Below are 72,089 nucleotides of genomic sequence, written 5' to 3' on the forward strand. Positions count from 1 at the left end.
CAAATGGAAGGTTATTTTCAGGGACTTGATGTACTCAGTGAGCCTTTGAAAGGGCTGGCCACTTCCTGAAGGTAGAGAGATTGAAAATTTAAGAACTAAGGGAGGCACACATACCAGGCACCTAGGAGGCACTTTTCAGAAATGAGCAGCCAATCTCAAGCCAGCATTCTGAAAAACAGGGTTTTCAGTAATACAACTGTACAAAATGAAATTCTGCCTATAACCACCAAATCTGGAAGAAGGCCTTGAGTTTCAGCTAGGAATCGGAGCCCCAGAGGACACCTTTATTTTACCCTAGGGAGACCCTAAGAAAAGGAGTACCTAGACAAATAACATTCAGAACTATGAAATGACGTCTAGGTGCTCTTTTAATTCTCTTATAGTGATTAGTTAACTTGCAATCATTTCTTAGGCAGCAGTAAAAGAATAATACGTGCTTAGATTCCTGTTGTCAGTAAGATGAAACCCAGAAAAGTTTGATTCTGACAGCCTCACTTTCTAGCATCCTCACATCAATTTTCACATAAATTAGGGGGTTTATTTGTAATCTGTAGATGCTGAATTCTGTTAAACTGAAATACAAGTGAAAACAGAAGGATTTAATTCCATAAAAAATCTTGGATATCTCACAGAATGAAAAAAGAAAAGCTAAACAACTTGTGTCAGAAAGGAAAGACAAGTATTTCCAGGATCCCAGTTGAAAAAAAAAAAAAAGATCATTATAGGTAGTTGCTATTGGAAAATGACTGTTTCCATTATATTGGTCTTGAAACTCAAGCATTAGATTCTCTGGAAAGAAAGCAGGACTGTCTCAACTAGGTGACAGACCCACACTTGTGGTCGAAGATTCTGGTAGTGTGATGGATAAAACTTTCAGAACCAAAAGAGGTAGAGAGAAAAGAAGTAGTGCAGGATTGTTTTTCATTTCTATTTTGTAAGAATTGAAAGTTGTCATAGGGTTTCACAGAGAAACACAACTTACAGAATATAGAGAGATGGAAATTTATATAAAAGAATTAATTGGCTCATGCAATGGCAGGCCAGCACTGGTAGGCTCCAAGTTCATAAGGTAGACTGGGAAACTCCAGTTAAGAGTTAATGTTGCAGTCTTGAGCCCAAAGGCACAATGGAAGGTACTTTCTTCCTCTTCCAGGATACACATCTTTTCTTCCTAAAGGCTTTCAATTGTATGATGAGGTTTACCTACATATGGAGGATAATCTTTTTTATTCAAAATCTACTGGTTTAAATGGTTAATCACATCCAAAAAAAATTATCACAACAGCATCTTAATTAGTGTTCTGATAAGCACCTGGGAACTTTATCCTTGCCAAATACCACCACAGGAAGGCCAAAAACTGGGGGGGGGGGGGGGGGGGGGGGGTTCAGTGCTTTCATTTGGGCTTTTCTAAATAATAATCCTTTACTCTGACCATGAAACCAATAAAAGGATTCTGAAAATTGGAGAGTGTCTCCTTCTATAATTAATGTTACCACATTATCAAAGTTTTACATTGAAAATTACAGAAATACAATAAACATTTATGAACTACAGAAATTTTTCAATGATAGGAAAAATTAGCTACTTCATTGAATTTTCAAAATGGATGAAGAGAAATCTCATAATAATGATGAAACATCTATCTGAAAATTCCTTCTATTATAGTTTACTATCAATATTGAGTGAACACCATGTACAAAAAATATTATGGTAGATTCAGTAAATTCGTTCAACAAAACTTTTGGACCTGCCTTCAATGTAATTTCAAAATTAGAGTGAACAAATAAAACATGCCATCTTCAAGAAAAAAAATATTTTGAATTCTTATGAATTTAAATTATTTAATTCATTAAAAAAACATATTGAGTGATTTCTCCAAATAAATGATTAAGTCATGTTTCAGATCCCCTTAATCTCTCTATATTATAATTTTCCTCTCTAGTAGGAAGCAGATCAAGTATAAACCATGATTGTTATTTTTTTTATTCATGAATAATGAGTTTCAGGTCCTTGAAATACCTGATCAGATTTAGACAATATATTTTTGTTGGGAAGAACCAAGTAGCTAATGATCCTCTGCCCAGTTTTCAGTTTTGAGATTTATGCTTGCATGGTTATTTATATTTATATTCCTATAAAGAAACCTGAGGGAATTGTCCATTAACTTTCTAAGTAAGTGTAGTGAAGGTTGCGTTCAGATGTCTGTGTGGGCCATAGATTCCTCCCTAATCAGGCAGCAAATTCTTGAGGAATTGCCCTTCTGAGGCAGTTATGAATTGGTATAACTACAGGAGGACTGCAAATACAAGGCCACCTTATTGTACTGATGCTCTCCGTTTTAGACTGGGGACACTTCTTTCACGTGCAGGCACCCAAGACAACCTGGATGGCTAGAGACTACCTGCATATTCAGTGTGGATAAATAACATCAAGCAGTGTGCTGAAAACAAACAGGAAGCAATACATCTAGTATCTCTATCCTTTGCTGTCGTTGCTTGAAGCAGTGAAATGTAATAAAAGATGTAAAGTTCTGATGTGCCTGGCTTGGAATGAACCGTGGCTCTGGTTATCAATAGCCATGTGATGCTGTATGGTTTTCTGAAATTCTCTCTGCCTCACGTTTATTTTTTTCTCAAAATGTGGACCATAGCAATATATTTATAGTAAGGAGTACATGAAAATAATGCCTACAGAATGCAGTGTTCTTAAAACAAATACATAAATAAATTAGTAATATTTATTGACAATTTACAACTAAGTATGGTCTTATCCAAAAGGCAGCCAAATCAAGCAGGCTCTGATACACTCTCTAAGGTGGGTACCTACTTTATGACATCTCCTGGTCAATAAAAGAAATATGATCTGTTCTGTACACCTGCTCTTCTTATGCTTATTATTTTTCTATTTTTTAATTTTTTTTACCAAGGTCAAGGCAATTAACAGCAAAAACCACCCGTCCCTCATCCGCTGCAGTGTATCCATGGTTCTGACAAATCTCCAGCAGATCTACTTTCATGTAAGCCACTATGCAGAGACAGAGGATTTGTTTGTTTGTTTTTTTAAATCACATCTTAGGATTTGAAAAAAAAAAAATCTTCAATAGCTACCCTATGTGACTCTAAAACCAAGAGTTCCCTGATTTGTTTGACAGATTTAAATTTCTATTGAGCCCCACATGTTTCCCAGTAATTTCATATGGGGACGGAGTCTGTTATGGTTTGATAGGGTTTGCGAGTGATCCCAAGATTTCCTATGAAGAAAACTTAGTCCCTAGTGTGGTGGATTTGAAATGATAGACCCTAAAGAGATGGAACCTAGTGGAATGTGGGGCACTGCCCTTGGAAGATTAATGAAGATTAGTACTTATTTCAAGGGACTGCATCTATTTGAGGCATTATAAGCAAACTTGGCTTTTCATGTCTTTCTTGCTTCATGTCTCATCATGTAATATCTCTCTCTCTCTCTCTCTCTCTCTCTCTCTCTCTCTCTCTCACACACACACACACACACACACACACACACCATTATGAAGCCATTTTCCATGAAGTCCTCACCAGAAACAAGCAGATGATAGCACCCTGCTCTTGAATCTTTAGAATTGTGAGTTGCATAAACCTTTCTTTTTTTATACAATACCAGGCCTCAGATATTCTATTATGATCACAAAAAAAGACTGAGAGCTTTCAACTTTTTCACAATAAAGGAATTTTGAAACATAATATATAGGCAGTGAATGGCATTCTTGTAGCTGGAGAAAGTCTCTTATTTTAATCAATATTGCAAATAAATATTACTTTCATTTGTAGTTGTATTGCTTTATTTGGTGTGAGAAAACTATTTTGTATCTGAAAAGGACAGTAGAATGTAATTTTGCTTTTAAGTTATTCCCCCCAAAAAGCAAAGTGAAACCACACAATTTAGAGAATGTGGTATAGTCATATTGGAGGCAATTTTCTCCCAATCCCCAGCTCCCTTACTCTGGAACTAACCTACATGATTCTTGTGTCATTGCACCATTGAGCAAAAATATTAAGTTTTTGTGATTATTTTGTTTTGAAGCTAAAACTGTGCTTTAAGTCAGACATCTCTCTCACTTCCAACATTCCTGTATCAAACAATATAATATTAGATAATATAATATAGATAAAACAATGTAATATTATAATGATAATATCATTTAATATAATACCAATTATAATATAAGATTATAAGATTATAAGATGAGTCCTGGATTTTCTTTTTCTTTATCTGTAAAATAAAGAATTCAGGGTAACAAGAAATCTGAGGACATTTTTAGTGAAATTAATAATGATTACCAAGTAATAATAAAATTCCAAAAATATTAATGTATTGTGGGTACATTATATATAATACCCCACTCTTATTTCTTGAGCTCTTGAATTTTATAGTTGAAAAAATAGGCTTTCAAGTCAGAGAGTAGATTTGCTAAAATCCTAACCCAGAAAATTTACTTTGGGCAAGTTACTTAACCTGTAATCCTTAATGACTTAATTCTCTGTAAAATTTGTTTCATCTCAATAATGCATCAAATTATTAATTCCCCAATAGATTAACCCACTGATGAGGTTGGAGCCCTCATGATCCTGTTACTCCCTTGGAGTTTCATGTCTGGACATTGTTGCATTGGAGATCAAGCTTTCAACACATGAGCCTTTGGGGGACATTCCATATCCAAGTCAAAGCAGGGACCCTTTTGCAAACCACTGTGAGACATCAAGATGAAGCAAGTCATCCATGATGAGTTTCTTGAGAGTCATCTTCATACTTTGCCTATAACACCAAGGTAAGAGCCTTACATGCTGTATTAGAATGATGTGAAGTCATCAAAATATTTTGAGCAGGTTAACATTAATTCAATTTTTCAAAGGATTAGTCTTAATCTCTGTGAAGAATTTACTTCAGGGTTACAAAAACAGTAAAAAAAAAAATAGGAGGCTTGTGCAGTAACATAGGAAAGAGATGATGGCTTGGACTAGTGAAGTGATGAGATGCAGCCAGATGATTTCATATTGTGAAGGTAAAGATGGGAGGATTGGATGATGAATAAGATACACAATAATAATGATGATATTATGGGTTGTTATAAAAGTTAACTGAGATAATGTGTATTTATATAACAAATAGCAAATGATAACCAAGTGTTAGTCATCATCCATTCATATTTTATGGCATTTTAATTCTTATTTAGAGGAGATGGTTTTCCTTTTAAAGAGTCTTTAAAGAGTCAGAGTATCCAAACAGGCTGATTCTCTGATAGAATATAGGTTCTTACAGAGATTTTATTGTTGTTGTCTTGTTACCTCATATATACCTAATTAAAATAAATAAATAAATAATTTTTTTAAAAAATCAAGTGATTGAAGGCTAAGTGAGGAGCCGTTAAAATCTGAAATTAAAGAGAATTTATTTCTTCACTCTGTATAATCAACCAAGAAACGTGGGGTGGGGGGGAATTTTTAGATAAAAGACTTCACTACATTTAATTGTACCCTTTAATTAAAAATGGCTTGTGTCTGGAAACAACAAGTTATACTAAAGAAAAATAGCTCCTTTCACCTGTAAAAGATCCTGTGAGAGAGAGAAAAAAAAATTATGGCTTCAAATCTCAGTCTCAGGAGCACCACTAAGGTAAAAGTGTTTGTAAAAAAGCCATATCATTGGCTCTCTGTACTTCAGAACAATATTTCAGAATCTCTATTATGTTTGTGCACAAGAAGCTGAGAGAAATTAACCAGCTCTCTCCCAGAAGAGGACTGAGGTTTAATGAGTTTGGGATTGTCGAAGCTTTTAACTCCTGTGTATACAAATATTTAGAAGACAGTACTATATTATAAGTATATTATATTTAGGGTTTACCTTTATCCATATAGATGCAAAGATGATTATAGTTTTAAGAGATAAGAATTGTAAAGATAATTTCTCTCACTGGCTTTTTTCCAAAGAGATTCTCACATTCAGTAATCAGAATATTGTCTGAGAATTTAGAATGTTGTCTGTGTGGAGAATCTGCTACAGAACTGGCTTTTACAACTAGAGAGAGGGGAAAAATAGAAAACACTGGAATGGTTAGATGCATTATTAATGCCAAGGGTAGCTTTTAGAATGGAGGTTCTTAATCCTGTATGTAAAATTAGAATTACCAAGATTTAAGCAATACTCCAAGAGGTGATAATTTAATTAATCAGGGGTAGACTCTGGACATACATTGATTTAAAAAAAATGTGATAGGTAAAATATTGGGCCCCAAATGTGTTCCTTTTCTAATTTCCAGTATCAGTCAATGTGCTATGTGACTTTGCAAATAGTGTTAAGATTATAGATATTGAGATAGGCAAACTCTCCAGGATCATCTACCTGAAATCAGTCTAATCATTGAAGGCCTTAAAATTAAAAAAAAAAAAAAAAATCTTCCTGGCTGGAGTCAGAGATGGGACAAAAAAATAGGAAAGATCTAAAGTGTGACAGTGACTGAACTCACAATCACTAGCTTTGAAGAAGGGAGAAGGGGGCATGTGCCAAGGAAGTGGGAAGCCTCAGAGGCTGGGAATAAGCCTGAGCAGACTCTCTTCTAAGAAGTGGGAATCTCAGTGGATGTTAAGTTACATTGAGATAAGAACAAGAACTTCCTGTGTGTTATTGCACAATAACATAACCACAGATAACAATAATATGCTGTTTATTTTAGAAAGCCAGAAGACTGAAAGTTTTCATTAAAAAAAAAAAGATAAATGTTTGAAGAAATAGAAATATTTACCTGATTTAAACATCCAGTTTCCCCTATTGTTAACAACTTATGTTAGTATAGAAGGTTGGTCACAAAAAGTAAACTAATATTGAGACACTATTATTAAGTCAAGACCATACTTTGTTCACTTTTGCTTAATTTTTACATATGGTTCTTTTTCTGTTCCTGGACTCAATCCATACTACATTATATTTATTACACATTTCTTTGTAGACTCCTCTATGTCCTGACTTCTCTTTCTCAGACTTCCCTTGTATTTGACAAGCTTAGCAGCTTTGGGGAGGACTGATTAGACATTTTGTAGAATTTTTGAGAATTTAGAATGTTGTCTGTGTGGATTCATCCAGTATTTTCTGGTTATGGTGTTTAGGGTGGAATATGCCAGTTGCATCACATCATCACAGGGTACCTGCTATCTGCATGACCTATCAGCATGGATCACCTGGAATTTTGATAGACAACTTCCATGGAAATTCATTCTTTCCCCCTTTTCATACTCTTTGGAAGGAAGTCTCTGCATACTGCCCACACTGAAAGAGTATTGAGCTATGTTCCATTTTCTTGAGGGAGGAATAGCCACGGAAATTATTCACAATTCTCCTACACAGGAAATTTGTCTGTTGTTCTTTATTATTTATATATTTAATACTTGTGGCTGATAATGTTTAGGCAACACTGTGCTAAAAGCATTGGCATGCTAGCCTGGAATGTCTTTTTATATTTCTCTCCTTCAATCTAAAAGTTTCTCTTGAGTGACATGCATGTCTTATTTCTTCCCAAAAATAAATATACTACTATTAATGGCATTAAAATACAAAATCAAAATCATCTGGGGATTAAAAAAAAAAACAAATAAAATCTCTGACATCACCCCAGAGTTACTGAATTAGAATTTCTAGTAAGGAGCCTGTACTTATTACACAATTATAAAACATTCTGATCATCAGTCAGGTTTAGAAATTACTATATTAATCATGCACTGCCTTTCATTTAAGTCCATGAACATTTTCTTCATCTCTCTAAAGAGCTTATTCTGGTGAGGAATCCTCTGCATCTGCTTCACTCCAAAGAGTGAAGTCTCAGATGTCATGAAAATTCTACTCCCTTTGCCAGGATTTGGTTTTTAATAGATTTGTGATAGACCTAATGAGCAATAGCAGAGATGACTTCAGAAAGGCTTGCTTGAGGCTAAGAAAGAAATGCAGTAATGCATCACTTAATGATGGGAACACATTCTGACCAATACATCATTAGGTGACTCTTTTATTGTGCAAAAACCATAGAGTTTCCTTACACAAACCTAGATGGTCAAACCTACTACATGCCCATGCTAACTTGTATAGCATACTGTTCCTAGGCTGCAAACCTCTACATCATGCTACTGTGCTGGATACTGTAGGCAGCTATAACACAACAATATGTGTTTGTGTATGTACACATGTCTAAACATAGGGAAGATAGTAAAGATACAGTATAAAATATACAAATGTTACATCTTTATAGGACACTGACTCTGGAGTTTGCAAAACTGGACACACTCAGTGAGCAATGAGTGAATATGAAAACCTAGGGCATTACTGTACATTGTGCCTTAGGCTACTCTAAACTTATTTTAAATGCTTTTCTTCAAGAATATATTAATCTTAACTTACTATGACAATTTCACTTTATAAACATCTAAATTTTTAGTTTTTTCTCTTTTGTAATTATAGCATAAAACACTGAGCCACACCCTCATGTCTGTTTTGAAGTTTAATTTGAAATAGGATCTCATTAAGCTGCCCAGGCTGACCTTAAACTTATGATCCTCCTGCCTCAGCCTCCCGAGTGGCTGGAATTACAGTTGTGCACCACCAGGTTTGACTACACCTGGGTTTTCCGAGTATTCAATTAGATGCCCTTTATAGCTCATTTACTCATCGCAGGTTTCTCTGCTTATTTTCTCGAATTAGACTCTGACCCACAGCCAGCTGATCAGATTCTTTCTGAATGTGGAATCAGTGGTCAGAATTCCAATTCTGAATCTACCAGGAGATTCCTGTGTGACTGTCACCAGAGTCCTAGTCCAGAAGCCTGACTCTTGGGGGTATGAACTGAACAGGTTCAGCCACTTGCCCCCAAAAATCAAATGGAAAAAGTAATAGTAAAAAGGAGGAAAGGAACCCTAATTGATATGGCCTTATTGGAAAGACCCAATGAGATCGAGGGTCTCAGCCCTGTCTTTGGGGGTACTAACATAAGCTTTGTGTTTAAATAGAGGAAGAATCTGGGTAGGAGGTGAGAGGTGTGCATAACTAAGTAGTCTTGGTCAAACTGTAGTCTGGTTGATCATCATCTCAATTCTTGTTCTATGATATGGCTCTGGAGAAGTCCTTACTGCTTGAGGAGAAAATCTCCATTTTCTGCTCAGGATGCTTATCTGTCAGACGTGTGATCCTTGAAGGGGGCAATCCAGTTCTCCACAAAAGACAGCTCCTGCTTAGGGGGTGCAGTCTCATCATGGAGTGATGTGCCTGCCAGGTTCCATTATTCTTGGAAGGTGTGGCGATAACTGTAGACTTCTAGGTGCCACTTCAGGGGACTGAAACAGGATGCTATAAATGCCCCTGCAAATCTTGTCCCAGTCTTGCAAGGAAATGAGTCAAATGCAATAAATTTAGAGCTAATAAACCTTGTATTACCAGTTAAAAATTTTTAAAATACAATTATACAAAAAAATTTTTTCTGTCTTTGTGGCTGATATTCCTTATTCTATGAGCTTTTTCTTTTCTTCTTCTTCTTGTTTTTTATTTATTTTTTGTTTGTTTGTTTACTTTCAAACCCTCTTTTGTTAAAAACTAGACTCAAACACACACATTATCCTAAGCCTGTGCAAGGTCAGGATCATCAATGTCACTGTTTTCCATTTTGTCCCACTGGAAAGTCTTCAAGGGCAGCCACATGCGTGGGACTGGCATTGCCTATGTTAAGAACACCTTCTTCTGGAACACCTCCTAAGACCTGCCTGAGGCTGTTTTTACAGTTACCCTTTGTTTTAGTCAGTTTTTTGTTGGTTGGTTGGTTGTTTTTTTGTCACTGTGACCAAAACACCAGATAATAACATTAGAGGTGGAAAAGTTTATTTGAAGCTCATGTTTTCAGAGGCCTCAGTCCATAGACGGCAGACTCCATTACTCTAGGCCCAAGATGAGGCAGGACATCATGGGGGAAGAGCCCGGTAGAGAAAAGCTGCTCAGGTCATGGTGGGGTCCAGAAGAAGAGAGAGGAAGGAGCCATAGGGAAGATGCACCCTTCCTGGGAATAGCCCCAGGGACTCATCTCCTACTATCTAAACCTGCCTAAAGTTACCACCCTGTCAGTCCATGCAAACTAGAATGGACTGATCTCATAATCTAATCAGTCATATCTGAATATTCCTGCATTAACAGGAGCTTTTGGGGGACTCCGTATATCTAAACCATAACACTCTTATTAAGTACACTCTAATGATTAAAAGTACAGTATCATAAATACAAAAACTGGTAATATAGTCGTTTGTTACCATTATCAAGTATCATACACAATTTTATGTGCTCTACCTTCCTACAGCTGGCAGTGTAGTAGGTTTACTTATACCAGCATCACCACAAATATTTGAGCAATGCTACCATGTCACTAGGTGATAGGAATTTCTTAGCTCCCTAACAAATTTATGAGCCATCATTGTATATGTGGTCCATCACTGGCAAAAATGTTATGTGGTACAAGATTAGACTCTTCCTTCCTCTGAATGTGCTTATGTCAGTGTTTGACCTTTCAGTTTGCTGCAGCCACCTTGCTGCTAAAATGAGGATGAAGCCAACACACAAAAAGGCTGGGTGAAAAGAACCACAGCGAAGCTGAGCCAGAGCTCTGTCTGCAATGCTCTGGCCATCTTGACTTGCTGTTATGTAAGTAATTAATTTTCTTTTTTCAAAGCCATTTTGAATTATGACTTTATTACTACAAACAAAATATCCCATCTGATATCATAGTAAGCATACTGAGTACAAGGAATGAGTATTAGTGCCTACCATGCTTTCCCTCACATGTGGTAGATAAAATAATAATGATAATAATTACTTAACTTTGTTGGTGCTTATTTAAGCCAGGTGACTTTGTAAATGAGTTTACAGACGATAATCTTTTGTGTACTATAGAGATTTCCAGAATTATTTTGATCACTATAAGAACCCTATGTTCTCTGCTTTCCTATTTGAAGTTCCCTGCCCTTTATCTCACAGGTAAAGAGAAATTAACTGTCAGTGGAGAGGCAGAGTGGGAGGGCCTGCTGGCATTAGCCACAGGTGGTACCCAGGCTAACTGTCTCAGTCATTTCTAAAGCCTTGTTTAGAATCCAATCTTTCCCTTCCCCATTTGAGTTCTGCTTTTAGGAAAGACTCTCAAATTGATGAATTCCCTACACAGTATATTATCCATAGCTTGCCATTTTAGATCCCAGAAGGACTGGAGTTATGAATGCCAACTGTAAATTTGGAGGAATACTAATACCAAATGATTATATTTCTACAAAAGCAAAAACAAAAACACATAATATGAGCTCAATAAACATGAAATGAATGATCTTTTTTGAGTAGAAGAGACACAAATGTCACAATAGCCTTTAATAAAACTGAAAGACATAAATGTTGTTTTCCATTAGGATCACCTGTAAACCTTCACAGCAAGCCTTTTCAGAATTAATTCTTAATAGCCTACAAAGAGAATGAAGGCTGCTTTTGCTGAAATAGCAAACACTGTCACTGGTCAGATTCCTCATTATCAGAACCATGTAACTGTCCTCCTGCCTGCCTGGGCTCCCTTTGTTCCTATGAGATGCGGCTTATTAATCACTGTCTAACCTTTTGGCCATGTTTTATTTTCTCCCTGAAACCCTGTGGGATTTTCTGGTTGCTAACTAATCATAAGGTACTTTATGCTCATTTTCTAGCTCCTAAACCCTTCTGATTTCTGTTTGACTACCTTGCCTGTGACCCCCTGGCTAATGTGCACTTCCTGGGCTTTTTTATTTTTCCAATTCCTGTCTCCTCATCCAATCCTCTTAACCTGTTTTCTATCCCCACTCTAAACTCTAGGGTCTAGAATTATATGTCTGGCTTGTTATACAATGCACTTATATGCTTTCAATAACTCCCTAAATAGATGGAGATCATATATTTAAATTAAAAAGGAAATTATGTTAAATTGGGGGGATTGAAGTCATAGACAAGAAATAGAAAACAGGTAATCATGGAAATCATGAAGCTCTTACAATTTTTGTTCCATCGCTATTTTTTGATGCCTAATGTAGGCTCATGTACTATACAAGGCATCAAAGAAGATGAAAAGATTATCCAGAGGTTTCTTTTTTGTCCTGCGAGTGCTGCTTCTCAAATCATCATAAGACATCTTAATCTAGATTAGGGAGAAAGTCTTCATTAAAGATGTGAAATAAAGCTACATTGTAAATTAACAATCCAACCAGATAACTGAAGTAGACTGAGAATAGAAAGGAGATCAAAATATCAAATTTGATATCTTGCGATTCAAGTTGGGTATCAAGATTAAAATATAATTTGTCAGAAATGCCACATAAATTATTCCTAAACCATCTTCAATAGTTTAGCAGATTTTTAATTTGAATTATTTTCCTTGATATACTCTACTCATTGACTTAGTTGTTCTTTTAAAGGACAGCAGTATAACATAACATCAATATACAATTGAAATGTGATGTGATTGAAATATTAAAAATGATAGTGTAATTAAGGGAGATGCTTAAATGACTATGCATGTTTGTTTGCTCATCTTCAATATGAAATCAATCTATGTAAACAAATTTAAATTAACCATTGGAGGTTATAGAGTAACATGCCAGATTAAAAAAGGCTTTGATTTAAGTATTTTTCTCAACTTCATATTTATGTGTATGATTATATGTATAATGAAATCATGCAGTGACCTGAAATAATACAAATAGAAAAGTTTGTATACAAAAAAATACAAACAGAAAAGTTTGCAAAAATAAGTTAAAATACAAATTATACAGAACATTCATCTTAATAAAGAAATTAGAATCTATTTCACCCACCAAACTGATAAATATTTTTAATTCCTAGGTTGGAAAGACTGAGGAGGAGAGAGGTACTTTTGTACAGATCTCATGAAAGTATATGTTTGACCAATCTTTTCAAGACATTTAAAGGAAATATCAGAGAAACAATATATCTTGTATGCATTGACCCAGCAAATCCATTTTTGTGATTTAACATGTTATGGTAGAAGGGTGATTCCAATCCTCTTACATCGACCAAATATTCTTATTTTCTGGATTTGGCATAGAACATGGAAGTTGGGAGTAGCTTACTTTACCCCAAAGTATCTCTAATGAAGTCATTCTTTGTTACTTATAGGAGGGTTTTGAGACCTTCAGGTGTCTTGGACCAAATATTAAATATTGATTATCATAATGCTCAGAAGAATAATTAACAACCTAGAAAGATATTCATAAAGTATAAGAAAGCAATTTCTGAGGTAATATTTAGAATACTTTTAAATGGCAGTTTTATCTTTAAAAAATACATATAAATAGTGGAAGGATTAGAAAAAAATTGAGTACATGCTAATTATGTTTGTATCAAGAAGAATGATTAAAGTGATTGTATTCCTTTGCCTTATCTATATTTCTAAAGAGAATAGCACTTTTATAGTAAAAATAAACAAAGAGCATTTAATGCATATATTTCTTTTTTCATTCAATTAAAGCTATTATATTTTCTAGATCTGAAAGCTAATTGGGCCTGAAAGTTTAGATAGAATTTATAATAGAATTGCTTCATTTTTAAAAAGGTAATATGAATAAACAGAAAAAATAAAGATTATAAGCTCAAGGAAATCTGAAGATTATGTATGCCAGATCCAAATTCTGGTGGACAGGTCTGTACGCAGTATTTGGTAAACACATAAATACTCAGCTTATTGATCAATAATTGATTCTGGGGTCAGCTCTCTACCATGGCAAATTGTTTTTTCTGCCATCACTTCAAACTTCATTGTTTTTCCACAATTCTATTTCTTGAAATAAAAGAAGTTCTAAAGAGCTAGCTCCCTTGGTACCTGGAAGGGACAGGATGGAGAGTAACTCCTGTTTGTTTGATGAATTACCTGGAAGTGAGGAGGAAGAGATGAAGATAGGAAGTGTTTTTGTGGTCTGATATTTACCAACCTCAGAAATTCTCAGAACCTCTAACTAGATGATCCCTCTCTTTTTTTCTTCATCTTTTGCTCTTTAATGATTCTTTCAGTTATGCCATGACTATCTTAAATCAATAATTGATTCTGGGATCAGCTCTTTTCCATGGCAATGATCAAGATCACCTTCTCCACCCTTGGGTATGATCCCAGGGCTTTCATCCTCAAAATGAAGAGTGGGTCAACAAAGGTAGGGAGAAGTTCTGTATGCTCAATCAGAGCAGTTTTCCAATCAGCCCTGGTAATTTGGTTACAGATATGTAGGGATAATGATTCCCTTTTTGTTCCCCCTAGATCACCTGCCTCTCAAAACAGCCTCATCTCTGTATCTCAGGGTACCCTATAAATATTATCATTTGCATTGTCATGGTGTAAAAAAAGTTTGAAAGGAAGTCTTAGAGAACGCTTTCCAAAAGGACACCTATACTCTTCAAGGGCACATATAATGTCTCAGGAGTTTAAAGTCATGGGAAATGATGGAAGTTTTTTCATTTCTTTCATCGGCTCATTTTAATCTTGAGTAAGTGACTTTATCTTTGTGGATTTCTGAAACTTAGAGATCAAGAATAAATAAACTCTGAATTTCTAATATCCTTTAAGTATAGGGATAGCTAAAAGTAAATGCAAGCCAGATACAAAGTTGACACCTAACTGGATGCTGGCAGAGCTAGGCTTAAGGTACACTTTTGTACAAAGTGACTTCCTTTGTATTCATGAGTCTCATCCAAATGATGCTTTTTATGCCTGAGCTTTTGGCATTAATATGATAATTAAAGTAAAATGTCAGGAGAATTATTCAGAACCTATAGCCCCATACATACTATCTCTCAGAAATTCAATTGGGAAAAGAAGGTAAATTGAATATTTTAAATAAGAGTTGCTAAATTGTGCTGTTAAAGACAATGAATGACTGAGTTAAATAAATTATATTTTAAAAAAGAGTAAATTGGAATGTTCTGTCAATGCCTTTATCATTTTTTATTGAATTACTATCCATTTAATAAAGAAGAAAAGAAAATATTTAATTTCATGAAGATGATTAGGATGTTTTATTATCAATCCTTAGATTATAGCCAGTGCAATCATCTTTAGACATGAATTTAACCAAATGACCCTTAAGAAAAAGCTGATCATTTATCATACACACTTCAAAAATTCTAAGAGAAAATGGACAAAGTTATAGCAAAAAAGTTTGGGAAAAAGTCATAAAACTTCTCTTGCAATGTCCTTGCCAAGGGTTCCTAAACACTGTGAGTGCGTGTCTATCTTCATAATAATCGTATTCTCAATGGGATAGCTCTTTACAATGGGATTTTTTTTTTTGCAATGAGCTAATTATAGAGAAGTACTGATTATTTGAGCAAAATAATGGTCATTTCTAATGTTTTTACACAGTGTATTTTTGAAACGTGGGATGCATATCACTTACTATGAAATAATTTTAGGCAGTGTATAGACATAGCATTAATTGGATTGAATCACACAGTGAGAAAGTTATGAAGTGTTGAGTACTTTTTTCACTCCTCACTTATTAAGTCAATAGAAATCTTAGTTTGATACTAATTTCTTTTCCCTATCTTTAACTTAATGTAACTCTGAGCAAGGCAAATATGTCAACCATTAATTGAAACTTCTGTAACAAGTCTTGGTATCCAGTCCATTTAACTTTCCTGGAGAAAAATATTATTGCTAGTTTTTAAAATAATTCTTCCAATATCTATTCATTCAAATATATACCACATCATTTTTCTTACCTAAATAATATTATATGTACTTCTGTGGCTTGCTTTTTTTCCCATTATTATTGTGTCTAAATACTTGTAAATATCCCTTTTTTTAACAGAGAGACTTTGACCTTCACCAGTTAATTAAATCAAGTAAAAATTTAATAATGAATTTAAGAATCATGTTTCTTTTAAAATATATTTAAGGAAAATCATAAAACTTGAATCCATTTAAATAAAGAATAAAAATCCAAAAGGAAGTTCATATTAAGATAGTCATAGCATCACTGAACCAATTATTAAAGAGTGAAGAATTTGTATAGCTCTTTTGGTATTATGGCCATTTTGACTATTAATTCTGCCTATTCAAGAACATGGATATTCTTTCCATATTCTAAGGTCTTCTTGAATTTCTTTTTTTAGTGTTCTATAGTTTTCAAAATAGAGCTCCTTTACTTCTTTTGTTAGATTGATTCCTGGGTATTTTTTTTTTTTGAGGTTATTGTTGAAGGAATAGTTTTTTCAATTTCTTTTCTAGCAGGTTCATCATTGGAGTATAAGAATGCACTTGATTCCCAAGTATTTTATTTTTTNGAGGGGAGGGGAGGGGGGATAATAGAGGATAGGAAAGGCAGCAGAACACAACAGACACTACTAGTATGGCAATATGTAAATCAGTGGATGTGTAACTGATGTGATTCTGCAATCTGTATATGGGGTAAAAATGGGAGCTCATAACCCACTTGAATCAAAGTGTGAAATATGATATATCAAGAACTATGTAATGTTTTTGAACAACCAACAATAAAAAATTTTAAAAATAATAATTTATCAAGCAAAAAAACAACAACAACAAAAAAGAATGCACTTGATTTGAGTGTTGATCTTGTATCCTGCTACTTTGCTGATTTTATTTATGAGCTCTAAAAGTCTTCTGGTGAACTTTTTGATCTTCTAAATATAGGATCATGTCATCAGAAAACACAGATCATTTGAGCTTCTTTTCCTATTTGTATCCTTGTAATTTCATTTTTTTTGCCTGATTGCTCTGGCTAGAGTTTCAAGGACTATGTCTCTGAGGAGGATTGGTATTAGTTCTTCTTTAAAGGTCTGGCATAACTCCTCTTAGAATCTATCTCTTCCTAGGCTTTTCTTGGTTGGAAGGCTTTTGATAGTTGCTTCATTTTATTACTTGATATTGATCTGTTGAAGATTTCTATATACTCGTGGTTCAATTTGGGTAGGACTTACGTTTTTAGGAATCTCTTAATATCTTCAAGATTTTCTGATTTATTGCAGTATAAATTTTCAAAATAGTTTCTGATGATCTTTTGGATTTCACTGGTGTTTGTGGTAATGTTTCCTTTTCCACCTTTAATTTTGTTAATTTGAGTGTTTTTATTTGTTTGCTAGGGGTTTATCAATACTGTTTATCATTTTAAAATTAAAAAAAAATTTTTAAATTAAAAAATCAACTATTGTACAGTTTTGTTATTTACCATTTCATTGATCTTGTCTCTGATTTTAATTATTTCCTGTCATATTGATTTTGATGTTAGTTTGTTCTTTTTCAGGCCTTGAGAGGTAGTATTAGATTACTTATTTGGTATTTTTAAATTCTTTTGACGTATGAACTCAATACTAAAAACTTTCCTCTTAGAACTGCCTTCATACTGTCGCAGAGACTTTCATATGTTGTATTACTGTTCTCATTTGTATCACTATTCTCATTTACTTCTGAGGGCTTTTTTTTTATTTCTCTCCTGATTTCTTTCACTATCCATTCATCAAAAGTGTGTTATTTAATTGCCAAATGTTAGAGTGGTGTTCATCCATTATGATCTGGTAACACCAATTTTGATGTGGCTATGGAAGAAAAAAAAGTCTCATGCATTATAAGTGGGACAAAACGGGGTACAACTACATTGGAACAATTTGTCAATATTTACCATATTTTAAAATGGCTAGTCACCTGTGACAGGAGACACTTATGGAATCATTCATTTCAGCAGGTCTAGAAAACAAACTGTGTCTACAAACAGAGATTGAGCTTTTATATATATGATATACATATATCCTATGTATATATGTATCAGTAGAAATGGCTTAATCTGGGTTCTAAATTCATGATATTCCTTTTGAATAACCAACAGACTCTGGAATGGAGAGGACAAAAGTGACATCTACCCCATCTACATAGTGCTTTGTTTTCGTTCATAGAAATTATGTAGCAAAATAATAAAATGTAAATATTAATTCTTGATAGTGGCATATAGAAAGTCATACATTTCAAAAAGAACAGAATGCGTATGTTTTACCCAAATTACTGAACTTTCAGAAGTAAATTCTAGTCTTTGTAGGTTCCTGATAGTCTAAAAGTCCAAATATATCTGTAAAATGCTCAATCTTTTTTCCAGAATAAGTTTGTTTCTGATTATACCATCATACATGTGATCTCAGTCTTTTGTATAACATGTACTCTGTTAATTGAACACTTTGTTGTCTTTGTAAAATGACTCAATATTTTGTGTCCATCAATTCATAATTGAGCTGCAAATTACCTTGAAAGAGTAAAAAACCATATGCAAATCTCTATCATTATTACTGCTCAACAGCTGTTCACTCGAAGTTGCAAATGATGCATATGGTATCTTTCCCATCACACATGGACTGGTGTGGATTTTGATTATTTTGTTAGTTGTTTTGTAAAGAAAGTTGCCAACTGTCCACATTCATTTGGTACAACATCTGAATCTAGAACTATGCTATTCCTGAACTATTTTTTTCACATTGGAAAATCAGACCAGTGCTCATATCTGTGCATATTGAATTTTCTCTTTTAAGTGGGATCTTATATCGCCATCTTTTCTGACTCTTCTTTTGGTGACTACTTGATAAGAGGGCTCAATTAATTAAAAGGCATTTAATGAGCCCTGAAGTTGACATGTCCTATACTAGCTTCTAGAAATATAATGATGAATGATATTCAGAACCTGTCCCGAAGGAGAAAAGAGGTTGTGATTACCATAATGTCTGCCCAACTACCTTTTCAGAGATAAACAATCCAATTACTCAAAATAGCTATGTTATAGACATTTCATTAAAAGTTAAAGAGAGTATAAGTACATATTAAGTGACAAGAAAGATCACATGATAAAGTAAAACATGAATGTTTCTGAGATTGTACATTAAATTGGGCTAAATAGAAAATAATAAAAATGTAAAAGGATTTATTATAAACATAAAATCAGCAGACAATGTTTCCTTCTGGAAACATTAACTTCTGAAAAAATTCACCTGAGGACTGCTGCTTCCTGGGTGAGTTTCAGGATGGTTGTCATCACCAAGAGCTGGTAGAATGCTCTACCTTGTCAAGCTAAAGCGAATGATTCTGAAGGGGGAAAAAGTTAACCTTGATTATACATGAAGACATCATCTCTACAGACAGTTATGGCCAGTCTCCACCCAAAAAATAGACAATGGGCTTCTCAAGACATTTAGTGCATCCCTAAACATAGACCCAGAATTGAAAGAGAGTGGGGTGAGAGGAGGGAAGGAAAAGCAAAGGAGAGACAGAGAAAGAACTGTGTTACAACCCCATCTACTAATGTCATTAAACCTCATAGGACAGTACATAGTTAAAAGGGCGGACTTGTTTATCATGCTTAACTTCCAACATACTTTATCTGAATTATAATTTATACTCTACTGAGATATTTTTAAAATTTAGTCTGAAACAGGCATGGTTTTTATTCTTTCCTCCAAGGTATTTTGTTTGTGAACTATTTTAGTGTGTTCCCATGTATTTTATCATTTGTGTTAAAAAGAAAATACACATTTTAATATTTCATTGACAAACCCAAGCTCATTTTGAAAGCATACACAAAGCAATCAAAAATATCTAGTTAAAACCATAAGTGACTGTGGAGTTTAACTTTTTAAAAATGTATTCCTTATTTCAAGGCTGCCTTACCACAATCAGGAAAAGGCACTTGTTAGGCCCTTGGTGAATTGACTGTAGTGATAAAGGCAAATATATCATCTAGGAGGAAAGTATCCTAAAAGCAGATGTCACCTCTTTGACATATCTGTGGACAAAGAGAGTAGACAGCTGGGGGAAAGAATTGAAAATTTGCTCCTTTAGGTTATGTGGAATTGACAGTGTCCGCTTAATGCCTCTTTATGTCATAGCCCAGATGTAACATTAAGCAATTAAGCAAGGAAGAAAAGATGTGAGTTATGAGTTTAGGTGCACCAAGGAGTCTGAGCTACACAAAGGGCAACTGAAAGAACCAGCAAGCAACAAAACATGTCATGGTGCCCTAATATATGATTGGATTTCTGTGAAAAATCCATTTTGATAATCATTAAACTGATGCCCCTTTTCACAAATGAACTGCTTCATGATAACACCGCTTTGGGGACATCAATAACATTTGAATGGACTGAGTACCAAGAAATAGACAGTTTAATTTTTTTAGTCAGCTACTCTGACACAAATAGGTTGGTCTCATGCAGCCTGAAAATAGGTATTTTATAATTTGCTTTATTAATTCTAAGCCATGTAAGGAGATTTTGTCCAATTTTTGTACCATTATTTTTATTAGCTTTATCTATACCTTACTTTGGAATTTTCATTTAAAGAATTTCACTGCTTAACAAGTTATTTGTTGGAGGTTACTAATAAAATTGGAGTGGCTGAATTTTACTTATCCAAGAGACTTGTCAATAATACTTGTGTAATGTGGAATGTATGTGAGGAGTTTCAGTTTATTGCTGTAAATGTTTCAAATGTTTGTTCTATGATTGAAAATGTTTAATACAATGTGATTTAATTTTCTTGTAAACAATATTAACATTAACCTGACCTATTAATATAGAAAGCTGAGGTATTTTGGAGGTATTGATAAATGATTTTAAGTGCTTTGTATGATACATTAAGTTATATTATGCTAATATTTTATTAAAATCTACACTCATGAAACATATTGGTCTGTAGTTTTCTCTTCTTGTAATGTCTTTATCTGGTTTTAAGTTGTTGTCTTCATTGAATGAGTTCAAAAGCACTCATTTTCTAGGAGAGATTCTAGAGAATTCCTGTTATTTTTCTTTAAATTATTGGGAGAATTCACCAGTGAAGCCATCTGGAATTCTGCTTTGCTTTCTGTAAGATTTTTAATTATTGACCTCTTTCTTTAATATATATAAGCCCATTCACAGTATCTAGTTCACCCAAGTTTGGGTGGTTTGTTTTCAAAGAATTTTTTTCATTTCAAGTAAATTACCAAATTTGTTGTAATGAAGTTATTCACTATATTCCTTTATTATCCTTTTAATTGCTAAGGAATTATTGATTCTTCCTCTTTTATTTTGATGTCAATAATTTGTAAATCCTTTCTTCTTTTTCAGTAAGCTTGGCTAGTGCTTTATTAGTTTTATTCATGTTTTCAAAGAACCGCCTTTTTATTTTGTTGATTTGTATTAATTTTCTGTTTAAAAATTCACTGATTTCTGCCCCAATTTTTATTATCTTTTCCCTCTTGCATTTGAATTGATTTGTTATCCTTTCTCGAGTTTCCTAGCTGGAAATTTACATTATGGATTTTAGATATTCTTTCTAAAACATGTATTTAAGGATAAAATTTCCCACTTAACCCTGATTTCACTGTATCTCATAAGGTTTGATTCAAACGTTTAATTTTTTAAATTTCTCCTGAGACTTCTACATTAATGATTGTATTATTTAGAATTGTATTGTTGAATCTTCCATATTTAGAGAATTTTCTAGACATCTTTTTGTTACTGTTTTCTAGTTTAATTTTATTGTGTTCTAAGAATGTACCTTTAGGCTTTTATTTTTGTTAAATTGTTTTTTATGGTCAACAATGTGGTCTATCTTGATGAATAATATTCAAAGTCAAATTGAAATAAAATTTTCTACTATTATTGGGTGAAATATTCTATAAATGTTAGAACTGGTTAATTGATGGCATTGTTCATTTCAATTACATTTTTAAGTAATTGTCAGACTGTTGAATATACTTAAAGAGGCCTACTAAAGTTTTCAGTTGTAATAGGTTAATCTATTTCTTACAATTCTATCCATTTTGACTTGTGTATTTTGATGCTTTGTTATTAGAAGCACACATTTAATAGATTTTTGTATCTTCATCAAGTATTGATGTTTTCATCATTGTGTAATGCCCTTCTTATATCACTGATAATTTGCCTTGATCTGAAGTCTGCTTTGTCTGAATTAATATAATTTCCCAGGTTTCTTTTTATTAGTGTTCATATGGTATAGTTTTCAATCCCTTTACTTTTATTACAGCTGTGTCTTTATATTTTTTCTTAACCTTTTTTCTTTTCTCCTGAGGTCAGACAGGAAGGCTAGAAGATACTAGAGTTAGACAGTTGCCCCTCTCTCAGGTTGGATAAGGATCTGGTCAAGACTTTTCCTTTGAAGAATAGGCCTTTGTTATAGAAAATGCTTAGTGTGCATTTGAAACAGTTACTTTTCCTTCTGCCAGAAACATTAGGGGTACTAATGCTTGGATCCTTATCATGAGGATCAGGGTAGCTTCTTTGAGAAAGAGCCAGGATAATTTCAACAAGAATAATCACTCTCAATGTGTTCCATACTCAATGTCCAGATATTTATCAAAATTGTCATTTAAGTGTCCTCATCACTTTATAGTTATAATAATGTCAACTACAGTCAAGCCTGAGGAGCCTGCCTGTTCTAATCTGTCTGGCTCCTGGCTGGCTCCTACATGGCTGGATTCAATTGCCTGCCCACATAAGAAACAGGCAAGTGACGGAAAAAGAAAAAGTGAATTTTATGCAGTTTGATCACACTGGAGAGAAGCAGCTGGATTATTTTTCCTACAGAAGGGGTCCTACAGAAGGAGTTACAATTTATGGAAACAAAAGCCAAGTGATAGGCATATATAGATTTAGCTAGGCTGTGCTTAGCCAGAGAATATGTCTTTATTTCTTGGTTCCTTGTCATCTGGCTGGCAGCTAATTGTTGGATCATTCTGTAAATCCCATCTAGGAACTCTGAAATATAAGGAAGCCAGATCTTGTTTCTGCAGGAAGCAAAGTTTGAAATATTTAATAGTTCCACCCCAGGGAAGAATTTCATTGTTGGTTTGGATAAGAACTTTCCATAACTTCCCAGCTGTTTATCTTGTTGGGATTTGACAGGTAGACTCTTTTGTGATCTTCCCCATCTCTGAATGATCGCCTCTGAAGGCATTATTATTTGCCAAGTATTTTGATTCCTTGATCTGACTGTCCCACCTTGGAGGGAAAGTGACAGAGTTTATGAGATGGCATCAGAAGATCCCACTTTAACCAATTTTAAGCAACAGAAGGCTTCAAAAAGATTTGCTCTTGGTGGAGTTTACCTATAAGTCCACTGCTAAGAAATTTGACACACAAGAAAATACAAAACATTTAATAAGAGCAAAACAAATCCAGTCTGTATAGTAGAATTAAACTAATAAACATAATCTCTTTAGTTCTATAATTTTTATCTAATCCAAGAAAATCAACTTGTCTATCCAAGTAGTCTTGTCAGATTTGCATTAAAGAGTGCCTGTTGTTAGCATCCTTTCTGTGTAATCAAGATTAACTACCTTCTGGGTAGAAAAATTAGCATTACATCTTTAGAGTTTTGGTATATTTCACACTACTGTAAAATTTGAATAAAGGTTATAAGAATTAAAATTACCTTACCAATTAAGAATATATATATATATATATATATATATATATATATATATATATATATATATTATATACATATATATAAAACATTTATATATTCCTAGTTATATACATATAAAATATATATATAATATGTGTGTGTAATTGTTTTGTAAAAGCTAAATTATAATGGAAAGGATACAACTGAGAATTTTTTATATATAAAATCTCCTATACCAATATCCCTATTCTTACATTTTTGTTGAGATGGAGGATGAATAAAGCAGGCTTGCCTTCTACTAACTATGGAGTTATGACTTGCACCATCTCAAATTAGTATAAATAGCATATAAGATAATATTATTACATAGAGAAGTTAGCAACTTAATAAAATAATTGTTGTTTCTGTAACATTCTAAGACAACAATCATGATTTATAGCATTATATATGTATTGTAAGATTTCTACAATTTTAGAGTATTTCTATAAATAAGACATCACATCATCATAAAAAAAGTAATTCACTGAACTAGAGTTATGAACCAAGAAAATCTTTAGAACAAATAAAGATTTGAATAAAACCTAACTCTTGTCAGAGTTATTTATTTAAGCAATCAAAAGCCAAGAAAAATTAGCAGAAAACAGAAAATAATCTTAATAAAATATAAAATCAACTGCTGGGTCTTACCTATAAATACAGTTTTAAATTACTTTTAAGTTCCTCTAGAATTTGATCACCAATCAAAACACCAAAACTCATTATTATCCTATGTTTTTAGGTCATTAAAACTGAAGAAAATAAAAGACATTTAAAATAATATAAATCCTGAAGAATAAAACATATCTGATGACATACTGAAAACATATTGATATGATAAGCAACTCAGTGAAACCTTGTCTCTAAAAAATACAAAATAGGGCTTGGGATGTGGTTAGTGGTCCAGTGTCCCTGAGTTCAATCCCTAGTACAAAAAAAAAAAAAATCTACATTTACTGCCAAAATAAATAATCCTTTGTTATTATTGTTGTTTTAGTTAAAAACATTGCTACAACATTTAATCCAAGCAAACTAGACTTTTGACATCAGATGTAACACAAGATCCATTTAGCAGTTTTGTCGGACATTATAAGAAAGCAGCAAAGGACCTTGCATTTGATAACACCATATAAACTCATTTTTCACTCTAGGTTAGCAAAGGACTGAAGTTAGTTTACATAAAATTGTTAACAGGGGTTTAATCTGTTTCTTCTGAAGGTTAATTAACATCAATTTTACTTTCAACAATCACAAATTTCGCACCTGTATATCAGTATGAACCCTTTTAGCAAGTTTATGAAGATAAACTTAAAAAAAGAGGCAAAGTAATTTTAAAAGCTAATGTCGAAAAGTTTGTCAAATACCAAATTTCTCTTGTATCAGACATGAAGAATATAACAACAAAATTCTGGAAATGTATGCAACATTTAATTTATTGAATAAAGATATAGATAGACTAGTAGTTAATTTCTGAAAGTATTTCTGGTCAATTTACAACAATAACAAAAACCCCACTATTTTTAGCTCATCATAATATGATGCCATTCCAGAAATCATTAACCAGAAACCATAGGTTATTAGCATTTCGTAATCATCTGTTATTTCCTTTGGTTTATCATAGACATGGAACAAAGAAAGAAATGTCAAATAAAATTAATTCCTTGAGTTGAGGAATTCGGTCAAAGTGTTGTAAATGGTGATTATAAACCTTTTAGAACTTAGTCCCAAATCAGTCTAGACATTAGCTAGACTGGTGCATAGACTCATTTATGAATTTCCAAATCTATTGAACAATTAATATTTTGGCCATCCATGAATGTCACATATATGTATAAGAATTACATATTTATTTACAAGACATATATGAGATGTGAAAAATCTATGATTTCTATCTCTGAACAAAAGTTCTTCTATAAAAATGAAATATTTTAAAATATTCAAGAATCCAGTTTAAGCAAAGAATTGATAGGAAAATAACAGTAGTGTATCTATTACAAAGAAGCAGGTAAGCAGTTCCAATTTTTTATCATAGACTGTTGATGCTGTGATAAAATAAACATTTGGTAACGATCGATCTATTTCGAAAAGCCTTTATTAAAGGACTTTTGTAGCAAAATACAGAAGGTTTTCCTAAAAACTGATTGAACACTCATAAATTTCTGCCCTGTATATTTAATACTTACATATTTACCTCTGGAAATCAAAGTAATCTAAAGACTGTTAATTAAAAATAGAAATTTTAAGTAATTTTTTGCAAAATCCTAAAAAGTTGCTATACATAGTAAACATTGAATATTACTTCTAAAAAACATTTTTATGTGTTTTAATTAGCTACACATGACAGAATGCACTTTGATACATCACATATAATGGAGTATAATTTCTCATTCTTCTGGTTGTGCATGATGTAGAATCACACTGGTCATAGAGTTATATATGTACATAGAGTAATAATGTCTGATTCATTCTACTATCCTTCCTATCCTCATACTCCCTCCCCTCCCTTCACTCCCCTCTACCTAAAGTAACTCTACTCTTCCCTAGCCCCCACCCCCATTGTGAATTAGCCTCCACATATTAGGGAAAACATTTGGCTTTTGGTTTTTTAGGGTTGGCTTATTTCTCAATATCTCAGTTGGTTATCAGGCCAGGAAAAAAAGTGTTATCAAATTTTAAAGATGTCCTTATTATCAACATGTTTAAATTAACTTATTTGTCATAGATTTACTGAAGTCACATGAATCAAAAAATATATGGGCTAATTTAGGAGCTTTTACATTATGTGTTTATCTATAAGCCAATTTGTTACCATGTTAAAAAAATATATAAATATAAGCATATAGGCACACAAAAAATTTTCAAGATTTAATTTACTATTTGCTAATTTTAAATGTCAGCTTGTTGATCTAATCTAGCCTTCAGTAGTCTTTAAATCTTAAATGTGGATTTTTAAAGGCAAAACTCACAGTTAAGACTGGCCAGAGGGCTGGGGATGTGGCTCAAGCGGTAGCGCGCTCGCCTGGTGTGCGTGTGGCCCTGGTTCGATCCTCAGCACCACATACAAAGATGTTGTGTCCGCCGAAAAACTTAAAAATAAATATTAAAAAAAAAGACCAGCCAGAAAATTTACATCCCAAAGATTTAGACCAGCAAAAAAGCTCAGGTTGATAAAGAAAACCAAAAGCTTTTAATTGGACAAAAGAAAAATATACAACTTTAATGTGAAGAATCAGAAAGAAGATTTGCCATAAAAATTCATGAGCTCAAAACAAAGTGATTATGGATAAGTTTTATTTTTTTTAATAGAGGATCCTCTGATGACTGAAGCAAGAGTCATGTTTGAAAATGTTTTGGATTAAAAAATAAAATGTGGGCTGTGTTGTGGCTCAGTGGTATAGTACTTGCCTAGGATGTGTGAGGTACTGGGTTCTATCCCCACCCAGCACCACATAAAAATAAACAAATAAAATAAAGGTATCCTGTCCATCTACAACTAAAAAAATATTTTTTTTAAAAAATGTTCTGCTTTTAAGAATCTTTTTCCACTGTATGAACAGTGGGTCAGAGATTCAGAAATCCCCAAATACCAATGGTTAAGGGAACAGCTCAGGCTGTGGAGATGGACATGTTCTTATGGGCACCTTCCCAGACAAGCTGCCCAGAGTTCTTTTCAACTACAAAACAGGGTATGTTCTGAACATATTTCTGAAAAGAAATTTTATATCTTGTGTATATAAATCTGGTTCTACAGACATCAGAGTTTACCTGGTTAAGCCAACTGTCAAGTTAACAAACATATAAAGCAATTTTATTAAATCAGAGTGCACTTTTGAAACCAGGGTTGGAGGTAAAACTCAATTTGCAGCTTCTGCAGGCAGGTGGGGTCTGAGTAAGCTGCAGGCCTCTGTAACCCAGAAAGCCAGTTTTAGTGTTAGCAGCTAATCACTGCACGCATCAGCTCCTGAGGTCATAGCTGACAAAACGGAATTCTCCTCCCACTACTGTCAAGTAGCATGTTGCAGCTCTTAATGAAGGATCCTAGCAGCTCACTGCCAGTTTCTTTTCCATTCTCGTCTCACAAATCCAAAGAATGAAATCCATGGACAACAGCAAAAGGCAAGAGCAGAAGGAGTAGGATTTATTTAACTGAGAACAGATAGAACTCCCATAAGGTGAGAGGGGACCTTATAGCAATTTACCATTTAGGTGTGATAGTCCAGGTTAAGGCTGTTAATAAAAATCTGTGTTAAACAGGGATATGTGTGTTATAAGAATTGTAATGCAAAAAAAAAAAAAAACACAGAGTACATGTATAAAGACATGAATTGGCGTGAACACACTTTATATACAAAGATATGAAAAATTGTGTTCTATATGTGTAATAAGAATTGTAATGCCTTCCACTGTCCTGTATTTTAAAAATAAAATTAAAAAAAATAAAAACAGGTATTAGAAAAGTTCCAAGGCTATTGGCTTGAGCTGTGACCTTCTAATTCATTATGCCCTTTTAGCCCTTGATTTTGAACTTTCTTCTAACCTTTACTGGGGTCTGACCCCATTGCCATTTTCTGGCCACTGCAGGATAACAGCTTGGCTGGAATATTTGGAATATTTCTACAGATCATTTTTGTGAAATGGTCTTTACATTTGGAAAAAACAAAAACAAACACTTTAATTGGAGCCCATTATCCTGACTCCCTGACCATTTTGCAATCTATTGTATCTTATTCACTTTCATTCATATATGAAATTAAAAGTGTGTGTGTGTGTGTGTATGCCATTCTGTAATCAAAACTTCTTTAAGGAGCTGTGAGATAGAACTAGCACTTTGCATTTTCACAGCAAAGATGTCTCAAACAAACCCCTAGTTCTCTATATCTCTTAGTGTCTCTAACAACCAAATTGGCACCATCAAACAAATAACCTCTGTCAAAGACAAGGCCATATTTTCTATCAAATGACAGTTTAAGAAAAAAACTCCAAATTGGCTTCAGAGAAACCCCGAATTGGCTACATAACCCAAAATGACAGGAAAGGAAAAACAAGGGTCAGCATGCACTGATGGCAAGACTGAGGGCAACAGATTTCTAAAAATTCATTTTTCCAATCAAAAGCAACAAAGGTTAGTCAGCTCTGGTTAAAAGGAAATGAAGGAGAATTCTGAAACAAAATGAATCTTTGCAGCTGTGGGACATTCCTTACCAGTTCTTCTGCTGCAGGATGGGCTGTCCATGGGCAGCATTATAGTCCAGCAAGAATCTCCATCCTGCTGGGCATAATGGCTCACACCTGTAATCCCAGCAGTTTGGGGGGACTGAGATAAGAGCATTAAAAGTTCAAAGCCAGCCTCAGCAATTTAGCAAGGACCTAAGCAACCTAGTGAGACCCTGTCTCAAAATAAAAAATAAAAAGGGCTGGAAATGTGGCTCAAGGGTTAAGTACTCTTGGAGTCAATCCCCACTACCAAAAAAAGAAAAGGGGTCTCCGCTTGCTGAGAGCCATAGCCAAGTAGGAAAGATGCATGGCATTTTTGGTTGAAAGGTGACGCCAGCAAGCCATTGAGATGATATGATTATGTTAAGATCTGCATTCAATTGGATATTAGACCCCTGCTGTCTGCCTTGGCCTGCTACTTTGGAGCTCTAGCGGGACTCCCAGAGAGTTCCCATTGGTTGGGGAAATGTGGTAGGAGGGATTTCCGGAGGAGGGATTTTCCTGTTGGTGTAGTGTGGCCCTGGAGAGCGCTGCGTGTGTGGTTCCGCATATTTCCCGGGAGCATGCGTGGCATTGGCGGGAGTTTCAGAAATAAAGTTTGTTCCTGCTTGAGTGGCTCGTGATTTTGTGCCCAGCCAGACTGCGGCATCCGCTTTTTACCAGCAACCAGGCCAGGGAAACTGCCTGGCTCCTGGCTGGCTGGTCTCAGTCACCCATCCCCATAAGAAATAGGCAAATGGTGGGGAAAGGAAAAATTAATTACATGCAGTTTAATTGAACTAGAAAGAAACAGCTATTTTGCTTCTCCACATCCCACAAAAGTAATTATGATTTATAGAAACAAAAGTCAGGTAATATGTGTAATTTGTTATGTAATATGTGCTTAGCCAAAGAATGTGCCCATCTTAGCATTCTTGTCACCATGCAGGCCTAGGGATAGTTTTTATGTTCAGCATTAGGAAGTTCAGGAACTCATTGTTTCATGTTGACCTCATGGTGTGCTAACAGAAAAGATATATTTAGATTAATATGAGTATTCAAAAACAGGAAAAAAAAGATTTTTTAGAGAGGATATTTGGGCCATGGAAAATAAGCAGGAATTAAAAGATTAAAGGGTGTGGGGATATGAATTCCTAGAAAATTACAAGAGTAAGGAAACACATTACTGGCAAAGTGAACAGTATCAAATAAGCCTAAAGTTCATAGTAGAATTTGGCCAGATTTTGAAGATCTCCAAAAAATTGTAAGAACTGATTGATAATATGTAGTCTAACATTCCACAGATTTTCAAAAGCTATTGATAAGCCACTTTGAGACTATAATGAAAGCCATCAAACTTCTCCCTAGAAATCATGCACAAGTATGCAAAACTGTACATTAAAATTTTACAATATATATTAATACCTTGAAGTTTATCTCAATCATATTAGGTGACAGTGACCTGGATAAAGCTGAAAAAGGCAGTTTTAAGGAGAAGGAAATTAAACAAGAGTCACAAAAAGAGAATGACAAAGAATAATCAGAGCCTAAGCAGGAAAACCATAGAATATTGTTGTCATTCAAAAGAAGAGAGTGTTTTAATATATCCAGTCAAACATATCAGAGAGATCCAGAAAGACAGTGATTAAAAACTGTTCTTTGAGATCTGAGATTATTGAAGTTATGTGCTATCTTTACCAGTGTAGTTCCACTGGAAAACTATCTATTTAAAGTTGATTGTTACAGATTCGATAGTCAGTGGGAAATGAGTGAATAGGAACTGTCAGCAGAAGAATTTAGGCTTAGCTGAGAAATAAAGGAGAGAATGGAAGAGGGTTTATAAGCAGTTATAATGTCTGGGAAGGGATTGCTGTTTCACAATGGAAATTTTTGATCTTGCTCAGAGGATGGGTATCAGAGACAAATTATAAGGAAATGCAAAGTAAACCAGGTGGTGGGGAGTATATAATTGGAGTGAAGCCCCAAAGAAGTCAGAAAAGACCAGGCCACAGATGCATTAAATAAGCACAAGTAGGGAAAAAATAACAATTCAAAGGCCAACTTGACAGCTCTGGGGAGAAAAGGGGTATGTGCCATTTATTCACCACCATATTTCTAGCACAGTGCTTGGAACAATGTTTCCATCTTTCATGAAGGTATCTCTTAGCTTTCATGAAAAAATTATACTAGGTCCTGTTACACATGAAATCTCTCTTTTTATGAAAGAATTTTTGTCCCTTTCAATAAAAAATATCAATCAAGGCATTAAGTAATCATCAGAAAGATATTTATGTATAGAATTGTATTTATGATAAAGGATAAATGAGAATTAAATGTTGAAAAATAGAAAAATGTTTAGGTAAATAATACTATATTCACATAGCATAGCCATTGAAATTATGGTTTCTATTTCCATTTTCCTTTATGTCTGGGGATGGTAAATGCACACTATAAATTAGTTGAAGAAATAAATATTCACCTAGATAGGCCATCTTAATATGGTCCCATTTGTGCATGCTTACATCTTAATGAGAGAAGAATTCTTAATGCTTGTGAAATTGAATATTAGACAATAAAACTTCTGGCTTGCTACTAAATGCTTTGTGTTAAAAAGGCATTTCAGGGAAACTCTTTCCTATTTTGTCTTCTATCTGTGTTGCTTTAAAATAGACATGACTGTCAGCTAACATGCCCTGGTTCAACAAACAATTCTGAAACACTATTATATATGATACCCTGCAGTCAAAGATCATCATTCCTCACTAGCCTGATTTGGGAGGGTAGCTATACATAGATCATGCTTTTAAACTAGCATTAACCTCATGCCCCTTTATATTCCCTCCAATATTGCAGGGACTGAAGCCTGGAAACATATTTGCAGAACCTTTAGCAAGAAGTTGCATAAAATGAAAGCAGAAGGGACCCAAAACCCATCAGTCTCTTTCAGAAGTAGCAGACAGTCGCAGGTGCAGCCCCATCAGATCTTAAGTTTTGTTAAAAAAAAAAAAAAAGAAAAAAACTCCCAGATACTCCTGTACTAACCATGTAACTCAGTGGTAGAGGCAGCTGTGACCACTCAGTGTTTCTTTCAAATTCTGACCTAGCAGCACAGTAATTTCCTGACTCCTTGAAAATTAGCTGTAAAACTGAGACCTGCTGTTGGTCCTCCTAAGTGTTATAACTCTAGGTCTTTGAGAGGCTTTGAAACCACCTGCAATGAATCTCTTATTACTTGGAACAACCAAAGCAGTTTTTTTCCAAACCAAACACTGACTGATTAATCTGTCCTCTAGCCAGAAGTAAGAGACTAAAATATAAACAAACGGTGTAGCTGTCCTCGTGCTTTCTCTTCCCATTATGAGCCCATTCACCTTCACTGATGGATAGCTTCTGCCATTTGTATTCTAGATACTCTCCCATTCTGAATGTGGTGTCATTGCAACTATCTTGAATAGATTATGATAGAGTTTAGTACAGAGGTCCTAAGAACTTAGACAAATAATCTCCAGAAGTCTTTTTTTTTTTTGAAAGCCCATATTTAGGGAGTCACTGGATTGTCTGAATATTTTCCTATCACTAATTTCATGTTCCAATCACAGTCATTCGTTTTGATTTTGTAACATGCTGCATCTGCTTGTAAAATTATAAGCCTTCTGTTAAAGTTATCTCTTCAAAATGATGCCTCCTGTGGTGTTTTAGTAAGAAAATAGTGGTGAACTTCAAAGTAATAACAGAGCTTTGAATATTAAATCACCAGTAAGTATATAGGGGCACTCTATCTCCCTCCTCCCTCCAATTCACCCTCCATACCTTCATCAGAAAAATCTCTTTATAAAAAAAATCAAAACGAAACAAAAACTTTCTGATTAAGGCATCACTGTGCTCAAATTTTTCCAAGTCTTACCAGGAAGGCAGAAAAAATAATGGACTCCTAATCATGACATATAGGTTCTTCCATGATTTATTCATTTCATATGCTTGTCTGGGTATTGACTCCCCTTTAATACACACTTAGCCATCTAAAAAGACTGGACCACTGGCCATGAACCAGACTATAACAAATCTCAGTTGCTAGCTTGTGTTTTTCTTTCTCATATTGCCGTCTTAAAATCTTACCCACTCTTTAGACTTCAGACATCATTTCTCCATAAATAGTCCTTTATCACATCAACTCTTTTCTTTAAATTCTCATAGGAATTTTTCTTTATTGCTTTCATAGGTTTGAAACATTTCACAATAGTGAGAAAAACCAGCTGAAACCATAGACTAGAATCTAGCAGGATGACCAAGATTGACAATAGAGATTTTGAAAATTACCACATAGAAGCGATAAATGCAAGTTCTATTAGAGCTGATTACAGTTTAAGCATTCTAGTGGACATATTCAAATGCAGTTTGCCTTTTCTATTTTGGGGAACTGCAAAACAAAAGACACGCGGCTTGAAATTAAAAAAAAAAAAAAACTGAACCCAATCAGTGAAAGTTGTTCAACTATGATCATGTTACCTTTTGTGGCAATTACCCACTACAAAGACTGCTTGTTCTATGCTTGGTGAACTTATATTTAAAAGTTGGGTTAATTTCTTTCAGTGCTTTTGGAGATAATGTAAGCATATTGAGAAAGACTCTTCACAGCATTTTTGCTAATGCAAGGTTCTAGTTATTTATTCATCAATGCATTTATTCCCTTGACTTTGAAGCATATATAATATGCAGAGTTTAGCAGTTAGAATTGAAAAAAGACTGGCAAGTTTGAAGAACAATGGGTGTGGGTGATTGGACCCTGGATGTCCTAAAGAGAAATAGTGAGAGAAATGATTTCCAAGGTCAAATGAAGTCAAATCACCAGGATTGTAGATAATTAGGCAAACCATATTGATTTTTTCACTGAATAAAGGAATTGGTACAAGTTATGGTATAGGAAAGAAGATAATAAGGGGTATAATATAGAAAAAGTGTAACTAATATAGGTATTATGTTGGGAACTACTTCCTTATTCCATTATTACAGTCGTCTATGTGAAGAAGTGATTACAAATACAGTAGAAAGAAAGAGAAAGGAAGGGGAAGAGATGGATAGAGACTTTAGAAGTAGATGTTCTAGGACTGGAACTTGAGATGCCTGGAACCAAAGAAAGTTTGGCTACAAAAATTGAAAAGCCCAGTGCAAATGCATGATGTAAAAAAAATGAAAGTGTAGAAACCCCTTTTCAAGCTTGTTCCCAAGCTTGTTCTTTTAAAGTCTTATTACTTGAGCTATACATGTAGCTCAGCAGTGAAGAACTTGCCCAGCATGTATCAGACAGTGTTCAATCCCCAACATGACAAAACAAATAAATAAAAGTGAAATCTTAATTCTTATAAAATTTAAGAGGTATAATATAGATAATGATTAAGAACATAGTTTTCAGAATTATGAGAAAATATTTGGTGTTATAATTTTATTTATGTAATTTAATTTATATAACAATAAATAATATGCTATATTAATCAGGCTTAAGATTTTTCTGACTTATATTTTCACAATCATTTTTATGGTATTCTAATTTATTCTTGAAAATACTTTCTTTTCAATCAAATAATTAAAAGTGACAACAGATGTTCTTGGGAAAGACAACATCTCAAATAATTTTTTGATAATTTTTACTTTGGAAAAAAATTTCTTTTGCTGGTGCAAGTGTTACTGGAACTCCACAGAGCATTTTCTAGGCTTTGAAAACATTGGAATAAATTTTTAATAAAACATTACAAAATGTACACTTGAGATGGGTAGTATTAGGAAGTCATAAAATAATTTTTCTTAAAAAATTTAATTCTTCTTACAAATCAGTTTGGTATAAATGTTTTTAAATGTAAATTTGCAATTCATAAATTTACTTTTAAATTTCTTTTATAATGTAAAATTTTCAAATGGCATTTCAATGTTTCTGGTATTTCTTTTAACTTGTGGAGATCACCTGTGTAAATCATAAAAACAGACTCATAATTTAAAACACCTGTTTATGCACTTTATTACTTAAATTATTTTCACTTACAGTATTTTTAAGTATAAGGAGAAATTAATCCTAAAACTGTCTTCCTTGAATATATGCTCTTTTCCATCAAATGTGATGAGCTTTAAATTTTATTTTTCTTTCTAAGTCTATGCATATTTGTTTTGAAATAGTGCAATGCTTTTCAAAACCAGAGATTCTTTTTTCTATTTATTTATTTATTCTTTTTAGATATACATGATAGTAGAGTGTATTTTGAAATATTATACATACATGGAGTATCACTTACCTAATTAGGATCCCATTTGTGGGTTGTACGTGATGTGGAGTTTCACTGGTTGTGTATTCACATATAAGAATAGAAAAGTTATGTCTGATTGATTCTACTATTTTTCCTATTCCCACCCACCTCCCTTACCTTCATTCTAAACTCAAGTAGTCTAAGAACTCCCTGATAGGCTTTATTGCAATGTCAAGGTGTACACATTTAGTTTGTAACTGCTGAAAGTCTGCTTGCTGTTTTCTGGCAGCTCCCATCCAGTCCAGCACTCTGGAGGAAGTATTAACATTTGTGCTGATACTACAGTAGAAAGGCATTGGGGACTGAGGGTAAGCTGGCCTCTCACCACAGGCCAAGGTGCATCCAACCAGGGTCACAATCACTTCTGGTTGTACTATCACCAATGACTACCATTCTGAAAACAGGAATTACCTCACCAATTCCTTAGGGTCTCATGGCCCATAGATCTCCCTTAGTCATAAAGCTGCCTACCCACCAGTGCAACTTCTGTGCACTGCCCCCTGTGCCCACACCTACTGCTGGACCCAACCCTGCTGCCTGACATGTCACCACTGTTCATGAGCCTGCTGTCTGTCCCATCAGACTTCACTTACAAAACACAAGTTCGAACATCAAATAAAGAGCATCCAGATGGTAAGGGCAGAGCATTAGGCCAAAGTTCTGAAGGGATAGGAGTGGATGGAGGCAGGAGATAAGAAGCTCAGCTCTCATAATCAACTGAATGGTGAGGTAAAATATAAAACTAGCCAAAGTTTCAGCAGTGAGCATTTTTGGTGGGGACTCTTTTGCCAGAAATAGGCAGTTGTGAAAGCTCTCCACATTCCCACTTTCTTTGCCTTTTTTCTTGTATTCTCTTTTCAACTTCAGTCTCTCTTCCACCTCTCTTCCATGTCCAGTGCTATAGTTTGAATGTTGAATGTACCCAGAGGCCTGTGTGTTAAAGGCTTGGTTCCTAGTAATGTGCTATGGGGAGGTGATGGAACCCTTGGGAGGTGATGGAACCCTTGGGAGGTGAGGTCTTATTGGAGGTCCTTAGATCATTAGGGTGTGTTCTCAAAAGTGCTGATGGGACCTCAGCCCACTCCTCCTACTCTTTTTTGCTACATGGACATGAGGTGGGCGGTTTTGTTTTGTTTTGTTTTTGCTACATGGTCCCACCATGACGCACTGTATCATCAGAGGCCAAAGCCACGGGGTCAATCGATTATGGACTGGAATCTCCAAAACATGAGTCAAAATAAACCTTTTCTCTTCATAATTATCTTACGTGCTGTTTGTGATGAAAAGCTAATTGACACACCTGGGATAAGGTAATTTAATTCCAGTGTAGTTAGCGCAGCTCTAATGCATATATCCAAATTATTTGACACTCCTATGAAAGGAATGTAACTGCAACCAAAAAAGTGGAAGTGACACATGGAAGCCATGCACTTTCAGCCTGATTCTGTCAGTACTCTTGCAGCAGAAAATGAGGGTCATTATGCCGAGATCTGGAAGCAACTCTTTATTAGTGGTACCATGGCCTAGAGGGATAATTCCCCAAATCTGAGCCTGAGGTGCACCAGGGCTTTCACTTTTATACATAAGCATGTTTGGGGTACACCAAGGTAAAGGAGTTAGGGCAATTCTATTGGGGGGTCATTCTACATTCTTTATATGGGTACAAGCTTGTCAACAGCCTAGGTCCTCTTAGTTCATACAGCTTGGTGATTTTTACTGTAGTAAGCCTAAAGAGGATTGTTCTGTCCACATTGCTTTGTTTCCTGCTTCTACTATTACAGTTACCTTTTACAGGTACCTGTTAGCCACTGCAAGCCTCCATGGTTGAACTTCACCAGGCAGAGCTGCTTTGTGTAAATGTGTAAAACCATAGTCTGTCAGCTCTTAAACTGCTAAATTTCCCATTCTGTTCTACCATATTTCCCCCTTTGATGCTTGAATATTGTTCAGGTTAGACAGCATCAGTCTCATAGTCTTGGTTGGCTACGAGCTGATACTTGTACATAGCTAACACATGAGAAGCAGTAGGACAACACTGATAGAGATTTTGAATCTACCTAGAAATGAAAACCATCCTACAAAGAGGCTATCTATTCTTCCAGGTCTGCTCCAGGACATGGGCTACCTTCCTGACATCGGCAATGTCCACTACTGCCTGTCTTTTATCGTCTATGTTGAGACAACAATCTCACTGATTGAACTTTTCACATATTTCTCCCTCTTCTGTGAAAAAGCATAATGGTTCATTTGAATTGTTGACTTGATTATACAAAGAAATGCTGAAGATTAAGAGGTTTCTGGGTGTGTCAGTGAGAGTGTGTCTAGGAGTGATTGGCATGTGGGATAGAGAATTGGAGAGTCTCCCTAAGCTTGAGCAGCACCATCCAACAGGCAGGTGGCTTGGATGGAATAAAAGTTGGAAGAACAAGAAAGCAGCAGCAGATGCAAGCTCCATTCTTCTTTAAGGGATTCTTGATGGCTGCTATAATCGCCTGAAGTTATCAAACTCTCCTTCCTTCACTCTTCAAAAGCAGATTCTGTCAGTGATTCTCCAGGGAGTTTCCAGAGGCCTTTGGTCTTAGACTGTGGAAGTGTCACTTATCTCTCTTGTTCTGAGGTGTCAAAATCTTGGACTGTGCAGCTACTGGTTCCTCTAGCTCTCCAGCCTGCAGAAGGCCATTGTGGACTATCCAGTTTCTGGTTGTGTAAGCCAATCTAATAAATCCCCTTTTTATAATCATATTTCCTGTTGATTATGTTCCTCTAGAGAACCCTGACTAACACAGAAATTGACACAGAAGTGGGGTTGTTGCTTTAACTAACCTGGTTCAGAATATTTGGGAGATTTTTGGAATTAGTTGGAGGAATTTTGGGATATATAGCTATGTAAGCTGAAAATGCTTGGTGAAGTACTCCAGTGCTTTAGATTGTTGTAAGTGGAGCTTAATGGCCAATTTTGGTGGGAGCCCAGAAGATGAGAATGCCAATAGGACCATGTATAGTGAAGACAGGGCTCAAGAGGGTTTAGTAGAAAAGGAGGAGACAATTAGTAATTGTAGTAGAGGCCATTCATGTTATGTTCTGTCTGAGAAGTTGTCTGCATTTTGCCCATGTCCTGAGACTTTCTGTGAGGTTGAATTTTAAAAGCAATGGACTTCTTCATCTGGCAGAAGAAATTTCTAGACAGCATAGCATTCAGGAAGTGGCATGGCTATTGCTGGTGGCTTTTAGCCAAGTTTATAGTGATATTCAGAAAGAAGAGCAGAAAGATTTTTAAAACTTGGACATGAAAGGCAGAAGTGAAATGGAAGTTGTAGTTGTTAAAACACATTAATGCCATTAAAGAAATGCTTAAGGCTTTTCCCAGAGACAATAAGAAAATGGCTTGAGGGCATCTCAGGAGCTGGCAAGATCACACATGTCTCAGGTTCAAGGGAGTAAAAGTGAAAATTCTCTTGAGAAGAGACCAATGCGGAATCCTTCTTGCACAAGGGGGCCTAGGAATTTTTTTCTATATGCTCAGCCACTTAGACACTCACAGGCTACTTTATACAGGGTCATTGGAGGACTTACTACTGTTTGAGATGGTGACAGACCTTGGCTTCAACCATGTGGTGCTGGTTCTGCAGGAATACAGGATGCTGGATTTAGGAGGTCATGGCAGTTTCCAAAGATTTCAAAGAAAGGCCTGGTTGGCCAGGAAGGGTACAGCAGGGTGAGAGTCCCTGAGGGCATTCCCTGAGAGGAAAAGTATGGAGATGTAAAGAGGAAGCCAAGCTTTGGTGAAGACCCCAGAGATTAAGAAATGCCAATCATGTGGGACATAATCCTATGCAAGCTGCAGGAATGAAGCAGAGACAGCCAACAGAGGGGTCAGTTGGGATGTAACCAACAAGGCCAAAAGGTGGAGCTACACAAGCCCTGTGGACAGAATATCTCCAGGCCATGTACCCCAGATGCCAGACGTGGGGCTACAGGACTTGTTTGCCCAGCTGAATTTTGGTCTTACTCTATCTAGTCCTATCCCATCTTTCTATGCCCCTAGTTTTGTAAATGGAAATGTTTACTCTGTACCATTATATATTGGATACTTGTAAGTTGCTTTTAATTTTACAGGAACTCATGATGCAAGTTTGCTGAGTCTCACAGGAGACTTTGGACTTGAACTTTTAGGCAATCCTTAAACTGTTGAGACTATGGAGACTCTTAGAGTTAGTACTAACTGTATTTTGCATTTTTGTGAGATGGTCTTGAGCTTTTCAGGCTAGTGATGGAATGTTATGGCTTGGATATGAGGTGTTCCCCCAAAGCTCATGTGCGAGACAATGCAAGAAAGTGTGGAGGAGAAATGATTAGGTCATGAGAACCTTAACCCAATCAGTGAATTGATCACCTTGATGGGATTAGTTGGATAGTAAGTGAAGACAGAATGGATGTGGTTGGAGAAGGTAGGGCATCAGGTGCATGGCTTTGGTGTGTGTGTGTGTGTGTGTGTGTGTGTGTGTGTGTCTGGCAAGTGGTGATCTCTGCTTTCTGATCACAATATGAGCTGTTTCCCTCCACCACACTGTACCACTATGGTGTCCTGCCTCACCTTGAGCCCTAAGGAATGGAGCCTGCTGTCTATGGACTGAATCCTCTGCCAAATAAAATGTTCCTCCTCTACAATTGTGCTGGTCAGATCTTTCAGATACATCATCAAAAAAGCTGACTAATATAACACATAATCCAACTCTAAGTGGTTAGGTTGGTTGTAATCTTTGTTATTGCTTACAATCTAATAATTCTATATTATATATTAGTCTTTTGAAGTCTCTGTCCTTGGTCCCGTGCCTATTGGTCTGCCTTTTGATTTCCTTGGACAGTGATCAAGTTTCCCTTTTGGTGGCCTTGGCAGTGTATTACAGCTTCAACCATATGTTGACCAATCACCCCACAGAGTGACTAGAGTATGGCTTGCAAGTCATTGATGAGTTGTGATGGGCTTCTGTTGGAGGATGAGTTTTTCAGGCTATTGTGGTCTGTTTTTTCAGCTCCAGTAGATGCTACCAGTTTCAGTTGGCTGTGATGAATCTAAGGGGTTACCTTAGCCACCTTGATAGCATTGGGCGTACATAAAAGAACAGTATAGGAACCCCTCCACAGGGGCTTTAATGGTTGGGTGTTCCATTTTTTTACCCATACTAGATCCCCTAGCTGATAAGGGTGAAATGTAATAGAAAGACTGATTAGGAGATGATCTTGGACCCATTCATATAGCTTAATTAGAATTGTCCTCAAGTCTTGTATCTATTGTTTCAGGGGGAGATTGCCAATTTCTGTCAAGACTCCTTTAAGAATTTTGATTAAAGGTAGAAGCCTTCCATACAGAATTTCATAAAGAAAGAATCTGGTTTGTCTATAAGGACTGCATCTAATTCTAAGTAGGGCAATGGGCAGAACTTGTGCCTATTGTAGGTGGGTGTCCTGGCATAATTTACCTAGCTGGTGGTGATCTTCTGTGTTCCAGGTCATGTACTCTACTTTGCCTGAGCTCTAAGGGCTATAGGCAGTGTGTAGTTTCCAGTGCATTCCTAGACAAGATGCAGTTCTTTTAATATTGTTGGTAAGAGCAGCCTCCAGATCTGGTGTCAAGGAGGCCAATTTACTGCTGCCTTTGGCTGCAGCCATGCCTATTGGTCTGCCTTTTTATTTTCTTGGACAGTAATCATGTTTCCCTTTTGGTGGCCTTGGCAGTGTATTACAGCTATTTTCTCAGCTTCTAATAACTCAAGTATTTCTTGGCCATATTTAACATCTTTGCCTCCTGAATTTATGAGTCCTTTTTCCTTACATAGAGCTCCATGGATATGCAGGGTAGCAGAGGCATACTTTGAGTCTGTGTAGATGTTTGGCCCCTGGCTGCCAGTTGTAGGGCTCAACTGAGAGCTATAAGTTCAGCCTTTTGGCAGAGGTGCCACTAGGTAACTTTTTGGCCTCGAGGATGGCATGGAGAGTGAGCACTGTATAGCCTACTAGACTTTCTCCTTGGCTGACAAAGCTGCTGCCATTGGTGAAGTACTCCACATCAAGGTTACTAAGCAGCTGATTGGTTAGATCAGGATGGCTAGAGAAGACTTCATCCATAACTTCAATACAATTATAGTCTGATCCTCTTGGATTTGCAAAAGGAGCATAGCAGGACTTCAGGTCTTTACTGTCTTGATTTGGATGTGTGGGTTGTCACATGGCATGCTCCGCTATCTGGTGATGCAGGCATTGGTCAGTCAATATTGTCCTTAATATTCCATGAGAGTTAAAACTGTATAAAGAACTGGTACTACCAGTTTCAGTTGGCTGTGATGAATCTAAGGGGTCACCCTTAGATACAATCAAGTGCCTACTGTCATCAAGAAGGTCATTGGAAAGAAATTGACCCTGAAAAGCTACTATCAGGGTTTGACCTACGGTCTATCTGTCTGCTTCAGTCATCAATAATGCTGTTGCCACTAGGGCTTGCAGGCAAGGGGGCTATCCCTTGGCAACAGAGTCTAGTTGTTTAGACAAAAATGCCACTAGTCGAAGCCATTCAGCACTTAAATAGGCACCACAGCCACTGTGCCATTCCTCTTGTGCACATAGAGGAAGAATGATCTATTTAAATCTGGGAGTCCTGGCACCAGAGCTTGGGAGAAAACCAGTTTGAGATCTTCAAAGACTTTTGCTGCAATTTTCTCTATTGTAGTGAGTCTCATTCTACCTGTTTTATGGCTTCATAAAAGGGATTTTCCATGACAGTAAATTTGGGGATCCAGATTCAGTAGAACCATGCTGTTCCTAGGAACTTTCAAGCTTGCTTTTCAATGCCCAATTGTTCTTGGTGAAGAACTGGGTACTGCCACCGTCTGACAGGAATTGCCCTTGGCGGGAGCTCCACTATCATGGGAGGAGCCTGTTGGGCAAGTCTTGGAGGATCATCTTTAGTTTTAATTCCTGGAACATCTGGAAAAGGCAGCTCTGCTGGTTTGGCTAGCTCCTGTGGCACAACCACCATCCTTCTGACTGTTGTAGTGACTGTCCAAGAGAGAGAGTTGCCTTGCCATTGCGAGTGATGGTGATTTGTGCTTGGAGTTTTGACAGGAGGTCTCTCCCCAGTGGAGAAACAGGACAGTCCAGGAGAAATAGGAATTCACAAGTAACCTGGCAAGTTCCCATATTGAAGAAATGGGAATTCAGAAACAGTTGATTTGCAGCTGCTCCCATGGCCTTACCACCATTGTTTGTCTTCCAGATATGGAGCTGATGGCTTCGGTGACCACAGAGTGTTTCAGCATCTATGTCCACCATAAAGTCTACTGGGCAGCTCCCTACTCATTCTGACCATAGGTTCTTGGAGACCTAGAGAAATAGAGTCCAATCTGTCCTAGTCTTCTGAACATTCTTCCAGTGATGCCATGCTAATAAAATCTTCCAGCATCAGAGATGCTTTTAAGGGTGAGTATCTTCCAGCAAAGCTCTTATTCTCTTACTTTTGTGGCTACAGTAGCCTTTCAGGGCCAATATATTTGCAATGACCTTCTCCATGACAGTAGACACATTGATTGTATCCTAGGCATCTCAGTCTGTTGAACTGACAATGGTCTGAAGAGTCTCCTCCTTTCTGTCCTCCTCTTTGTCCCTGATTGCTTGGGTCTGATCTTTTAAACAGGGCTGCTGCCAATATATCCATTTTCTTCATTATTCGGTCTTTTTTTTTTTCTGGTGGACCTCTTGATCTCAGTTGACAAAGACCTCTGTAGCAACCTCAATAATTAGCTGGCTTGCATTCATTCCAGCAAAGCTCTTTGGCTTTGGGATCTTTTGGCAAATGTCTCCCTGGAATTGACTCACAAAGGCTGCATTGATTATTCTTTGGTTTGGGGTGGCTTCTGGATCAAAGGGAGTGTATAGACAGAATGCCTCATGCAGACATTCGTAGAACTGGCTTGGGCTTTTTCTGTGCTTTGAAGGACCTCAGTAGTCTTGCTCATGTTCATGATTTTCTTTGCTTTCCTTTTTACATCATTAATGAGAGTTTCTAGGTAGCACTGTAGTCAGTGATAATCTTCAGCATCATTTAGATCCCATCCTGGATCTTCATCAGGGAACTGGTTTGGGGCATACCAATGTGCATCCCCCGCATCAGATTGGAGCATATTAGGGCTCCCTGGGTGATCGGTGGTGTTCTTCTGTGTTGAAGAGCGTCAAGAACAGTTACTAGCATTCTGAATAGATGGGTTTATGAGTTTGGATGACAGACTAGAGTTAGTCAAGCATGGCTTTTTAGTAAATGAAGAAGTGTGATTCTTCCAGTTTAGGAGGTTGGTTTTAGTGAATGGCTGGTACACAAAGACTTGGAGACCTCTCCAGATCTGCACTCTTGGTCAGAATAAATAGGCCTTCATGCCTCTCCTAGAGGCATCTGGAGTGTTTCAGGATTCTGAATGACTGGCTGGCTTCTTGGAATTTGGCAGGGTAGAGAGTTTTCAACTTTAGCTCTGGAGATTGAGGAGGAATGGCAGAGGAAAGCACTGCAGCTCCAGGAGGTCTCTCTGGCAAGAAAGCCTCCATTGAGAAGAGTGAGGGTGTTAGTGGAAACATTGGCACTTTCAGTAGCATAATGTCAGGGAAACTGTAGGGTGCTGGATTGTTCTCTGGTTATGCTGTCAAGATGGGTTTTTCTTCAGGCCTCTTTTACTTTGTTTGTTTCTTTTTTTAGGGTATATGATGCCTGTGTCCAAAAGCCTCGTCATCATAACTTTGCAATATTCTTCTGTGTATACTCTGAGCCATGAAGGTTTGTTTCTGACTAGATCCCACCAAATATTGATATTAAAAAAAACTGATCTGGTGCTTTGGCTTTTCCATGACCACCAAATAAATAGACTGGATAATCTTTTAGTCAATGACCCCTCAGAAGTTCACCTTACATCAAAATTGGGCCAGTCAATCTCACAAAACTTTCTTAGTTTTTGACAGGTGAGTTTTACACCAAAGTGAACAGTCCCTTAAAATTCTTTAACATAACTTCAAAAGTAACACACTTTCTCTGATTAACCTAATTCCACCCTTTACCAGAGGTAAAGACAGACACAGAGGGAGTGGGGTTTTGAAGGAAAGGTAAGAGGTACTTTTCTCTGACACATAAAGGAAAACAACGCAGCTTCATCTGGCCACTCCCCTCTTGGGAAATTGGGGTCCTCTTAGCCTTAGCAGAATGCAGTATAAACCCCCAAACAGGGGTTTCCACCTAGACTTTGGTTGATGGAAATCCACCTTTGACTGTATGATGTACCGAAAACCATGGATGGGGACCCAACACTCATTTCAGCACTTTGGTTAGGTTGGAAAGCTTCCTCCACGGTCCATCTTGCACTTTTACCTGCTTTCACATGATACCAGCCCTCTGCCCAATTTCCAAACCTCAGAGACACAGTTTCACCCATATCATTCCACTCCTGATAGGACCACTGGGGTGTCTCTGTGACACATCTTCACTCTATCCTTTCAGACCTGATGAGAGTTACAAGGGTGTCTATGAGATTTGATCAGGCTCCCCTTCTGCCCTTAGGGGCAGAACTGATAGAACAGAAACACAGTTTCTTACTGATTCAGATGGACATAGCTCTGGTTATTGGCCCTAGTTCTCATTGAATTCCATTGTTGCCCTGGGGCACACGACTTTCAAATGAGGAGAGACCCCCCTCAATGGGAGAAATGACCAGTTGGAGACAGAGGTAGTAACCAGTCATGTGGCATCCTTGACAGGTCTCTGGGAAACAAGGGAGGTAAAAGACCACCATCTCCGATTCCCATTTTCCCAGCCAGGGCACCAGAAACATAGCCAGAAATGAGGATCAGGACATGGAGATCTGGAAGCAAAACTTCATTAGTGGTACATGGCCCAGAGGGATAATTCCCAAAGTCTGAGCCCCAAGTGCAGCAGGGCTTTTATACACAAGCAAAATTTGGGTACATAAAACTCAAGGGAGTTAGTGCGATTCTGTTGGAGGATGCATTCTACATTCTTTATATGGGTACAAGCTTGTCAACAAGCTAGGCACTCTTAGCTCATACAGATTAGGGACTTTACTGTACTAAGCCTAAGGGAGATTTTTTTTCGTCCCCATTGCTTTGTTTCCTGCTTCTACTATTGCAGCTATCTTTTAAAAGTACCTGTTAACCACTGCAAGTTTCTATGGTTAAATGTCATTATGCAGAGTTGCTGTATCTCAACGTGCAAAACCACAGGCTGTCAGCTCTAAAACTGCTAAAATTCCCATTCTGTTCTGTCACACTCTTATTCTCTAGATGTCTCCCAGCACAATGTCTCTCAGAACCCAGTTCCAGGCTGTAAGAAGCCCAGAGCACATGGAAAGTTGATGTGTAATTGTTTCTGCCTGCACCTCACCTGAGCCCAATCCTCAGTCATCTCAGCCCAGGCACTTACACTTATAAATGAAGATACCTCAGCTGAGGTCAACCTCTGGTCCTCTGACCCTTTGTTGTCACCCTCAGCTTTTAAGTCTTCTCAATAAGGTCCCAGATACCACAGAACAGAGACATGCCACCCGCACTGTGCTTTATTTGAATTCTTAACTCACAAAAATCAAAACATAATAAAATATCTGTTTTATACCAGTAAATTTTTAGTTTGCATCCCTGAAAACATATCTTAGACAGCCTCTTTTTTCAATACAAGTTGAGTCAAAAAGAATTTATTTCTCTTTGTCATCCTAGCTTATTGTGGTAAGCTGGGGTATTTTAAAGATGTTTACCAAAATGCTGAGGGTAACAAAATAAAATAAGGAATACAGCAAGTGCATAAAAGTCTTTAATCCCTTACAGGGATTAGATTTCTGATACATCTAATTTATAAACATGCATTTTATTCTAAGAACCCAGAGAAGCCTATTTTTTCATTCTTACACTCTTTCTTCAGCTACTGTTTTCTTTGTACTCTGGGTTTGAGTAATGAACCTTCAGGTGGGAAAAAATGGAAGGACATATTCCCAGATGAACAGTGTAATGCTGACAGTGCTCCAGGCAAAAATTACTACCATTCTAGGCATGAAAACACTATCACCCTCCTTTTTCCCCCTTTATTCTTTTTTGAGCGAGATCAGGTAAAACCTCACCATGCAGATGACAATTAGGTGAGGCCTTAAAAGACAACATGTACCTGGAAACCTCAACAGATACTTTGAAGAAATGAATGGAATAGGCAAAGGACCGGGGTCGGGGGAAGGAACAGTGGCCAAGAGAAATAGTACCCTATTGTTTACCCCCATCGTCAATGCTGGGATCTGAGTGTGCTTCTAAAACAATGAGACATCATAGGAGAGTCTTGGACTCAAAAAGAGGGACTTCTGTAATTCTTCAGCCAAATCAGACAGTGTGAGCATTTTCTGCAGAGCACATAAGCCATGATATTTATTTGAACAGGCCTTCTGAACCTTTATTTGGACTTTTACTTTAATGTCATAGAAGCCATGATATTTATTTGAACAGGTCTTTTGAACCATCATTCTGACTTTTGCTTTAATGTCATAGAAATATGTCAATAGTCAAGAGCTGCTCGATAATTTTCCATTTCAGTATTTAATCACATAAGCGATTTTTAAACCATAATCCATTTCAATGGAGCATTGAAAATATCTATAATGAGGACTTCTGAAGATTCTAGTAAATTTCACCCAGTTCTCCTTCATTTATCCTTTTCTGTATATGATTTGAAAAATCAAAGCTATTTTTTAAACTTGAAAGACCATTTTACTTAATAAGTGTTAGCAGGGCTTACAGTTACAGCACAAAAATGCTCTTCAACAACTCCAAGCAGAAAGTGATTAAAGACGGTTGATTTTGGAAAAATTAAAAATATTTCAAAGAGCAGAGCCCACGGGTTCCACATGGCTGTAATGTATCTGGATATTTCTGTGCACAGGGGATGGGGCCAGCATGGAGAGAAACTGGGAATTGTGCTGACATGGAAAGCCAGCTGTAATTTTAAAAATTCAATGTGGAACATTTGGCTTTATAAAAATGTTTTTATCTAAGCCAAAAATGTAAGATCCCTCTTGCCCCAAACATGTGAACACTGATTCATTCAATATTCTCCTTGAAAATATCTACTGATATGGGAAAAATGGTCCCCTCTGTCATCTAGATGTCAGTGGAGAATGACTCATTAGTCAAACAAGGAACTCAAATCTCTTCTGTAACTTAAGCCCTTCTGGAGTTTTTCACAGTTGCTAATAGCAAACATTGCAATGCCAGAGATAAAATACAAATGTTTTATGCTTGAATTTTGTTTTAAATGCATGAGAAAGTTATCAACAGAATAGGCTTAACCATGTGCTTTTATGTTCTGTGAATCTATTATAAGATGACAACTGGCAAACAATATTTTTATCTATCTCATTATCTTTTTTATTGAGAGAAGAAAAATATTACCATTATCAAAATTTCCCTTCCTCTTTTCCTACTCCCCACCTGTTTTTAACATTTGGAAGCCCTTTTACACTAAAGCTTTCAGGCAAAAACTATACACATATATGGTAGTGTTTCCTATAATCAAAAGTTTAGTGTCTTTATAATTTTTAAATATTTCAAACTTTTCAGTGGAAGCCAAATAACATACTGAAATATCAAAGCAAATAGTACACCCTTAGGAAGAATATTATTTTAACTACTTTTCAACCATACATACTTTCTTCCACTGATTTTGAATTTCCTCATCAAAACAAGATATAGACAACATAAGCTTTCTGAGGTGCAAAGGTAATTTATTTTCATTCATTGATTCATTCAACATTTTTTTAGCACCTGCCAGATCTAGCACCTTCTCAGATAATTGAGGTAAACTATAGAAACAAGGTTTTGCCCTTAAAAAAATAAGGAAAACTTAGCCTACTTTGAAGGAAAAAGGGTATTCATAAATAAATCTGAGCAACAAAACTTTTTTAAGATAAGGTCGTTTGAAAACTTGCTAAATTTCAAGACTACTGGCTTCTTGGAGGCTAGACCTCACTTTAGATTTTGTAAGCACCAGGAAAGAGAAATTTCAGAACTTCGAATATTTGAGATCTATCAATGGCTTTGCTATATGCTGGTTACAGGGTTATTTCAACCATTAGTCATCTTGTACATAGGACCTGGCAAAAGTTGCGGGGTCAAAGACATGGCACTGAAAATCCATGAGACCCTTGCCTGGTCCAATGTGCACTGCCATTTGACTACTTCAAAAGACGCAGTTATCCAGACCCCTTTAATTTCCTTCTTTGTGGGTGGGCAGTTGGAAGGCAAGTCTAAGGGTGATAACCCATGACATCTTCTTCACATCCTGCAAATCCAATTCATAATAAGTATCTCACAAATACTTTTCTGTAAGAGGTATGCCCATCCCCTTCTTTCTGGCCTCAGATATCTTCTGTGTACCTAGTATTCACTATACGCACTGTAGACACAGTGCCTAGGACTCACAATAGTTTTGGATGCCCACAGACACGTTTTGATTTAATTTTAAAGTCAGAATAAAAACAAATACAATCACAATGAATATGTAGTTATCAATCCAGTCTGGACTATATTTATCCTTATGTCAATACAGTCATGAAATGCAATTTTTTAATATTTTGGCATGAGGCCATTTCTTCCCACAAGGCAAAACAAAAGTGCCTGGGAGAGAAATGAAGATGACTCCCAAGTGGTTCCTTCCCTGTGACTGGTGGCAAACTTGCACATTTCTCCAATGAATGTCACGGTCTCCTCTCTCTTTGTAGGTCTAGGTTGTTAGGCCTTTTGTGCAGCCAGCACTCAAACACTGGTTCTTCTGGGAGCTTCTAATATTCTCTGTATGCTGACAAGATGCTATAAACCACAGACACCTTCTGCACTACCAAATCATCCCAGGGGTGCAGGTGTCCACTAAACTACAGTGAGATCTCATAGTGTTCCTGGACATTCCTTCTCTCAGCCTTATCTTCGTTTCCTATTTCCCTTGGCCTGGTATCACAGCTGTTGGAGAGAGCTATGAATGGTTAATGCTTCCGAAACCCTGTTCCCTCTTTGCCTTCCCCAGATTACCTTTTATGCCCTCACCTTGACAAACAGAATCAATTCATTGTGGCCTTAAATTAATTGTCTTATGGATTTAAAGGATGTGGCCCAAGACATGGTTTAATTAGTGAAAACAAACAAGCAGAACACCTGTTTGGAGTATGCACAATGACAATTGCTGACCCAGCTGGTTACCCCAGGGCCCTATGAAGGTACTGTAATCAGTTCGCATCTTATATACACAACTTAAATATTAGTTAATATTACATATTATCAATATGATGTATATATCATATACTACAGGAATGACATTATAAGTAACAAAAAAAATTAAAGGTAAAAATAAATCCATGCCAAAAATATCAAATAAAATGTCAATTTTAGACTCATAGGATATTTTTTCAGGACACAATAAACAGAAAACAAAGTTTTAATGTTGACACAGAAAATATCACTTTTTCTTTGATTAGCAGCAAAAAATCAATAATTTCCTATAAAATAGGAGCAGCTTATTAACAAAATTAACCACAAATGGATATCAGATGAAATAACTTTGAATTAAGATCCCAAATTTTTAAATTTTATTTTTAAAAAGGAAAGCATCTTGAGGTTGGGGTTGTGGCTTAGTGGTAGAGCTGCAGCCTAGCACATGTGGGGCACTGGGTTTGATCCTCATCACCACATAAAAATAAAATAAAGGTGTTGTGTACAACTAAAACAAAATATTTATAAAAAGAAAAAAGAATTACATCTTATTTGAAGCTGCTAGATAGAAAAGGCCAAAATAAATAATTTGAAACATGTTCTAGAATTTGTGTATATCAATTATAACAGTTAAATGAATTGACATTTATTTTTAAATGTAATTAATTTATAAGAGTATGAAAGCACTCAACAGAAAATAAACCAAAAGCCAGACTATAAGCCAAATCTTTCTGACTCTAAGTTCCACAGTCTTTTCTCTGTATCAGTTCTGGTGGCATATGGGTGAAGTGGTGAAGTACAACCTAGGCCACAACTCATTCCCTGCCCACTCTTATGGCGGACATTGCTAATTAGTTGTGACCATTTTCTACCAACCCTGGATATAGGCTCCAAACACTTCTCAACACAGAAGTTCAGAAAGTCAATCACAAGTAACATGAAACCTCTTTGCAAAACCTCTCCTATATTTGTAGATGTAAGTACTTCATCTAATTGTCTCTAATAAGGATCATATTTCTTCCTTTCTGTATTTTTTTTTCTTTCCTAAGTCTTTATCATTAAGACAAGTCCATAGAACTTATTTTCTTTGGGAAAGTTTGGACAAGTAAGCACGTCAAATTTAAAAAGCCCATAGAATAGTGAAAAATGATGTGATTTAAGAAAGGACCCAGACAGTAGAACATGCAAGGTAGGCAAACGTTTTCCTGTTGGAGAGCAGGAAATGTGTAGCGGCACTTACCAGGATGAAGACAATGCTACTTTAGTCCCTAAGGAAACCTTGGTGCCTCCGGTCCTGAACTTGGTCAGAGGTGAGGGGGATAGAGGGTGGAGATGTGGGGGAAAAATGATTTGGAGGTGATGGGGTAGGGAAGGAGGGCTGAATGAACTGAAAGAGAAGCCAAGAACTACTGGGCTAGTGTTCTAATGTGTTGAAATTCTTAGCCCTTTATGTGTGGCCACAAAGATAGTGATTAAAAAAAAAAAAACTGGACTACTGGGCTTGAACTGCATCTCAGCAAAACATGTCTTCCCACCATAATCTTTGACTGGTATGTGGGGGTCTTCATGTGTTTTGGAAAAGGGATACAAGAACAGTAAGAACATCCATGCACGCTAGAAGTCAGAGGCCAGGATGGAGGAGGTTCATTATTCAGTATTCATACCTGAAGCAGACACAAATTCAGTGGCTGCGGTGAGCACAGTGGGATGGCTAGATGAGTTCTAACCTGACCAATCACACACCACCTGTACCAGAGGGAGCAGGAGGAGGAGAAATTCCAAAGCCCTGGCCTTCCTCCCAGTCTCCCTGATGGAGGTGGTTTGTTCCTCTGCAATCAGATGCCATTTTAGTAAAAGCAAACTACTTTTGAGGAGAAATCTACAAGATGGAGTTTTAATTCTTCAAATTGACTCAATAGTCACTTTCAGGAGGCAGTTTTAAGTTAGGAAGATATGGTTAGATTTTACTGGATTATTTGAGTTCTTCCCTGCCATCAGAGATAATGGGAGCTGCAGGGCAAGATGAACTAGGTTAATGAAAAATACAGAGGCTGTTTATAGCTTCTTCAAAGGGACTGACATTTCTCCATTTTTCTAAGACAGGAACTTTCAAAGTTCCTGGGAATGGCAAAGGCTGACAGCCCACAAAGGATCCAGCTACATTTACTGGAAAAGCAACAAACCCACAGTCTGTGTAATTGTTCTTTAACCACCCAGGGATGAACTCAGCAGAGACAAGAAGAAGTGAGCCTTTACCTTCAAGTATTATTATTCCCATTCTTCAGTGAGAGAATCAAATCTCATGTCTAACAGCAAGAAAATGATAAAGCCAAGATTTGAACACTCATCTATCTTATTTGGGAATCCATATTCTTTCCCCCGTAGACTATTTTACATCCAAATATTTGATAGCATCATCATCTTGATATCCCACAGGGACCTCAAACCCAATGTATCCCAAAGAAAGCACATCATCTTTCCTAACAAACTTGCTCTTTTTATTTCTCATATTCTTCATGTTACAGATATTGTTTAAACTAAAATCATCTAAGCTTTCCCAGTCTCGTTCACTACTTAAAACAGTCCAACAAACGCTGTCTTATTCTATTTCCTGAAGTACCCCCCACCCCAACACTTTACATGTCCCCTGTGCACATACATAAGAGAATTGAATTCAGAAAAAAAAAGCACTTTAGATGTATTTTATATTTCTAAACTTATGATAGAAGCCAGGACTGGAAAATGTCACTATTACTTGAACAATACCAAGCCAGTATTTACAGTAAATCCATCAGGGAGCAATAAGGATCCCAGATACTTCCCTATAAATTAGCTTAATTTCTTGAAAAAAAGATGATGAGATTCAAGGGAAGGTGGAAGAATACCTATTTGGAAAACAGATTCAATGAAGAGAATCCCAAATGGAGGTACACCTAAAAAAATAAGATGAAGTGATAAGGAAATACTTCAAACCTAGGTCTGAGTGAGCCAATCAGAACACTTTGCACAAAGAAGAAAGAAGCCCTGAGAGAGACCACACTCCTACACTTCATGGCAAGTACAGTACGTGTATGAGGAGATGCATATCCAAGGACAGAGGGTAACTCAGGACCTTTCCCCTCTGGAAGAATCCAGAGAATAAGAACTATAGTTACCTCTTGTTGCCACTTGCTCCTCTCTCCCTCCCTTCCTTCCCTCCTTGTGAGATTTTGATTTGTATTTTTGTATTTCCTCAACAAAGCATTGGTGACAAAACACTTTGTTAGTTTATATTTATCCTTTCTTTACATCTTTGGTTCTGATGAACATTTTGTATAGTGTTCGTCTTGCCCCACATTATATTTGCTTCCCAAGTCTGTCCTTAAGACTTTGCTCATGAACTTGAAGCAAGTTCCCTTTGAAATTTCCCTGTAAAGGTTTGCCTCCTAATTCCATCCAGTATTAGCCACTTGTTTTGATCACCATGTGACCGTGTTTTCTTCACTGGCTGCTGAAATTGCATCTCTTCGGACCTACCTGAGAGTTTAGGCTGTTCCCTTTTCATTTGTACAAGCCATTATAATTCTGTGTCCTACAACACTGGAGAAAAGGAACTGTAATTCCTTTTGCTGAGAAGAATAACTTTACCATGAAAGGTATATCACCATTATGTGTTATTGAATGGCAACAGAATTTGACTTTGATTAATGTGAGTTGAAAAAAAATTAAGCATTTTACACAATCAACAGGAGGGTTGGAGCATTATGCTTTTTGTTACATTATGCTGAGAATAATGGCCCAAATTATACATACAACTGCTATGATGAGGAAACTTATTTTCCCACTGAGTTTGCACTGTGGGTCCTGCTGCTCTGAGAACTACTACTGTGAGACTCATGGCTTTCTGCTACTTTGGATCTGATGGGCTTCCAGTTCAATCTAGGAGACAGGTGGATGTCAGTATCAGAGTTTCAAAGCCCAGATACAAAAACAGAGGGGATAATGAATGTCTGGCATTTTTTGTCTCTATAAGGTGAGGTTGATTCTGCTCTGTATAAGATTCATAAAATCTTATAATATTATCCCAAATAAAGGCAAAGAACTCAGATACCATGTTGCCAAAAAGAATGACAAACATCTAGTATAAGCATCTGAGTTCAAAATTGTTGCCCTCTAGGGAAGAACCATAAAAGTGTAAACTTTGCAGACTTCCAAGTCCCCCAAGCAGCCTAAACATGTATTCTTATTGACTCATATCTACAGCCAATTTCCCCTAGGATACACATGCACACATACACACACTCCTCAAGGAAAATAAAATCACAATATCACTTGTTCCTAAATTGTAACTGGAGAGTTAATTTATCTAAGTGCTGAATTATTCAATGACAAATACAGAGTAAATAGATATTAATCCTTTGGGATACTTTTAGTACGATTTTTGTCCATCTTGGACTTTTGCTTGGGGTTTTGTATGTACTTCATGCTAATTTTGACAAATAAATACTGAATTGAATGCATTAAATGTATCCTATATTCTTGTCTCTGAAGAGGTTTTCATTACTATTGGAACAGAATCAAAATAAAAGTAGTAAGTTTACAAAGTCCTAACCTACGAAAATATTAGGGCACATGTTTCTTGTTTTAATATGAAAATCTTAAAATATTAAATATAATTAGGTGACAGTGCATGGTTTTTCTATACATAAACTAGTAAAACTTATATTATTATTATATATCCATGTGAAATTAAATGGGTAGGGTGTTGGATAGTGAAGCCAAATAAAAAGAAAAACTCAATCATTTCCATTTGTCTCTTGATTTTTAAGTATTCACTAAAACAAAATATTTTTTAAAAAAGAATTGCATCTTAAGTTAAAAGGCCAAAATAAATAATTTGAAACATATTCTAGAATTTGTGTATATCAATTATAATGGTTAAATGAATTTACATTTATTTTTAAATGTAATTAATTTATAAGAGTATAAAAGCACTCAACAGAAAATAAACTGAAAGCTAGACTATAAGCCAAATCTTTCTGGCTCTAAGTTCCACAGTCTTTAAATATTTATAAACTACATAGCATGAAATTTGCTGACCACTTGTTTTGTTTTAATTAAGCAATATAGTCTTATTCACCACTTCAACAGTTTGGAGCAAAACAACTAGCTGAAACAAACCTGATATCCCACCACCACCTTAGGCTGAACTGCTGTATAGCACACCAGCACACTCTTTTGGACGCATAGGATAATGAACATGGTCTTCCAATCAGCATCTTAATGCTGTTAAATTCTGCTCTTTATCTTAATTACAGGGTATCTGTTTTGTGCTTACTTTATGGAATAAGCTGAAATGACATGATATTCATGGAGAAATCCAGAAGTTTGATATGAATGAGAATAGAAAATACAAAATTAGGGGCATTTTGTCCAAACATCTGGCTGACCTAATCATCTGTGGGACAACTGGAGAGGAAATGAGAATGTTTCAGATCAGGGTTTATCATGCTAAACAGACAAAAACAGCTCATAATCACCCATTCAACCAACACTCGTGAGCACTACTTTCTGTAGTTGTGACTTACCATGACTTTCTATATTCATGACTTACCATGTGGATAAAAAGATGGCTAGGATCTAGGCCTACACTAGCCCTCTAAATAATTGTTAGGGTTAAAATGTTTATAAAATGTTTCTGATACTAAGGAAGAAAAATATGGGTACAACATAATTTTTGAATGTCCAGTACCACAATTCCTGGTATTCTGGCAAATTTAATACTTTTCTCAGAAATAAGAGCCAGGAATCATTGTTAAGAACAAGGACTCTGGCTTTCTTTCTCAACCCATATTTGGTTACGATTTCCTTTGATATCTTTGTAAAATATTTCTAAACTCACTTTCCTATCAACAAATTTTAAGTGTCACTTTGGATTATAATAAAACTGACTTTTTTTACCCCTAGTGTTGGAAATCCAAACCAGGGCCTTGCACTCTCCCACTGAGCTATAATCCACAGCCGTAAAACAATATTTTAGTATTTATGTTGTACTAAATTATTTTGAAAAGGCTTAGAATGTGTTATCTCAATTAATGTTCACAACAACCCTATTAAGTATATTGCTATTTTCTCACATTATTGATAAAGAAAGAAGGAATAAAAAACTTAAATGATACCCAAAGATCACATAGGTTTTATAGTTTGCAGAGCCAGGGTTCAACCTTAGGGTGAGTGATAATTGAGCTATTTCTGTCATAAATAAAATGTGGGGAGTATCTGGAATGCTTCTCAGCAGTTTAAGACCTTTATAATACCAGAAATCTAGAGAGGAAGGGGGCATCTGGTTGTCTATGGCTGAGGACTAGTTGTAATAACCAAGAAGACTTGTTTGTAACTTGCCATCATTTAAATGACTATAATATGTCAGATCAGTGTTGCTATGAGGAATGATGATGATGAGGTTGTCTATGGAAATCACAGTGTTTCCACCCTAAAAGGTGACCGTGTGCACAGCACGTGTTGTGTTACCCCAAGCAAATAAATCAGTAGTACAAATAAAAGAGAAATGTCATTTTGATAATCACAAAAAAAATGTTGAACAAAATATAATTCAGCATCAATATGGAATCAGTTCTTGGTTCTTTAGTACTCTTATTAATAAATTCTGTATAATTCCCATGCCCTTCACTTAGGTCTTTTATTTTGTTTATTTAAGACCCCCATGTGAGTGCAAACATCTTGAGGGTTTAGATTTTATTTCTTGGGTAAGTTTCTTACATAACAGTACCAAATGTTAAAAAATGGAAATTAACTCTCCCATGGTGAAAATGATAATTATTAACATTACAAAATAAATTGCCAGAGAGGCTTAATTTAATGACAAATATGCAAGTTTTAATAAAAGCAAGTTCTTTCCCAAACAATTATCACTCCTATTTCATTAAAACCAATGTTTTATGCCCTGGACAGAAATTAGAAATTCATGCAAATGTATATTTAAAATATTGTACATATAAGACATACCAATACTAATTTGACTTACAAAACCAGTGTTACACTCCTTTAAGTGGGCAACTAAGAAATGTACAAATAGGAGCAAAAACAAACAAAATATAATGACAGGATAGAGATGTTATTATCTTGTAAGAATAAGACTAATCAAACAGCAATAATTTTGATTTCCATGTGGTTGAAACCATTAATAAACACACTAAACTAATATTTCTGTAATGATAGGGAAAGTGATACTTCTGGATTTAGATATAAATGCAATTATAATCATTCATCCTTACCTTCACAGCTGAAAAGGAAGAAATGATATGTAAGCTATGCCAATAAAATGTCAAGCACATTCTGTCACATTTTATATCACATCGATAGATTCAATCTAAAGGAGTCAAATCGAAATAGCTTATTACCACCTACAATGCAGACCAGGAGCTGTCCATCCTAATCAATAAGTATTATTTAAAGAATTCTGAAACTGGAAGGATCTGATTCATCCATCCTCAAGGAAAACTACTGCCTCTCTGGTGCCAAAACATTCCATGGAAATGTCAAACTTGAATTAATGAGTCAATTATGTATTTTTTTTTGGTATTCAAAATAAAGGACTGGTATGATTCCATTTATTTTAATGCTTAAAAAAAAGCAAACAATCTTTTTTGACATTATTTGGAGAGAACAATGTGTTGCAGAAAATGTGATCCACAGATGAACAGGGAGTTACCTCTGGGATGTAGTGAGTAAAGCACAGGCAGAGCCACAGAGGGGACTCAAGACAATGCAGTGTTTGCTCTAAAGACTGATTTTAGTTGTGGACATAGAGGTGCAAATAATTATGACTATTTATCATGATTAATTTGTAAATGTCTGTTATGTGTCCCATTAACTATGTCTGGTATAGTTTACAACCAAAAATTCAAGTTTAAAATGATTTTTAAAATTGCTGGATGAACTCATTCTGTCATCCTATATACCCTTCGGTTAGCTTATCTATTTATGTTTGATAATTATAGTGTTAAATTATTTCATATTTTTCTTGGTGCAATATTATGTCATTTTAGTCCTTAATTTGTTTTAATTAGGATTAAGTTCTGCTTAAATGAAAGAAGGGAAAACAACAGTAAATGAAAACACATAGTTTACTTTTCTCACATTAAGCAGGCAATCCAGAAGTGATGTGATCGCAGTGTTCCAAAAATTTTCCAGGATCCCAGGCTTCTTACAGCTTTCTCTACCACTATCCCTGGATAATGGTCTTCCCACTCATCAGGAGACAGAATTTCGGCATCCCATCTGGGGTCCAAGGGGTGGGGTGGGGTCTTCCTCTGGTGGCATGTGCCTAGCAAAACTTCTTACTGTGGAGGAAGAAAAAACATCCCTAAAAATGTTGAGTGGACTGAGAATAATGTAGCAGTATCAATTATAAGAAAGAGTGTCTGATTATTCCAATTATATATTTTAAGGTTTTTATCAGTGCATTATAGTTGTACATGGTAGTGGGGTTAATTTTGACATAATCATATCTGCATGGAATAGAATTTTCTCTACTTCAGTTCCCAGAGCTTTCTCTTTCCCTTCTCTCTTCCGTCCCCTATTCCCCTTTGCTCTAGTGGTATACCTCCTATAAATTTAGTTTTTAACTGATGTTTTATAGATATACCTAAAGGTAGAATTCACTGTGGTATATTCATATGTGTACATAGCATATTTTTGTCGAGTTTGTTCTGCATTTCCTCACTTTTCCCATCATTCCCCACTCCCCCTCATCTCTCCTTCCTTTACTCCACTCATCTTCCCTCTGTTTTTGTGAGATCTGGGCCCCCTCAGCCCTTGTACCACCTATTTTGCTCTAGCGTCCACATATGAGAAAAAACATTCGACCCTTGGCTTTCTGAATCTGGCTATTTCACTTAGCATGAAGCTCTCCAGTTGCATCCCTTTACTGGCAAATGCCAAAATTTCATTTTTCTTTATAGCTGAGTAAAGCTCTTCTTGTCTATATATATCACTTTTTTCTTAATCCATTCATCTGCTGACTGGCACCTGGCTGGTTTCATAATTTGGATACTGTGAATTCTACAGCTATAAACATTGATGTGCCTGTGTCACTATAGTATGCTGATTTTAGTTCTTGTAGATAAATGCCAAGGAATAGCTGGATTATAAGGAGGTTCTATTCCTAGTCTTTTGAGGAATCGCCACACTACTTTCCAGCATAGTTGTACTAATTTTCAGTCCCACCAACAATGTATGAGTGTGCCTTTTCTTCTACATTCTCATCAGCATTTATTATTATTCATGTTCTTGATAATTTCCTTTCTAACTAGAGTGAGATGGAAACTCCATGTAGTTTGGATTTGCATTTCCCTGGTTGCCACAGATGTTGAACACTGTTTCCTATATTTGTTGTTCATTTGTATTTCTTCTTTTGAGAAATATCTGTTTAGTTCCTTGGCCCATTTATTAATTGGGATATTTGTATTCGGTGTTTAGTTTTTTGAGTTCTTTATACATTCTGGCTATTAATCTCCTGTCAGAGAAGTAAGTGACAAAGATTTTCCCCCATTCTGTAGGCTCTCTCTTCACATTCTTAATCATTTTCTTTGTTGTGGCAGAGCTTTTAAATTGAATGCCAGCCCACTTCTTGATTGGTTTTATTTTTTGAGCGTTAGGAGTCTTTTTAAATAAGTCAGTGCTTGTGCCAATATGTTGGGTTGTTGACCCTGTGTTTTCTTCTTAGTAGTTGCAAAGTTTCTGGTCTAATTCCTAAGTCTTTGATCCACTTTGATTTGACTTTTGTGCAAGTGAGAGATAGGGATCTAGTTTTATTCTTCTACATATGGATATTTAGTTTCCCAGCACCATTTGGACAAAAGGCTATCTTTTCTCCAATGTATGTTTGTGGCACTTTTGTCAATTATCAGATAACTGTATGTGGGTTTATCTCTGTATCTTCTATTCTGTTCCATTGGGTTTTTTCCTCCCCTATTCTATGTGTTGAAGTATTATTGGAGCTCAAATGGGGCTAATTCTCATTTGGAGTGAGGTTTGCTGTTACTTGGCTGAGTTATGAGTACAGCTCAGTAGTAGGATCTCTACCCTGTAAATTTGTAGTACCCCATCATTTCCTAGACCCTCTTGCAGAAAGGGGGAGCAAGGAAGAGCAATAATGGCATCAACCAAGGCACACCCTTAAAATAAATGGCCAGTGCCTACTATGACATCTATAACACTAATTGCCATCTAAAGAGGAATCTTTGGGTGAGCATCGACAATATACAGTCATGAACTAGATCAGACGTTAGACAACAGGTGTCAACTACATTATCCACTGTTTTAATGGCCAAAACAAGAAAGGGGTAGGAATTACATAAACTAAACAGTTCTATCAGTGAAATTATAGTTCCTTATGTGAACTGAAAAGGCAGAAAGGCAAAAGAAAGTTTGAAATACTTAAAAAGTAAAGAGGGGAATCAGGAGAGAAGTAGCAGGTGAGGGCTATAAAGAAGAAATTTTAAAAAAAATAAAAGTAGTCAAATACATAGAGGTTATAAGGAGTGAAGAAAGTGTAATAAAAGAAACAAAATAAAGGTACAAAGAAATAAAAAGTCAAACCAAATCAAGTCTACATAAAATTTTACCTCACCAAAGTCAAAGCAAGGCAATTAAAGTGGAAAAAAATTATATGACTATATATGCATACACACACACACACACACATATATATTCTCAAACATCAGTGAGAGCATGCACATAACAAACACACATACATGCAATCACACAGAATGGAAAAGATAAAAAAAATGCAAACTAAAATAAATTAAAATTTTAAAAGTGGGAAAAAATTCTTAATGAGAAATAAAGGGCTTGCTTCCACTGAGGTGGTCAAAATGGTTGACAAGCGTGCCATGTTCATTGTTATGCTGTGGTGCCATTCTTTGCATTTCTTTGAGGGGGCTCTGTAACCCTTCAACCAAGGATTGGGGGACTGACTTCTTTGTTTCTCACCAAGCTGCCAACCATTGTACTCTGGATTCAAACTGGTTGTAGTAGCTCTCAGCTTCCCATCTCACAATATAGGACAGGATAGACTGGGAGCACTGACAATGGATGTGCTCTCCCAGATTGGGGCTGATGCACAGTAATAGAAGGAAAGTTCTAGTGGCTGGGTTTAGTTCTGATGGATTTTTTACTTTGATGGCAAGCATTTGAGATGAAAGCCACACTCCTAGTTGCTGGGCAGATGTGGACTTCTGCTGGATTTCTGGATCTCAGGGACCTCTTCCAAATTCCCCTGAGAGTAAGGGATCTAACCCTCTTGTAGGTCTCACAGATCCCATTGCCATGGATGTGAATTACCCAGGATCAGACTAGGAGTGCAGTCACACCTGTCTGACCAGTTTCCTCTCTGTTCCCAGCTGCTGGTTTGGGCTGCCAGCAACAAAGGCTAACTTGACAGGCAACTGCTGGGTCAGGCTGGCAACCTCTTTATGAGCTCCTGATTTCCTGCCTCTGTTGACTGCCACGTGGCTACTTGCAGATGGCTCCTGCAGAGACTCTTCTGCTCCTAGACTGGGGGTTCTGGTCACCATCAGTATCGGCACCATCTTTCGGTCAGTTGAGATCAGCCTCCCTCTCTATCCCAAAGGTTTCCCCCAAGTCCTTTTTATTTGCTTCCTTTTCCTCTCTGCCTGTGTTGCCCCTCCCCTCTGCAGTGGGCAGGCATCTCTGGCACCGCATGTGTCTCCAACGTATTATTTCTTATGAGTCTCTATGATTATTTTACTGTTCAGTGTTGAATTTCAGTGAATTCCCTCAGTTACTCACCTCACTTTGTAACAATATTCCTTCTGCTTGAGCCTTGAGCCAAGGAGCAGTTGGAGAGCTCACCCTTGCCCTAATCCGCCCTCTTCCCGTACTCCTGTTAACTATTTTTAAAAACTTAACTGTTATTTTCAAGTTTATCAAATTTAAAAATTCCTTTTTTAATCTATGTCTTCAATCTGTTTAGATACTTTAATTCACAGACTGAATGTGTTTTTAAAAGGCCATCCAGGTTTACTCAGTTATATTTTAATACAAGAAAAGGAAAATACAATAAAATAAAATCAAAGTGCTTTCAACTTTTGTTAAATTATTGCTATGACTTAAAAACTAAGAGTAAAATTACTAGCATTTCTTACTATTTTTGTTAACTAAATTGAGTAGTTTAAAGCAGTTCATATGAAAGTAAAGTTAAATTAAAATTTTAACTATAAATTATAAGTACAAGTTTATTTTCTCTAATTATCACAATTTGACTATTACATGAAAAATTAAATTATTGTAGTCAACATTTCTTGCAGTAATTTATCTAAAATAACATAGCAAAATGAAAATTTTAGAACATTTCAAAGAAATTTTCACTCATCCTTTTTACATACCCAAGGCAAAATTATAAAGCATTTTGAAATAGTCGTTAAGAAAAGTATGCTTTTTTCTTAGTTTATTTATATCCACACCACACATTTTTTTAGATACACACAAAAAAATGTTGACTGAAGTTCAAATATTAGTGATAAATCAAATCCTATTTCACTAGTAATATTTTAAAATTTCTTACCAATATCACCAAAGTGCTACGTTTACTAAATAATATATGATTGCCAAATCAGAATAAAATAAAATGTAGCAAAGAGAAACTATTAAAGAAAGAAAGGTATATATTATTGGCTCTCAGGAATTGCCATAACTTCCTGTTCCATAAACTGAAACTTTAAAATAGAAAAGAACATGTTAGATGTAAGTAGAAGACATGGTGGTACAGGAAGGTTCTCAAACATGAAGTGCTCATATATACGCTGAAATAGCAACCATTTTGCTGCCAAATCCTCCATTAGTACTTGCTTCAAAAGTTTCAGGGCTGGATTCTGCATCTCCTTCTAGTACCTGCCTTGGTATTAGCATCAGAGTATTTAATTCTAAGAGAGGGGATTCTTGATTTGTACACAGCTTCATGTCATATTCAACACACACACACACACACACACACACACACACACACACACACACACAAAACCCTGTGAGGAGCAGCTCAGCCACATTCAAGTCTAGTTAAAGGGAAAAACACTTTCTGAGTGCATCTTCACTTTCTCCTTCTCTCTATTATGTTTTCAGATTACATCCCAGGCTTAGCTAAAGCCTCTATTAGCTAAAGCCATGTGGGGGGCTGCAACCTGGGAAGTTTGGTCAGAGCCCAGTGTGGTGAGAAGGCCTAGTTTGTATTGGCAAGGTGGCTAGGGCACAGTGAAGTTGAGTTAGTGTTCTTGAGTCAGGTCAGTTGGGTTCAAATCTTGGTTCCACCCCTTTTATAGTCTTGTGATCTCAACCAAGTTAATTAACCTCTCAGTGCTTAATTAATTATTTGTATCATGGATATGATTACAGAGGTGATATATGAAAATGGGTAATATTTGCAAAGTGCCTTTTACCTACTGAATGTTCAAAATATGTACATCATCAGACATTTTACTTTAGGTAGAGGTGTGCATGAATATGTGCATGAAGATGACATCTTAAGAAAGACAGTCAAAATACTAAAAAGTAGAAAGACAGGGGTTGAAATCTCACTCAACCTCTTAAAAAATATTATGATATTCTTGCACTGTTTACTCTTTGCTTCATCCTCAGTTATTCTGATTGCTGGGTCTGAGTTGGGACTTTAGGTCTATATGTGATGTTTCAATCTTCCAGGTAGTAATACACAGCCAAATTGAATAACAATTTCATCAAAAAATCATCAGGACCATAGTTCTCTGATCCCAACCCACATTTAAAACTTTCTCTTTCATTGCTACCTTCCCTTCTCACCTGACTGCTTTCTATTTCCTAAAACACACCATTTTTTGTTCCGTGTATCTGTGAGTTTGCATGAGGTACTACTTCTACTTAAATATCCTTTCACACTGTCTCATACATGAATCAGTTCTTGTTCCTGTTTAAATACCCAGCTCAACCATTATGTCCTTCCATGCTGAACAAGTCAGTAGTTCTGTCTTCTGAGTTTTCTCAGTCCTTCCCACTTGCCTGGTGAAGCCTCCATCCTGCCTCCTACTGTCCTGTTCTGTCACAGGAAGATTTCTGGACTGTGAGTTCTTTGGTGGAGATTTTCTCACTTTGTTTTCTCTAATGCCCAGCTCTAGAGTAGGGCCACCACTCAACGAACGATTGTAACAACTGGATAAACTCAGGTTAATAGAAAATCTGAGACACATTATTTATGCTAAAATTATCTGTATGTATCAGAGAATAAAATGCTAAATGAAGATAAAATATTACAGAAACACAGAAGAATGAGAAATGAATGTTACTCTATTAGTGCACAGAGACAAACCAAGATTTTTCCTGTGCTGAGATGCTGTAATATACTACAAAGAAACTAGGAGAGTGTGAAGCATAATCTTGCCTCACTGAATTTGCATCAAATTAGTGAGGACAAGGCCAGCAGTGTCCAATTAAGAGATGAAATTAAGAGGCTTACAAAAGTCTAGAGAGGAGGAAATCATATAAAGCTAAGTTAGCATACGCAAAGATAACTTTCTTGAGGAGGTGAGACTAGCTTTTGATATCCAAAAAGACAGTGTTTGTACCAAGTAGGGGAAAAACAGATGGTTTTCTCAAAGTGTGAAGGAAGGGGAGGAGAAGGGAGGCTGCTGTGTTAGGCAACTGCTGAAACAGAGCCCAGAATGCATGTTAGGAAGTAGTGGGAAATAGTGGGAGATCAGTAGGTCGAGCCAGATGATAATAAGGCTTTTAAAGTTACTCACTGCCAACTAAAGTTTGAGATTTTTATGGTAACTGAAGCAAATGATTGATTGATGAGGGGGAAAAAAAACGTTGTGTTGATTAAATGTTGACCATTATAATTTTCAGTGCAACAGCTGCTACTGAAATTGCAGTAATTCTAAATGAAAAATAGACACTGTTGTTCTAAAATAGCTTGGACTATTTGGAACCCTGTAGCATGAGTTTATGCTGTGTAGTTATGCTAGGAACATGATGGGGTGCATGTTCCTTTTTTTTCATTTTATCATAATGACTTGTTCTATGGGTGGAGAATTCAAACTGAGCAACAATTTCACAGCTAGAGTTGGAGTGTGGGTTGAATAAAGTTGTAAAAGCACTTTCCAAAGAGATGAAAACTCTCCCAACTACCTAACTAGAATTTCTAACTAGAATATTTGAAACACATAAATTGCTTAAATTATTTAGCTATTAAAATTTAATTATTGTCAACTCATTATTTATAGTTCATCATTTCTTTTACAGTTATTTTCCAGAAAATTTGAACCCTAAAGTTTGACTGGCAATCTATTTTCCTCAAGATAAATATCTATTTACCAAACTAACCATGTTATACAAACTTCCAAGGTAGGAATAATCAGAATATAATTTACAGTTAAAACTCATAATTTCTTGTTGTTTAATATTTTATTTCAATATTGAGACTTTAGCTCCTTGAGGATTAGTCATCTTAATAATGTCAAATCAAGTGTGGTTTAGCATTAATATACTGTACATTCTTGTTTATTACCAGTATGTCATCTCTCTGTACCCATAATTTATTTGAGGATACTTTGTCATATCGAAAAATTCAGCTATCATCGCATAGTAGATACTTGAAAACTGAGAGAAAGTAGGAAAATTCCAAGCTATGTTTTGAAAAGATAATGCTAATAGCAGGAGAAGTTTGAATTAGAAGACATGGGAAGAGAACGGAAAAGGGAAGAACTATAAACTCTAGTTTATAGTTTATATTTAGCTACACATGGTCAGGAGGAATAGTTTTTTTTCCGAAACAAAGGAAACAGAAACATATATGGAGTATATGCATTTGGGATGTTGAGCAGAACTGGTTATTGGATATGTAGAATTAACAGGTACGCAAGGGATGACCTATCAGTGGCAGAGTCTCAGCTACACCTGGAGTGAAAATGGAGCTCTGGGTACTGTAAGTAGAGAATAGCAGATTGCTATAGCAACAGTATCCTACCAAGTGCAAATAGAGTCCATTGTCTCTGCCAGTTGACCAAGGGAGGTTTTCAGAAGGCCAAAATGCATTAGCATTCTGTACCAACTGGTTTTTTGTTATGAAAAAAAATGATCATCAAGTGCATATCATAAATGTAGTTAGCACTTGACCACAGCAGATTCATGGATTTAAATGTTTATGATAGTAAAACAAGGCACATTTTATATAGAGGTACACTCCTTAACCCTTCTACTCTAGGGGAACATAGTTGCATAACAGCCTTGGGATTTGTATTCTTTATCTATAAGACAGAATAATAATCATATTATCTCTATCTCATAAACCTGCACGTTGCTTAGAGAATGCATACCACATATTAATGCAAATATTAGACATGATTGTCGTCATCACATAAGTAAGTAGCATATTGTAGTGGTTAGGAACATAATGCCTGGGCTTTGATTATTATTATTTTTTGTTAGTAGTAAAATATGGCAACTTTCAGTTGCATTAACTTGGGCAAGTTATTTAACTTCTTTGTGCTTCAATTTTCTCACCCATAAAATGGGCATTAATAATTGATCCTACCTCATAGAGTTGTTATCTGGATTAAATAAAGAAATATCTGTAAAGTGCTCAGATCACTATCAGGCTCACAGTGAATATGAAACAACTATTTATTAAACAGAAAGCTTTCATTAGATTCTTCTTGGAGTTTTATCATTCTCATAATAGCTCCTCTTTCTTAGTAGCTTTTATATTTTAGTTTACTCTTATGCTTTTTCCATGGTTTCTGAATTTAAAGAAAGTAAAAAGGAAGGCAAAAAAAAAATCTTGAAATGTATTGCATTTCTACTTTGTTCCAGGGCCTCTCCTCGGTATTATTTCCAACATTTTGTTATTGTCTCATTTAAACCTCACAAAAACTACGGGGAGACTCAAGGCCAGGGTTCAATCCTAGCACCATAAAAATACTTGTGAAAATAGAAAGAAAATTAAGAAAATAGAGCAATAAAATTTGCATAATGTAAAATTTTACAGCCAGTAAATATTTTTAAATTTGTTTTCATTAGTTATACATGACAATAGAATGTATTCTGACATACTATACATATATGGAGTATGAATTCCCATTCTTTGGTTGTCATGATGTGGAATTACATTTGCCATGTATTCATATATGAACATAGGAAAATTAAACCCGATTCTTTCTACTGTCTTTCCTATTTCCACTCCCCCTTCCTTCCCTTCATTCCCCTTTGTCTAATCCAAAGTACTTCTGTTCTTCCTTACCCTGCCCCCCTATTGTGAGTTAGCATCCTCATATCAGAGAGAACATTCAGCTTTTGGGTTTTTAGTATTGGCTTATTTTACTTAGCATGATAGTCTCCAGTTCTATCCATTTACTGGCAAATTCCATGATTTCATTTCTCTTTATGGCTGAGTACTATTCCATTGTGTATATATACCACATTTTCTTTATTCATTCATCTGGTGAAGGACACCAAGGCTGTTTCCGTAGTTTAGCTATTTAGTGAATTGAGCTGCTCTAAATATTGATGTGGCTTAGTCATTGTAGCATACTGATTTTAAGTCCTTTGGGTACAAACCTAGGAGTGGGATAATTGGGTCAAATGGTGGTTGCATTCCAAGTTTTCTAAGGAATTACCATACTATTTTTCAGAGTGATTGCACCAATTTGCAGTCTCACCAGCAATGTATGAGTATACCTTTCTCCACGCATTCTCACCAACATTTTTTTTACTTGTATTCTTGTATTGCCATTTTGACTAGAGTGAGATGAAATCTCAGTGTAATTTTAATTTGCATTTCTCTAATTGCTACAGATGTTGAACATTTTTTTTATATATTTGTTGACCAATTGTATTTCTTCAGTGAAGTTCCTGTTCAGTTCCTTTGCCATTTATTAATTGGGTTATTTGTTGTTTTGGTGTTAAGTTTTTTGAGTTCTTTATATATCCTGGAGATTAATGTTCTATCTGAAGTACAGGTGGCAAAGATTCTCTCCTATTTTGTGGGCTCTATCTTCACATTCTTGATTTTTTCCTTTGTTATAAGAACATTTTTTAGTTTGATACCATCTCATTTATTTATTCTTGATTTTTCTTCTTGCACTTTAGAAGTCTTATTAAGGAAGTTGCTTCCTAAGCCAACATGATGTTCTTCTACTTGTTCTTCTGTTAGGCACAGGGTCTCTGGCATAATGCCTTACAGCTAGTAAACATCAAAGCCATAGTGTCAATCAACATATCAGTGTTTCCAACATTAATAATCTTTCCACTATTACCATACAGTATTTATCAATAAGTTCAAAGAAAATAATAGTTTATAATCATAATTAGTAGAACCATATTAATCATAATATGCTAAATATTTTATTCTCATTCTATTCTCATCAAACTTTATATTTCTAATAGTTAACATTTTTTTCTACCCATTGTAATATATACCAAATTATCAACCTGCTACAGTGCTCCATGTTTTGTTCAAGAAAGCTTAATGGTTAATTAGTGATTAGCTGACTGATTAAGGACATATTCAGTGGAGAAAATAGTCTAACCCATAACATTAAGAGCCCACTGCAATATTTAAATATGCCAAATTTTCTATTATAACTATCTCATTTGGTTTCTTTCCATGTTTCAATGCACTGATATTTTAATCCTGTAAACATTATTTGTAGCATTTTACATCTAATAGTTTATTGAGTTCCGAGATGATGGTGAGATTCCTTTATGCTCTTGTAGGGATAGGAAGCACTTATTAAAATATTTTTAAAGAAATTATGTATAATTGAAGCTTTTAAGTTCATCATACATAAAGCAAAAAAAAAAAAATGTAGACTCCACCACAGACTTAAGTGAAGTATTTGAGATACACAGAATTCATCATTGAGTTTCTCAGTATCACCAAATTTAGACTTGATACAAATGACTTCATCTTTATTTCAGTTAATTTTCAGTTCAGCATTTTGTCAAATTTTATTTATAGCTAGTGTCCCCACTGCACAGAAGCACCAATCTCTACATCAAAGTTTAAAGGAAAGCAGAGACACATTCTCAGATAGCAAGGAAGGAAAACAATTACTGCCATTAGTCACTCCTTAAGGATCAAGGAGAAAATAGAAATGATTTCATAATGTTGTTTTGTTTTTTTAAGACAGGGTTTCCCTATGTTGCCCAGTCTGGTCCCAGACTCCAAGGTATCCTCCCAACTCAGCCTTGAGACTATGGGTACTCGCCACTGTGCCTGGCTCTAGAAATGATTTTAGATGTAAATGAAAAGGTGAAATGAGCTTTTTCTTGTAACTCTCATGGACTAGTTATAAAGCAGTGTGATGAATAAGAATAGCATCAGGATACATAAGAATGTCATCTAACATTGCCTCTATAAGTTCGAGTGAATCATGACATCCATTGCATAACTTTTAGAACATCCCATGAAGATGTTTGCTACCTGCAAATTCACCAGTCAGTTGTTATATTTTCATTCATGTTACTTGAGTATACCCTTAAAATGGGAGTGATCTATTAATGAATTGTTTTCAGCAAGACAGAACAACAAATCCTTCACAATAATTAAGCTTTGTAAACTCATTTTTAAAAATGTATTATCCAATGAACATGTTTATATTTCACCTACCTTGAAAAAGAAGAGCATTTCTCAATCCCCATGAAAGTAAACCACACCTCAATTTAATGTGTGAGAGAGCTAGTAAATACAGCCTTTCAAAAACTGATTAGTATGCTGGGCCTGGTAGCATTCACCTGTAATCCTAGTGGTTTGGGAGGCTGAGGCAGGAAGATGGCAAGTTCAAAGCTAGCCTCAGTTAGCGAAACCCTGTTTCTAAATAACATATTTTTTAAAAGGTCCAGGAATGTGGCTCAGTGATTGAGTGCCCTTGGACTCAATCCTCAGTACAAAAAATAAAATAAAATAATTTTTTAAATTAAATGTATCCCTAGCCAACCCATGGTTAGATATTATTTTATGTTATGAAATTCCATCAAAGTTTGTGATATCAAAACTTTCCTTTAAAATGAATGCCTCAAGAAATGGATTTAGAAAACTTTTAGCAAGTTCGGCATTACCTGTGCCTTAAACAGGGAAAGATTAAAATAGTTTTAAACCAAGAGGAAGAAGGAAGGTAGAAATATAATTGAAAAACTCACAATGAAGAACAGAAGTTGTGAGTCTTCAACTACTTAGTATATTTTTCTTAAAGTGTTAGGGTCTGTAAACAAGTCAAGATGGCGCCTGGCATTTTGCAGAGGGAGTGGTTTGTGAAGTCACACCAGAGAGCCATTAAGTGTGGAGATTCCTTATTGGTTGACTGCTGTATCTAGTTTATGTTAATTAAGATAAGCTGTGTGGAATGTATATATACCCCTCCTGTCCTGCAATAAACGGCTCCCAATCCTGCTGTATCAATGTACACAAGTTGTTCGTCACTGCCTGGTTATTTTGCTGCAGCCGGACTGCGGCATTAAAGGAAAATACACCTCAGAGGGATTTAAATTTGTTGTAAAGTGAAATTTTTTTTTATGAAATGAATGTTGGTGTTCAAAAGCTTTTCCATTTTTACCTCCATATTCAGACTCTACTCTTCATCCTGCTCTGTTCCTTGGAAGAATGAACTCCATGAATTGTGCAGGCTCCCTGTGACTTTCACTTGGATTTGACTCTTTGAAAGGATTCGTGGGAGATCTATACATTAAAGGAGAGTGAATCAGAACATTTATTCCCCAGCCAGCCCTTGCCAGGTTACAGGTTGGCAGTATTTTTTTAACCCTATCCAAAACCAGATGTCCTATGTGTCATCCTGTCCTATGACCATAGCCACATCTAAAGCAACACTGACATCTCCTTCAGAATTCTAATATCCACTCCCCTTCCAATCTAGGATGGTAACAGTTTCCAGCTATTGTTAGTCCAGAGGTTTATCAGACCTTGCTGGTTTCCTTTGTTCAGTATACTCCTTTCTAAGGACCTCCTTTATTAAATTATCCTTAATGATCCCATTTGAGTGTGTCATTTTCCTTACTGACAAATATATGGAAAAGTGAATGAATTTCCAGTATTAGCTTCCAAGTCCTTTCCTTGATCCATTAAAGAACTTAAGATGTCTTTTAAAAAAATTTAAAAGTTTTTGCAGGTTCCTAGACAACAGACAACTTAGGTTAGGTGGTAAATCAATGACTATTTAAGTTTTAAAGTTTAAGGCTTAATGTTTTCTTCACTGGAAATAAAGTGTGTTTTCACAAATGGGTAACTTATTAAGTCAAAAGAAGGGAACTTAGACAATTTTAAGGAACTCAGGAAATTATGAGGTTTGCTTACATGTGTTTTTGTTGTTGTTGTTGTTGTTCAGGTATTATTTCCTACCTTTAAATATTGCAAATAGCAGCATACTACAGAGATGCAGCTACATATAGCAGCACAATTCACAAAACTGTGGAACCAACTTAGATGCCCTTCAATAGATGAATGGATAAAGAAACTGTGGTATATTTACACAATGGAATGTTACTCAGCATTAAGAAAAGAACAAAATTATGGCATTTGCAGATAAATTGGTGGAGTTGGAGAATATCATGCTAAGCAAAGTAAGCCAATCCCCAAAATGAATGAGATGGACATCATTACCCTAAGTACATGTATGATTGCATAAATGGTGTGACCCTACTTTGTGTACAACCAGAGAAGTGAAAAATTGTGCTTCATTTGTATACAATGAATCAAAGAGCATTCTGCTGTCATGTATAATTGATTAGAACAAATAAATTTAAAATTAAACAATTCCAAATAAAGTGACTTCTTATTTTCTAAGTTTTAAGCATATTATTTTACCTTACATATCATCTTAAACAAAGACAATACTTTATACTGATTCTACTACATTTGGGTCTTTCATCAATATGTTGATATTCACACAGGCATCAAAGAATGTTTTGGTTTTAAAACCTATACCAGCAAAGCCTCAGACATAATCAATACAGGCAAGCTCTAGGGAATAACAGAAATTTTCACCTTCAGTCCAAATTTAAACTAAGATATTAACATTTCACACCTGTCCCAACTTCTCAGTATCCTTTTTACCACACCAAAGCATAACTTCTGAATCCATCAAGTTCAAAAGAAATGAACATGGAGTATTGGATGAAGGTTATGAATTCCTTGAGTCTTAATCAAAGATTGATTATACCATTAAGGTACTGATAAGAAAGAGAAAAAAAACCTTCATGCCTACCTCAGAAGTCTGAATCATTAAAGGCCAGCAAGCCCTCAGCTATGAGAAGAGTAGGCTACCACACACTTTTCTCAATGTCCCTGTCACAATTTCTCTTATTCAGTGTGTAAACCTACATTTACACCCTTCACTTGCTGAATTCTATCATGATATTTTTATTTATTTGGTCAAAAGGCAGAGATAGCAATTCTTTATTAAATTTAATATGGAAATGGAAAGAAAAGCTAATTCATTATGCTCAAAAATCACTCAGTAGGTATACTGAACAGATACTTCACAGAAGAAGAAATACAATTGATCAACAAATAGATGAAAAAATGTTCAATATCTCTAGCAATTAGAGAAATGCAAATCAAAATTACACTGAGAGTCCATCGCATTCCAGTCAGAATAGCAATTATCAAGAATACAAGCAACAAGAAATGTTGGCAACGATGTGGGAGAAAAAAATATACTCATACCCCTTGCTAGTGGGACTGAAAATTGGTGCAACTTCTCTGGAAAGTAGTATGGAGATTCCTTAGAAAACCTGGAATGGAACCACC

The 72,089-nt window shown here is 35.8% G+C and overlaps 1 long non-coding RNA gene across 1 annotated transcript; it reads left to right on the top strand.

Annotated features, from left to right (window-relative positions):
• Positions 1-3,362: 3,362 nt before the first annotated feature.
• Positions 3,363-44,243, top strand: LOC125616136. Its single transcript, XR_007346761.1, has 4 exons — positions 3,363-3,601; positions 4,571-4,805; positions 10,567-10,696; positions 42,267-44,243. It is a non-coding gene; the product is annotated as an uncharacterized LOC125616136 (long non-coding RNA).
• Positions 44,244-72,089: the final 27,846 nt, after the last annotated feature.

Source organism: Marmota marmota, unplaced genomic scaffold (assembly GCF_001458135.2).
Source record: "Marmota marmota marmota unplaced genomic scaffold, marMar, whole genome shotgun sequence".
NCBI lineage: Eukaryota > Metazoa > Chordata > Mammalia > Rodentia > Sciuridae > Marmota > Marmota marmota.